Source organism: Mixophyes fleayi, chromosome 2 (genome assembly GCF_038048845.1).
Source record: "Mixophyes fleayi isolate aMixFle1 chromosome 2, aMixFle1.hap1, whole genome shotgun sequence".
NCBI lineage: Eukaryota > Metazoa > Chordata > Amphibia > Anura > Limnodynastidae > Mixophyes > Mixophyes fleayi.
The window spans coordinates 137,994,315-138,066,403 of NC_134403.1; the positions used below are offsets into that span (position 1 = coordinate 137,994,315).

At 38.6% G+C, this 72,089-nt stretch overlaps 2 protein-coding genes across 2 annotated transcripts; both read left to right on the top strand.

Annotated features, from left to right (window-relative positions):
- Window positions 1-1,034: 1,034 nt before the first annotated feature.
- On the top strand, window positions 1,035-32,564 carry GRK1 (G protein-coupled receptor kinase 1). The gene is made up of 7 exons (XM_075200059.1): window positions 1,035-2,049; window positions 10,996-11,123; window positions 16,247-16,404; window positions 19,149-19,232; window positions 21,733-21,857; window positions 29,274-29,475; window positions 30,799-32,564. Exons 1-7 carry the CDS (start codon window positions 1,348-1,350, stop codon window positions 31,071-31,073), a joined length of 1,674 nt encoding a protein of 557 aa, XP_075056160.1. The 5' UTR covers window positions 1,035-1,347; the 3' UTR covers window positions 31,074-32,564.
- Window positions 32,565-52,259: 19,695 nt separating this feature from the next.
- Window positions 52,260-70,549, top strand: LOC142140219 (cytokine receptor-like factor 2). The gene is made up of 6 exons (XM_075198051.1): window positions 52,260-52,350; window positions 55,857-55,999; window positions 57,271-57,463; window positions 57,587-57,740; window positions 68,238-68,322; window positions 70,005-70,549. The coding sequence occupies exons 1-6, from the start codon at window positions 52,287-52,289 to the stop codon at window positions 70,251-70,253; spliced, it is 888 nt and encodes a 295-aa protein (XP_075054152.1). The 5' UTR covers window positions 52,260-52,286; the 3' UTR covers window positions 70,254-70,549.
- The last annotated feature ends 1,540 nt before the right edge of the window (window positions 70,550-72,089 follow it).

The window sequence follows — 72,089 nt, forward strand, 5'->3', positions numbered from 1 at the left end:
TAATAGAGATGTAACTGACTGACCCTTCACAACAGGTACTGAAAAGTAGAGAAAAGTTAAGAAATGATGGGGGGTTCTGCTGCTAAGAGTCAAAAATGCAAAAGCACACTTTTTTCTCCACTAAATATACTACTAGTTAGTTCAGTATTATATGTAACTCCATCTAAACTATACATACATACATACATTAATAACAACCAGCAGCCACTACTCTGACAGTTTGCAATTAAAACAAATTGATCAGCAAATTATTCTAGATGACTGTTCTCTACTGAACTGCTTTACAATAATCCCAACTATTCTATTGTTTTCTCTTTCCCTCGTTCACCCTATGTAATGCTGTATTTGGTAGTTTAACTTTAAGGACTATTTTTTCTGAGCAGAGCACTGCAGCTAACATTCTCCCTACATGCTGTGTGTTCTAAAATGGCAGATGAAAAGGGGGGAGGGTTATGGGAGGACTATTTTGCAAGTTTTGCAATTTTTCCCACCTGGAAATGATGTTTTGCCTTGTTTTCAGATACCAATTTGGCGCAAAGAATCCATGTATATATAAAACATGTGTATAGATAGGTACATGCATATGCTGATTTCTACATTGTGTTTCGTAATAAATATACTCTTCACAAAAAGCATAGAAAATACATACATTTCTGTTGTGAAAAAGCATTGGCATCACTTAAATAATATACATGAATTTGAAGGTGAAAGTTAAGATTTACATTCGTGTTAATCAAAAGAAAAGTATACATTTTTCAACTTAAATATTTATTTTGCGAAGAGGAACAAACTAGCCTTATAGGGATGTTCCTAATATTTAATACCATGTTGTTCACACACTACAGCAGAAGGAAGGAATAGAGTATATTTGTAAGAGTTAATGAGAGAGAGAGAGAGAGAGAGAGAATGAGAGTCGAATTATCTGCCTAAGTGGATAAAGAGTTTACAGAGGTGTTGACTCAGGCATATTAGTCACTCACCTGTCATTTAGCTATCTCTCCTAATAACACATTCTTCTATTATATGACACAGGATATGGATTACTATTTTACGTCCGAGTTGATTTGCACTGTAGATTGATTGCTTTATTTGTTACTATTTGTTTCTTTTTTGTATTCAAGGATGTTTTAAATCAGTAGCTGTTTTGTCAACTATTTCCTCATGCATAATATCATGGACATGCAATACCCAATTGAGGACCTTAGTCTATAATTCTAGCTTGATCAAAGGGATTTTGCTAAGCCTGGAAGCACTGAATGCAGTGAGCAGAACTTCCTTTCAGTCAAGATTTGCTTTCTTGTGCTACCAAGTGGTTCATGTTTGGTTCAGGAGACTAAACAATCAAAGATGGATTTTGGGGCACTGGAAACAGTGGTGGCCAATTCTGCATATATTACAGCACGTGGTAGCTTTGATGGGGGCTTCAATCCTCAAATCACTCGGAACAAGAAGTTTCGTGCCAGGCTAAAGCTGTCTCCCCTGTCAGCGTGTGAAAATCTGAAGGCTCAGATTGATCTGGAATTTGACAGTATTTGTGTAAACCAACCCATTGGCAAAAAGTTATTTCAGGAGTTTTTGGGAACAGTTGATCAGTTCATTCCTGCAATGGAGATATGGGGTGATATTGAGGATTATGATACTGCTGAGGATGAGGATCGTTTGCAGAAGGCTATGGGCATCATCAACAAATATCTTGATACACATTCAAAATTTTATTGTCAATATTTTGATGAAAAAGTAATTGCACAAGTAGTAGAGGACTGTAGCAAGGTCCCAGACGGGCTCTTTAAACATCTACTTCAGTCTACTTTGGATTATGTAAAGACAAATGCATTTGAACAGTACAAGGAAGGTATATATTTTTCAAGATTCCTTCAATGGAAATGGCTAGAAGCTCAGCCTGTTGGAGAGGACTGGTTTATGGACTTTAGAATTCTTGGAAAAGGTGGATTTGGGGAAGTATCTGCTACCCAAATGAGGGCAACAGGAAAAATGTATGCCTGTAAGAAACTCAACAAGAAGCGCTTGAAGAAGAGGAAGGGATTTGAAGTAAGCATTTGATTCTGCATACCTAAATCAGTCAAATGATCCAGTTTCATTTAAACTAGAGCAGATTTGTAGGCATGTGTCTTGGAGCCATATGATTGGCTCCAGTCATATGACCAGATTGCTTGACAGGCTTAGCTCTTTGAAGGTCATGCTTAATCACACTTAGCAGCAGGTTTATGGCTTTTTTCTACAAAAGCATTTTGTTAAATATTTATATCTTAGAACAATTTAAACAACCAACATACCTGTAACTCATGCTACAACACATCTCTACTTTTGTGCTGGGATGGTGAGGAGGTTCAAAGGCTACTTATAACTGATCATTAACATATTAATAACAAGACTTACTTTTCACTTTTCTTGTATTTTGGTACTTACTAAGGAAACCTCTAGATCTGTGCTGGGATTTCACTCCCAAGTGAAAAAAATAAAGCTATTTTTTCACTTGGGAGGTAAGTTTACAAAAAGAAAACGGTTGTTAATAAGACAATTTAATTGTTTGAAATATAAACAAAATAAAATATGTACATTAAATTGAACAAAGTAAGAAGTGGGTTTAATTTACACGACATAAAGTCACAGGACGGCACTGATATAATCAAAAGGGAACACTGATATGAAGTTACCACATCATCTCTCTCTATCTCTCCCTCTCTCTCTCTCTCTGTCTGTCTCTCTCTGTCTCATAAAAAAATTAGAAAAAGCAGGACCACTGAGTTTAACATTATCAAAGCAAGCAGGTAATAGGGTTAGGGTGTTTATTATATATGGGATAGATATTGCAATGAAGGGTGGGCGATATTTAAGTTCTTTGTAGTTTCTGGGGTGCCAGCCTGTAGCAGATGCTGACATGTGCAGATGTAATTGTACCGAGGATTCCTCTTCTCTCGAAAGGATAAATAATGTTCTTTCTCCATGGAGCTGAAGTCTGGAATGTGAACCGAGTGTGTCCCTTACCTTTATTTTGTTCATTACAAGGGATGGGTCTCATCCTCTAGTACTCCCTGCGTCCTGCTCATACAGAGACTCATTGAGAGCTAGGAGCTAATCCAGCTACCGTTTGCAGAATTTAGATCTGGAAAAACATATTGTGCTGCAGGGAGAAAATGTAAAACACACAATTTAGAGTTATTGACTTGATTTACTATACATAGGACAATCAGTGTTGTATGCTAATCCTCATCAATGATTTAGGTAAACTCTCGACAGAACCAAATGGCCTGTACCTTAACCTAATCCTGTTAATAAATCTTACATGACGAAATACATACTGACGCTGATACTGGAGTGGTGTTGATGTTTGGCTTGATCATTAGAATACTGCATATTGCATATTATAGTCTATATAAAAGTAATTATGTACACATGATAATACTTTTGCACTCATTTAATATGGATGGCCTCAGAAAGAGGAAGCATTAGGGCAGAAAACATTCATCTGAACTCTGATGGAATTATAATGTAGAGCCCCCCCCCCCCCCCCTCAGTTTCTGTAGAAATAAAAAATCAGCCCCCAGATCTCTAGTGGCATTATAATTTAGAACACTCCCCACCCTAATCTCTACTGTAATACTAAATAAGACCATAGATCCCCGTCATAATCTCTGTAGTGATAAACAATCATACTCTAGATCTCTGGTGGTATTATAATGCAGAGCTCCCATCCACCTACATCTTTGTGCTAATGAATAATCAGGCTGCAGAGCTCTGGTGGCATTGTAATGGAGAAGGCATGTAATTTAACACCATGTCATATTATAATCTACAGCTCAGTGAGAGTTGCTTTTTCTTTTTTCACTGACCCATGTAAACATTATGATGCTGGCATATTAATCTAATCCACTTAAAAATCTCTGTCTTTAAAATAAAAATATACATTTTAAAGCTGCAGCAGTTATTTTATTGTTGACTGAAATGTATAATAAATTAAATGGGAATTTGTTCCCCTTTAATTCATTGTGATCTGCTGCCTATTTTCGTGGGTTTTTGATTATCTAAACTTAATGTCCTAATCTCTGGTGGTGTCAAAATCAGTCCTCTGTGGTTTGTCTCTCGGTGTGCTGTACAGACCATGTGACAGCATCTTGCACACTGATTGGTGGTTCCAGTCATTTACCGACTAGTGTGTAGAGAGACCTTCCATTACTCTGATTGATTATTGACCACTGGCATCCAGCAAGCAGTGTGCTAACAGTCATTACTGGGTGTGAAAATAACTGTGTAAACGAACACTGTCTGCCTCTCTGCCGACAGGCACGTCCATGCAGTGTGTGGCCATAGGCAACCAGCCCACCCCTACTTCTGTGACTCCCTCTCTCTAGACTTCTTGAGACTAAGGAGTATATTTACTAAACTGCAGGTTTGAAAAAGTGGAGATTCTAGCTGTCATTTTGTAGAATGTACTAAATAAATGCTAGCTAGAATCTGATTGGTTGCTATAGGCAACATCTCCATTATTTAAACCCGCAATTAGTAAATATGCCCCTAAATGTTCATTGTTTGTAGTTCTAATTATATTTGACAATTCACAAAATAACTAAGTTATAGTCATAGCATATATTAAACTCATAATCAAAGTACTTTATAAGGACATTGTGAAAAAGTAATATGGAGAATCAAATTTTTACTTTATAGTGTAAGCAAATGTTCATTTTTTTATAGTGGGAATATTTAAGAAATAATGGGAGACTTTGCACTGTATTGAATGAATCTGTGAATTTCATGATTTATAGGAAATGAGGGAAGATTTTAAATAATTGCTAAAGTTCAGACAAATTCTAAAATGCAGTGAGTTTTATTGTTTTTACGGTCCTGTTGGAATTTGATTGATGGTAGCAATATTTAGCTTAAATTGTATTTTTTATTTTATTTGTTTTATTGATTTTCTACTTTTTGGTAGCTTGGCTTGTGAATTTCATTAAAAAAGCTCAAGTAATCTCCAATTAAGATTAAATATTCCTGTGCAAACCTCATTGTGGTGACATAGCAATTATATAACACAATGGCTTTACTTAATAGAGGACTAGTGGGATTCAGGTCATTGAGGCCACTGCCTCAGCAAGACAACAACAATTATATTTACGTGAAGCTACATATACAGAAATTTTTCATACATTATGCAATATTTATTTATGTTTTCAGAAAAATCATTGTAAAGGGTCAAAAAGTACTAGCCAGAAATATGCCATTATGTGACTGGAGTTTAAAAGCAAAAGTGAATGATATTCCTCTACTTTGCCCTACAAGTTAATATGCTAACTCAGTGATTGGATTTCATTATTTTATGGCTTGACACTGCATATATAAATAGCGAATAATAAGAAATGCAAGTCTATGCCTGCATGTGTCTTAATTGGTAGCTTTGCAAACTTTTTAAACAAATGATGAACCTGAAATGCAAATAGCTTTCTATAAAAGACAAGATGGCAAAAAAATTACAAATGCACGTGTGGATGTTTTCAAAACATTTTGGGATTAAATTAGTATATTTGTGGAGAAAGAATAGACATTAACATTGCTTTCAGATGCAAAATATGCAAGAAACCTTAGCAACCACTCATAATGTGTAACTTGCACTAGACAGCTAAAAGCTAAAAATTGCTGGTTGATTGCCCTGGTTGGTTCACTATAATATGTACACCATAATGCAGTTTTAATAAATTAGCTATTCTGTATCTTTACTTAAAGCATTGTCTGTCTTTAAGCAAAATGTAGACGGACAACATTTTTAATAAAATCTGGTAAAAAAGACTATTTTCAATTCAGTTACAGTGTGTTGAGCCCTGCTTATTGTCAAATCTCCAGAGCGTGGCCAAATATATCAAAATTCCAATTGGATTGTAAAGCTGTAATCGCCAGCATTAGTTACTAAACAAAATTTTATATAGGATAAAATATCTAAATCTCTATCAAGCTATGGGAAAGTTTGCTAACAGGTAATTATTCTAGCTTTGATCGTTGTTTCATACTGATAACATAAGAGAGTGGAATTCAATCATCAGCGGAGTACCTTCGGAATGGTCACGAAGGCACTCCACTGCCATATAGCATTGAGGATTTCTCCTCGCATCCGATAGAAGTGCGAAGAGAAATCCACAATGTTGAGTACCTGAAAATGTGCCCAGCCGTGATATTTGGTAGAACACCACGGCTAATTGAAAATATCCCAAGGTGTGAAGACTGCATTTGTGAATGCTAAATTTACTTTTCATGTTGGATCAAATTTGTTTTGCTTTAAATGGACATCTTCATAGGAGAACTTACACTGGTATATGTAAATATTTAAAAATCTCTCTAATAATGCACTTAGTCACCAATATACGGGTCAATATGCATGTAGAGACTGCTAAGTCCAAATGGAAGATGCCATGGATATTAAATCCAAATGTTAAAGGAAACTTTCATACAAACAACATTTTTAAAAAATATATTCTTTATTTATTAATACTGGTGTTGATATAATTTATGATATGCATTCCAATGTCAACACTTCCAGTGTAAAACATTATAAACAGGTGAATAAAACAGGAAAATTAAAATATCGTAAGGACACTTACATCTTGTGGATAATAGGAGAAGGGGTAGTGGGATAGGGGATGAACCTTGAGGTTGAAATGGTATAAGAGAGCTGGGAAGGCAGGAGTAGTATTGTATACATGGAATTCACATCAGGCTGCAATATGTTTCATTGGAGTTTCTATATTTAGGGTCATCCCATGGACTCTGATGGAGAGGATAAAAATGAGGGAGTTACACCAAGTACCCTTGGAGAGTTAGAGATTTGAATCAGCAGACTTCACATAGTAGTAATAGGAAAGGTGGCTGGAATTCAACATTTCTCCCTCCTAAGTGAAAATGAGCTTAGGACATCTATCCATTGCTGCTAAATTAATGTGGTCCATTGACATGTAACTGTCAATTTGCCTGAACCACTCCATAATCGACAAGGGAACTGGCAATATCCAGTGTATGGGGGATGAGAGCTTTGGAGACATTATATAAATGTTTCAAAAGGGACTTCCTGTATAGGGAAGATGGAATATTAGAAAGTGAAATCAGACAGAGACAGCCAGCCCTTCACTTCCCACTCTTTCCTTAGATAATCTTTTGATCTCCTGGCAATAAAGGAGAATTATGGGACATTCCCAACAAATATACAATAAAGTGACAGTGGGTGAGGTGCACCTGCAACATGTGGTTATACATTCACAGAGTATTTGTACCATCTAGACACAACTTAAACTGGGTCTCCACCACTGAAACAAGCACACATGTATGACCTTGAATACTTTTGTGCAGGGTATGTGGCCCACAACAACACCAAGGACCCTCTCCCATGTCTCTGTGAAGTGGGTTTCAAAGTCAAACACATCTTCTATAAACATGGGTAGCGGGACATCAGGAACTCAATATAGCACACTGGTAGCAAAATTGCAGGAACACAGTACTGCACACTGGTAGCCAGGAGCACACAGATAGAAGAATGTCATGGACTCAGATTTGTGCACTGGTACAGGGTGCCAGGAACACAGCTTAGCAGGAAAAGGATACAAATAACTCATGACTGCACAGTCATAACACTGCGCCAGGAACTCAGAATAACAGGAACAGGCCTGGATCACAAGAAATGTGATAGCATAGATTGACCAATGATCTGACCCTGACTGCAGGGAGAGACGGAGTTTTAATGGCCAGGCAACACGTGCAGTACGTTAACTGCTGGGGAATGTCTGATTCCCTTAAACATCGTGTCATGTCTTTTGCTGCACTTTGTGTGAGTCCCCATAGCATTACTCACACACATCTGTGATATTTATATGTAATATTTTATCTATTTGTTACTTGCTTCTGTTTCTGGCATTGTGGAATCTGTGGCACCTTATAAATAAATATATAAATAATAATAATAATAATAATAATACAGTGTCCACAGTCAGCAGGTAATAGAACTTAACACCCTTATAGGTGCTTCTTGGAAAAACGATATAATTGCAATGTGTAACGTATGCCAGCTATTAAATAAACCAATAGAACTGAAGTTCCAGTTATATAGCAGCCCCTATTCCCTCTAAAGCTAAATATGCTTACCAGTACCCAGACCCCCCCAGATCTTGTGCAATAGTATAGATTTATATTTATATGCTGATGCATGTAATTAAGTATAGAATAATATAGCCTGATAATACTAATCAACCAATTAGAAATCTGCAATACATAACACATGTCAAAAAGACATGACTCTTATTTGTAGCCAGCCTTGATAAAAATTTGTCAGCTGCTCACCGCATTTGCCAAGGAGAAGCCCTGTAATGATGTGCACCAAATATTTAAAAGGGCAGAGCAGAGGTGGTGATGGAGTAAGCACAGCATGAGCTATCACACCTCAGAAGCCATTAGATAATTAAATTATTAGATGTTCGCTATTGGGTTACCTTGGGCAGAGAACAGCCAAAGCAAAACATTGGTCCCATGTTTTTTCTTCAACATCGTTTTATATAAAATTGAATGTCCTTATATTTTATTGATTCTTCAGGTTGTTGTAAGACCACTCAGTTCAAAAGAATGAACATATTTTTTTCATTCAACAAAGACTATTGTGCTTTTAGAAGTGGCGGTATGGAAAATTTTAAGTGAATGAAATTTGATAGAAAATGAACTGGCGATATGGCATATCTATGTTATAATATTGGTAACAGCATGTCATCATCATCATCATCATCTATTTATATAGTATCACTAATTCCGCAGCGCTGTACAGAGAACTCACACACATCAGTTCCAGCCCCATTGGAGCTTACAGTCTAAATTCCCTAACACACACGCACACGCGTACCAAGAGAGACTAAGGTCAATTTGATAGCAGCCAATTAACCTACTAGTATGTTTTTGGAACACAAAATATCCATATTGTATATCCATACTGCAGATACTTGTACTGATTGGTCAGTTCCTCTATATTCTACATTACTTGGATAGTATTATGCTACTAGATTTCTATGACGTCACCTTACTTAACTCAGATATACAAATGCTGTAATTTTATTATCAGTCTAATTCTAAAATCACAATGCTGAATATACTATTCCAGCTCATCTATCTGGGCTGCTCTATTTCTAACAATGTCCCAAGTTTTGAAAACGCATCGTAAGACAAACAACAATTATAGTGGGAAATGATTCTAATATTTCTAATTAGCAACACTATAAAATAATTGTTTACAATGCTTTTATTAATAATAATTGCCATTGAGTATCAATAAAGTAAATGATCAATAAATACATTGAAAGATGGACTTTCTATGCTTAATACTTATTATTACACAAGCAATGATACAATACTGAGGTTGTGTGAAATAATTTATTATTAGTTTTACTTGAAAGCCAACTAAATGTCAATATTTTGACACTAATTTAGTATTGATTTTCAAATTCCCCACACTACTTGAACTGACCATCTAACCAATTACATACAGTAGCAAAGGAGTTCAGGTTCCCTTTCTCTGGGGACTGCTATCAGACTCAGTTACTGAGACTATAAGAGAACATACCTATTGGGAAACATCATCTCTTGCATACTAATGAGATGTATGCAAATTATATGACAATAAGCTACAGAAAACTACAAATTCTAAGTGAACCTAGACACATCTTAGCCAGTTCTCTCTCAATTAAGGCAAATATGACAAACTGTTGGGGACTTGATGGTTCCATAACATATGGCTACATCTGCCCATTATACTTGGCCCTACCGTTTACACCTACTTGCTGTGTCATGTTTGGTGATATGCTAAACCAACTACCTCAGCCATAATGTCACACTTCGGTTTTGATATTGTTCATCTGGATTAACACAAAACAATTTATTGCTTCTCCGCATTTTGGCTAAGATCAAGTGTAGTTCTGACCTAGGAGGGTATGGTGAGGCCCTCCCAAAATGGACAGAATACCTTGGTCCCCTAGGCAAAAGAATGGCTGCAAGAAAACCTGCGACAAAATATCCCTGGAGTAGTGACACGAAGGGACTGGAAAGTCAAATTGGGTTTGCTCAAGAACACTGTGACAAAGTAAGTAATATAGCATGTTAATCCTACTGTTTTTGTTTGCACAATCTCTCCTATGCCCTGGCCTTTTGGCTGGGTGGGACAACATGTATATTGCCAGCCAGAAGGCTGGGGCTATGTACTAATTTATTTTTCTTCCTGTTTGTCACTGCAGGGGTTCTTGTTGGCTTCAGTCCCGAAGATGTAGGGGATGTGGCCATGAGGTTCCCACCCCACAAACTACCTGACCTACTCTCTGTTTTGGGAGAGGCACAAAAAGGCTCGGTGCCCTGGGGGAGGTTTCAGCTTAACTCAGGGCAAAAGGGACCACTCTAGCCTTGTGGTGAAAGAGAGTCTGTTGACCCTTGCTCCATTAGGGGATCTTTTGGCTGCAGAGGTTTAGGGGTAGAGGGATCCTCCTCTTTTGAGGATGGTCTGAAGTTGTCACACCCCTGTGCTCTTTTTTTGGTGATAGAAAGCACCATTCCGGGCTATCAATGAAAAAAATAACTATTTATTCATGCGTTCTACATTTTTGTGGCCATCCTAGCATGAGTCCTGATTGTGCACATGGATGCCTGATGATGTCTGATGGTATCTCTCTGAGAAGCAGAAGTTACCTGGAAATACTTGAATGTATGCACCTTGAATTTTCCAATCTATTCTATTTCTGTTGTCATTGCTATTGTTCATTGATTTTCTTGTCTTGTCCATGACCATGTTCCTGTGCTTTTGCCCTGTGCATCTTTTCCTAACCACTGTGTCTAATTCAGTCCTGCAGACATTGAAAAATGAAATTGACACAGAAGTCCAACTAAATATTAATGTTCACTTATTATATTCATGAATTGATTGCAATTCTCTTAGTTAATGGAAATTTGTTTACAACTTCCTCTCCTGTATTATAGGGTGCCATGGTGGAAAAAAGGATTCTTGCTAAGGTTCACAGTAGATTTATCGTCTCTCTGGCATATGCATACCAAACGAAAAATGAAGTCTGCTTAGTTATGACTATAATGAATGGAGGTGACTTGCGGTAAGGTATAATCATTCTATGACACTGGTTAACCTATGATGCTGCTGGTTTATATATATATATATATATATATATATATATATATATATTGATACTGACAACTGGCAGATGGCAGACACAAATGACTTCTTGCTTGGAAAAATGGTGTTTTTTATTGTTCACTGAAGACTCTTGTAAGAATGACACCAGACTACCTTGGATCTAGCTAGACACAGTTCACCTGACTAGCCACCGGCCCACTAGCTAGCATCGGCCTATATACACTGATCGGCCACAACATTAAAACCACTGACGATTGAAGTGAATAAGATTGATTACCTAATTACAAAGGCACCTGTCAAGGGGTGCGATGTAATAGACAGTATGTGAATAGTCAGTTCTTGAAATTGAAGTGTTGGAAGCAGGAAAAAGGACAAGTTTAAGGATCTGAGCGACTTTGACAAGGGCTAAATTGTGCAGGCTAGACAACTGGGTCAGAGCATCTCTAAAAAAGCGGGTCTTGCGGGATGTTCCTGGTAGGCAGTGGTTAGTACCTACTTATAGTGGTCTAAGGAAGGACAACTGGTGAACGCCCGACAGGGTCATGGGTGCACAAGACTCATTGATGCACGTGGGGAGCGAAAGGCTAACCCAACAGAAGAGCTACTGTAGCACAAATTGCTTAAAAAGTTAATGCTGGCTATGATAGAAAGGTGTCAAAACAAACAGTGCATCACAGCTTGCTAAGTATGGGGCTGTGTAACCGCAGACTGGTCAGCGTGCCCATGCTGATTCCTGTCCACTGTCAAAAGGGCCTACAATGGGCAAGTGAGTGCCAGAACGGGGCTATAGAGCAATGGAAGAAGGTGGCTTGATCTGATGGATCATGTATTTTGTTTTACATCATGTGGATGGCCGGGTGCATGTGTGTCGTTTACCTGGGGAAGAGATTGCTCTGGCGCAATGTTCTGCTAGGAAACCTTGGTTTCTGACATTCATGTGGATGTTACTTTGACACGTACCATCTACCAATCAAGTGTTGTAGACCAAATACACTCCTTTATAGTAATGGTATTCCCTGATGGCACTGATCTAATAATGTACAATGCCACACTGCAAAAATTGTTCAGGAATAATTTGAGGAATATGAAAAGGAGTTTAAGTTGTTGACTTGGCCTCCAAATTCCCCAGATCTCAATCTGATTGTGCATTTATGGGATGTGCTGGAAAAACAAGTCCGAGCCATGGAGAACTTAAAGGATCTGCTGTTAATGTCTTGGTGCCAGATACCACAGGTCACCTTCAAAGGTCTTGTAGAGTCCATGCCTTCACGAGTCTGAGCTGTTTTAGCAGCACAAGGGCGGCCTACACAATACTAGGCAGGTGGTTTTAATATTTTTGCTGATCGGTGTATATCTCCTTAATCTGTAATATATAATATCTAATATATCCTGTATCTGTAATACATTCTTTGTAAAGGGCTCAATAAATGCAATACCCTCAAAGTATCAAAGTAAATAAATTATTTTAAGTACATAAAACATTTTATAATTCATTCAATAAATATTAATCGTTGGGAGTCTTCCAAACGCTTCAGCCAAGTACTTTATCTTGTCCAGCAGAATGAGAGATGATGAGGAATTCTAGGTATTGGCAAATATCAGATATGGTGTAATACCTTAATTACTGTGGGTACGCTGTATCTTCGTGATAAGACACATTTTAGCATTCTTGCTATATAATGGATAAATAATAATATTTTGTTTTGTTATGAGATCCACGTAATTTTTATATATATATCTTTTGTAACATGGATTTCTTTTGGTAGGGTTTTAAATAAATAACCATTTACTTTTATCTACTATTAAATAGACTAAACGAGACATCATATTTATGTCATCCGGAATATTTCTTAAAATGTGTTATTTCCCCCTTTATTTTGATATCTAATATTTTCTATGGTTTAGGTCAAGTTATAGGGTTTAGAAGCAAAGTTATGTTTTTTAAAATTCTCCTTGACATTTTAATAACTTTTTGTCTTTCTATTTTGCTTTTTCAATATTCATCATTATTACTCCGAACAGAATTTCGTGAACACTAGCAATAAGTTATAATTTTATTCCACTTGTTTGTTCAATCATCTGTTCCAGCAAGATCTTTTTTCAACCTGAGAGATAAACTGGTTCTTTTTAAACCCAGTAGCTATCCCTCCTTTCGTCTTATCCAACAATTATATTATAATTTATAAAATAATTGTATATATAGGTCTTTATTTTAGTAATAGCATGATTTGATAATGTAATAATACTTAATGTACCTGAGAGTGAAATGTCAGGTCTAATGTCAGAAAGGGTTAGTGCGGTCAGTCATATTGTAGGTCGTTATGTATATATTGTATAAAATTGGCAAGCTCAATTTCATACTTTACACATAAATAGTATGAAAGTTGATGTCACACAATCAGTGTTTTAGGTGCCCCTGAAATGCTGACACACTAGGTAGCTGCCTAGTGATCCAACCCTGCTAATACTATTAATATCGGTTTTTTCCTGCATTTATTACTGGATAACTGGATATATGTTAAATTTCTCCACAAATGTACGTGACTAAAATAGGCAGAGCCAGTCATTGGTGCTTGGCTTTGATACCATGAGACACAACTAGAGCAGACGGCCAAGGGTCAAACACAGTGAGATAGAGGTCGAGGTCATCCTCTGAATTTCCTCTCAGCAGTGGATCAGAATCCGCAGTGGTTTTGTGCCTAATTAGGCTTAACATGGCCTAATTGGACATTAACATTGCAGTATGTGTGGGCATGTTAAGAGTCAGTTATAGTGGGAACTGTTGGTTTTGACATTTTGTCGGCAGTATAATTTACTTTCTGTTATTACAATGCTAATCTCTCATTTAGTAATTTCAGAAACAACAGCTATTACAAAAATAGGAATTAGGAATATGTTGTTGTTACCTGTCTCAATATACAGAACAGGAAAAATAACACTATGCATTTGTCAGTAGACACAGAATATGAATGAGAGCAGGCTAAACAAAATATACATTCTCTTTTCTACATTAGTGATTCTACATGGTTCAGACTCGCTCTTTTATACCACCTCCAATTACCCACCCAGTCCCCCTTAGCATCTCCAGTTTGTTACCGTTTTTTTCAATGGTATCTGTCCCTCAAGTGTGAATTTCTGAAATATATGTGGTTCACAATCTTGAAAAGCACTAAAAAACATACATGCATCCATAGATTGTAAGCTTGTGGGCAAGGCCGTCGTCCCTCTTTGTTTGTTAATACTCTTGTTTTATTACTGTGTTTGTTCCCAATTGTAAAGTACTGTGGAGTATGCTGGTGCAAGATAAGCAAATAGATAAATAAATAATAATAATAGTAATAATAATAATAATAATACCTACATACAAATTTAAACTTACAAGCCACACATATTTCATTATAAGATACTGTTCAAAATAGTTGCATTTATACATCAGTGATTGTGATTGTCTATATTGAATTTAAAGTCTGAAAAAACCCTAATACTCATTTTGGCAAATTATTGTATTACATTTTCAATAAACAAAATGTAAGCTGGTTTAAAAAAGCAAATCACATTCACAAATATATGCATATATGCCCCCTCTATTGTCTCCAGGGAACACATGTGGGGGTATGATAATGCGATTATGCCCCCCCCTCAGCTTTGCAATGATGTGATTTGCGTTATCGCACAGTGGGGCAAGGCCATGATTATGCAATTTGCATCATCCGACCCTGCCTACTGCTGTACGATGATTGCATCTTTGCCAAGTAGAGGCAGAGTCTGATGATGCAAACAGCATCTTCAAGGCCTTACGCCGCCCACTTCACGAGAAAGAAAGGAGGAGGGTGGCATACACTTACGAATATGCTGGGAGAATAGGCAAGCATGTATATAGGTAACCAGGGACTGGCTGGCAAATTTTGACCAGAAAGGGGGGGGGGTGATACTCAGCTCATCAGCATATTAGGAACATTTTAAAGGAAAAAAAAATACATGTAGCCCAGTGACCCAGCCCAAGGTATCCTAATCTGTGATTGGACTGCTCCCCAACCCAGCAAGCCCCTGCAGATCAAATTTTCTCCACACATCTAACTTCCTGCCATTGATACCACTGAATGACAGCTTTGTTTAGTCTCCTGTTTCTGAAAATGACTGATAAGAAAGAACAATAGCTAGCATACAACTGCACAACTAATGCAACTTGACTGTAAAACATCCAACTGAAGTTTGGTAAAGGTATGAAAACTTTTACATATAAATCTGTGAATTTAATTAGTAAGTGGTACTTACAGTTGTTCTAAAGATTGTGTAAATGCTAATTCTAACTGTATGAGAATATAAATACAATCTCTTTCTATGAAAAATCTGACATCTTTACATCATCATCATCATTTATTTATATAGCACCAACATATTCTGTAGCGCTTTACAATTGGGGACAAACATAGTAAACTAATAAACAAACTGGGTAAAACAGACAAAGAGGTGAGAAGGCCCTGCTCGCAAGCTTACAATCTATGGGACAATGGGAGTTTGACACATGAGGCTAAGGCTAAGTCTACATTTTGCATTTCGGCCCAGCCAGGCTGCAGAGGTAAAAGTGACTCATAGGCTAAATGATCTTGTAACACAAAAATGTTGGTCAGGGGGTAGGTGTCTTGTGTGAAATTGTGTAACGGGTGGTAATAGGGTAATGTAGTAAGGTTAAAAGGGTGGTTGAGGAATATTATTAGCTTGTCTGAAGAGGTGGGTTTTCAGAGAGCGCTTGAAAGTTTGTAGACCAGAGGAGAGTCTTATTGTGCGAGGGAGAGAATTCCATAGAGGGGGTGCAGCCTGAAAAAAGTCCTGTAATCGGGAATGGGAGGATGTAATGAGGGTGCATGAAGTTTTTTTTTAAAATCGCTTTATATTCCTGTTTTGATGCTTTAAATTTTGAAAAGAAAGTTTACACAAGTATTTTTACCTTGTATAGGAACACTTATATGCTAGTACATTTATCTCTGGTTATTGATATTTTAAAATTGTTAAATTTTTATAATCTTGTTTACTATGTTAATGAAGATAAATTACCTACATTTAAACCCTTTCTGTGTTTAGGTTCCACATTTACAATGTTGATGAGGAAAATCCAGGTCTCGATGAACCCAGAGCATGTTTTTATACTGCCCAAATTATATGTGGGATGGAACATTTACACCAAAACAGGATCATCTATCGGGACCTCAAACCGGAAAATGTATTACTAGATAATGATGGTATGTTCATTTCGGTTGTTTGTGATGTTTGTAATCTTTTTTTTTATTATACCAGTTTCATCAGAGCACCAGTGGGATAAATACTGATTAGCTCAGTTCAGATCACTGGGTCTCAAAGTGTAATAGCCTATAGTAAGGGGGAATATGCATAATCGTATGAATTGAAAACACACAGTAATTATACAGTATACGTAAATCCTGAACAAATAGTCGCATTGAAATACCGTTGAAAAATAGTTCAGTAGAAAATATTTGGAAGCTGTTACTGACAGATCTTGTAATGTTCTTTGAATAGCAATATGCATTTGTCCTACATCAGGGGGTAAATGTATCAAGCTGAGCGTTTTCCGGCGGGTTTGAAAAACCAATCAGAATCTAGGGCCTGATTCATTAAGGATCTTAAATGAAGAGGATTCTCATTTCAGTCTTCTGGACAAAACCATGTTACATTGCAAGGGGTGCAAATGAGTGTTCTGTTTTGCACATAAGTTAAATACTGACTTTTATTCATGTAGCACGCACATATCAACTTTAAATTTTAGTGTGCAAACAAGCTATAAAGTATTTGTGTGCTACATGAAAAAACAAGCAGTATTTAACTTATGTGCAAAACAGAACACTCATTTGCACCCCTTGCAATGTAACATGGTTTTGTCCAGGAGACTGAAATAAGAATCCTCTTCATTTAAGATTCTTAATGAATCAGGCCCCTAGCTATCATTTATTTAGTACATTCTACAAACTGATAGCTAGAATCTGATTGGTTGCTATAGGCAACATCTCCACTTTTCAAACCCGCTGAAAAAACTCTCAGCTTGATACATTTACCCCCAGATCTCACTTGGTGTAGCAGAAATATCTCACTAAAACCAGTTTGTTTGATAGAAGCACTTCTTAACTTTAATAAAACATGGTCTGCAGTCCTGCCCCCTGCCCCTTTGCACAAAGTTGTAAATAAAAATATTACCTGTATACACTGCTTTATAGGTATGGTGCTCCACTTGTTATAAATTAATTTCCAAGATATCTTTGTAAATAAACAACCTATTAATAGGCATATGGGCTACATTACTGCAGCAGCTGTACTTTTTTTTTAAACAAAACATTTCAAACATTTGTCAGCTAATTGGATATGTAGATTCAAACATACAGGAGTTTGTACAGTGGCACTCAGTATTCTGTCGGACAATGAACAGGCTAAATATGAAAACATATATGCAAATTTCTTGATAAACATCAATAATGTAAGCATAACACCAAGGGGGGATCACAGGATTCTCACCCGTTCAGGATATATGACATGGGATTATTCTAAAGATTTTTTGGAAGTATTTTGAATTTATTCCATTATATATGGCGTAAGTGTTTTATCAAGAAATTTGCATGTATGTTTTGATATTTAGCCTGTACCTTGTCCAACAGAATACTGAGTGCCACTGTACAAACTCTTGTATATGTGAATTTATTTAGTGGTTTAGTGGTATTCCACTTAGTTTGTTCAAGGCTGCTGTGGTCATTGAAGCGTCCTAGATTCATTTTGTTGTGCTTTGGATATGTAGATTACTGTGTCTAATTGTGTGTCTGGGTTAGGGTGTATGTGAAGGTGAAAAAAAGGGTGAAGCCAACATAATGTGGTAGATGTGTGGGGCTCTATTCATTATGGTTAGTGCTAGAATATGACCACATTTAAAGATAGTATTAGTGAAGAATGTACCTGAGAGTATTAATGAAGAAAAGGAATGACTATAGTAGGTGGGTAGGAGGCAAACAACTGGAAGCTATTAAAAGGGATGTGACAATAATGATAGCATCAGATGACAGTGCTAGAAGGAGATAAGTTGTGCATGCTATGCACATGTTGCAGTAATACACATAATACCTCGACCTTAGAGTGTACTGTTAGGGTAGAAATAAGCTAAGTCTTAAGAAAGGAAGTGAACATAAAATGGAGAGAAGAGGAGAGAGGAGAAGTGATCAATATAACATTGTTTTAAAAATGTGGTTTATTAATGTTACCTCTAGAAACAAAGCAAATGAGTTTATCTAACTAATTAACAGGCAATGTTATGGTGATTTTTATGGGTTTTTCCTGCAGTATGTACTTTGCAATGTTGCCTGAATCATGCTTCATCATAAGTATTATTAGGAGTAGATTCAATTCAACGCGATGTGCCATTGGAACATCCACAGAGACACATTGCGTCGAAGTTATGACTGGAATCTCTGCTCATTTTTCCTCTCACCCCATAGAGGTGTGCAGAACAAAGAGCGAAGATTCCTACCATAATGGCTGGCAATGTGGGAAGCTGGACATTGCGATGATGTCCGTGCGGAACATCTCCAGCAAGTGAATCTTCCCCTTAGAGTTATGCTCAAATTATTCTGACACTTCTGTTGGTCTGATAAATAATTTGGAATATCTCCAATATGTACTTTAATATGTCTATTGTTATGGATTGTGCATGAGCATATTTTATTTTGCAATAAGATACTGGATATCATATAACTTAGCTACTTAATTTGAGTGTGAAACACGTAATGCATCAGACCACCTTTGTGTGTACCATGCACGCAGGCAGTACATATACAAACATTCTCTTTTTTTCAATATTTTGGTATATGTATGTTATTTTAAAAATGTAATTCTAGACTTATGTTGTAACCTGAGATAGATGTGAAATGTCAGCTTGAAAAGAAGCAGGTATGAAATCATTTGTAGAACAAAGTTTATGTGTACTTTGCAGGGAACGTCCGTATTTCTGACCTTGGGCTTGCTGTTCAATTGAAGGAGAAGAAAAACAAAACCAAGGGATATGCTGGAACTCCAGGTAAAAGGAATATGAATGTGTAGAAAGTGTGAGATCTCTCTCCATATTTGCCAAGTCAGAGTACAACATTTCCATATTTAATAAAATGTCCCATTCAGATTCTATCATTTTTTTTCCGCAGTGCAAATTCTTAAAATATTTGCATAGTTTAAACTGCCTAAGGTACCCAATGTGAGATACCAAAGCCCAATATACTCTTGTAATGTCCCTTCTTACTGGTTCCATGCAGTTTACCCATTGCTTTTATTACTGTGGAATATTAATATGGAGCATGTATAGATTGAAATGTTTGCGATTTCCTGGTCATGTCACAGTGAGCATTACATTCACTGCTTTGTTTTGACTAAGTATAAAACCTCAACGTTTGTGGAGAGTCAAAGATAAAAATATCCGAAATTTTCCACCCTTTGTTAATTTGTACTGCTTGTTTGACTCACTTTAAGCTATTAGAAAACACACAACTATAAGGGGATACTGAGGCTGTCTTCATTTTCAAGCCTTTATTTCATGTTTCATATTTGCAGAAATATTATTGATAACACTGTATCTGCTTTATCTTCTGCATTTTGAATCAGACAATTATGTCCCACTTAATTTTCTTATTTTCTTTATATATAAAGTGTGAGTGAAATAGGTTTTAAAAAAGTTTGACTTTTCTTCCTCAGCGTTTCCAATACAACTTGCAGGCCTTTTTGGATAGGTACTGACAGTTGCCATGCAGGACTGTGCATAGCAACATGACACTGACAGCAGTGTGAGTTGAGTCTGCGCAGTAGGATTCTGAAGGCTCTTTATTCAGGCACAATGGCCTCCACACGGTTCCCTTTCTTTGGGACTTAAATCTTACCTTGACCTACAGATTTTTGGACACCGTAGAATTCTTAAAGCTGCTTATTAAAACTAACTAGAGACATACTTGGGTGGTCCCTTGGAAAATAAGGACTGGCCCTAAATTTCCTTACAAACTTCCAAATGTTCATTCAGGGGTATATTTACTAAGCTGCGGGTTTGAAAAAGTGGGGATGTTGCCTATAGCAACCAATCAGATTCTAGCTTTCATTTATTTAGTACTTTCAACAAAATGACAGCTAGAATCTGATTGGTTGCTATAGGCAACATCCCTACTTTTTCAAACCCGCAGCTTAGTAAATCTAGCCCTCAGTCTTTTTTTTGTCAGTATCTGGTCCCTTTATTTGTTCGACTTTACTTGCACCGTTGTTTTGCTAAAAACCGTTTCAAGTTTGAAAGGTTAGCTGTGATCAAGGGATGCCTCTTCTATATAAATATGTTTTAGGTACTGTAACAAAAGGAGGCATTTAGCTGGCAATATACAGAGAAAGCAGGGAAGTAGAGTAAAACATTTGTGCAGTAATGCACCTAGAGTGAAGACTTATGTATGAAAAGCAATAGTTTAAATTTGGTTAAACTTACATGATCTGAAATCCTTCCTCTCAGCAAACAGACAGGGCGTGTCTGGTTGTGCAAACAGAGGCAGTGATGGGTGTTTTCTTTTAAAGAGAAGGTGGGTGTGTCACCTGTCCATCAAGCTAAGGCTGGGGGAGGAGCATGCCTCCATTTGTTACAGTACAAATAAATATTAACATAAATGACTGATGTATATATTTCCAGGCAGCCAAACAATGGAAAGTTTTTTGGGAGAGGTTCTATAAACCTTGACAAAACTAAGAAGAGAATGAGTTATGGTAAATGAAAAATTGTCCTTAACAACACACATGAGAGGTTTCTGAGCACTTGGTGACTTTGGATCACATGTGCTATCTTCAGGAATCTAGATAATTATCTCCTACATATACGGATAATTTCTGTGTCCCAGATTAATTACCTTGAGTCCCTCCCTGCTCAGGGTCTCCACTTTCTCATTTTGCTTTTCCTTTTTTCTCTTACTGTTTCTCTTCTGCCTTCTCTTCTACTCTGTTGTCACTATTATTCAGACTCTGAGCAGTGTTAGCAGGCTGCCCATTGTTAAAGTATATTTATTTCCATTTGTTTTTGCTTCTTGACTTATGCATATGTATGGTTCCAAACCCCTGTCATTTCCTAATTTCCTTCCAGTGCTTTTTAGATTTCTTTATGTAATAATTGCACATGCAACAAAATATTGAGCAAAATATTCAATAGAAATTGTAAGTTGTAAAAAAGTATTAAACTGAGTAATAAAATTAGGGCCTTTCGTGTAGTGTAAAACCTTTGACAACACTTCATAGCTCATTCTTTGCCTATTAAATCATTGGAACGCTGCAATATTACCTGATCTCCTCACCACCCAGAGCTAAGCACTTGGGGCCTCACTAAATACAACCCCTTGCCTTGCAGATCAGTGTGCAGCATTGTACAACCATAAAGTGATTAATGGCAGACATGTAATGTAATAACATGAGCTAAATGGTTTTTCAATAGCTCTACTCATATGTTTAGCTTTGTAAATTACATTCTCAAAATTCTCTCACACACATACTGATTACATAGATCTATTTTACAGGATTTATGGCTCCTGAACTATTGAATGGAGAAGAATATGATTTTTCTGTGGATTATTTCTCTTTGGGTGTAACTTTATATGAAATGATTGCTGCACGTGGCCCATTTCGATGTCGAGGGGAAAAGGTAATGAAATATTAGTAAATAATCTTAGGTAGGATAATTATTAAATGATATTTCCAATAATACAATCTATGAACGTTTTCGTTGTATAAATTTAAATATGTTGTCTGAAAAAAGATGGTATGAGTTTAGTTGCAATGTTATAACAAGTGCAACTGCTCAGCATAAACTATTTTATGTCTGTAATGTACAGAATAGTGAAAAATATCACCTCTCCCCCTCCCCACTTTACAGTAAAAGTCATAACATTGGGTATGGGTACATTAACTTTATTTCGCTTCTCTAAACTGAATTTGTATGAGAAGCAATAGCTTTATTTACCTTTGGATAAAAGTGTTCACATGAAGGAAAGGCAATTAGTAAAACAATGTAGTTGAGCTTGTTACTGCATGCTGAGCACTTTTAATTCATTCATTGTTAGTGTTAACCATTTAAGTTCCTTTACTGCTATAGATGTACAGTTTTACACTTCTACCAAGGAGCTACAAGGGTACGGTCTTTATCCTAGCAGTTAGTGATTTGAGAGCGTTAGTGAGTAGGGGAGAATGTTTCTGGACACTTGCATTTTTCCTGTACTGAGTCATCTCTATGAGATTCCTCTGTTCTGTACCTCCGGAAGCATTTCTGGGGTTGTTTGAAACCCTGGTCACCATTTTTTTTCTCACATCAACTCTCCCACAGCACCATTAGTGTTATAGAATGTATTAATTTGCTCTACCATAGGCCTTGGATTACACTCCATTCACCTGTTACAGCAATATTTGGTTAAAATAGCAGTTAATAAATAAATATTTATCCCCTATATAAAAATAAAGTTAAACAGGGACATAAAAGTAGAGCAAAAAGGAAGCATGACCTAAGTTCTTAAAGGAGTTGATGTTTTTAGAAGAGTAGTATGTGAACTAACTCCAAGAAAGCCAGAGACTTGCCAAAGACTACGTATAAACTCAGTGTCATTGCCATATGAATTTGGATAATTCACTATGTCTCCCTGTGTTCCAGGAATACAAATTTAATGATACGCTTGCTTGGAAAATTATACCTGAAACCTTATGTTTCTAGTACACATTAAAATTAGGGATGTGCACCGGCGACTTTTGGTGTCTCGTGTTTTGTGTTTTGGATTCGGATTTTCTTGATGTTTTGGGTTCGGATTTGTTTCGCAAAACACCTGCCGAAAGGTTTTGGTTCGGATTTAAGGTTTTGGATTCTGATTTTTTTTGAAAAAAGCATAAAAAGTTAAATAAATCAAGTTTTTGGGCTTATTTTCACTCCTACGCTATTATTAACCTCAATAACATTCAATAACAATCATTTCCACTAATTTACAGTGTATTCTGAACACCTCACAATATTGTTATTAGTCCAAAACGTTGCAACGAGGTATCTTTCTGGACTGCGTAGTGGAGTGGTCCCCACAATATAATAAGAAAACCATCAACTGGTCTTAATCGCACCAAAAAATGTACCTGGACTGCGTAGAGGAGTGGTCACCACAATATAATTTAAAAACCCTGAACTGGTATGAATCGCACCAAAAAATGTACCTGGACTGCGTAGAGGAGTGGTCACCACAATATAATTTAAAAACCCTGAACTTGTATGATTCGCACCAAAAAATGTACCTGGACTGCGTAGAGGAGTGGTCACCACAATATAGTTTAAAAACCCTGAACTTGTATGATTCGCACCAATAAATGTATCTGGACTGCGTAAAGGAGTGGTCACCACAATATAATAAGAAAACCATCAACTGGTCTGAATCGCACCAAAAAATGTACCTGGACTGCGTAGAGGAGTGGTCACCACAATATAATTTAAAAATCCTGAACTTGTATGATTCGCACCAATAAATGTATCTGGACTGCGTAGAGGAGTGGTCACCACAATATAATTAATAAAAAACCCTCCACGGGTCTGAATTCCCCCCAAAAAATTTCTGGACTGCGTAGTGGGGTGGCCCCGGTACCCAATTTGATACCGGGGCCACAATATAATAAATACACCCTCAACTGGTCAGAATTCCAGGGAACAGATGGCGAACACCGGATGGACATCTAAAACCAACATAGCAGTTAAGGCCGCAGTTCCTCTTTTTTGTGACTGCACAAACAATTAACGTAGTAATATAAATAACAGTTTTTGTTTTTGTTTTAAATATAGAAAGAAAGAAGGTAGTACTAGAAATGGCTGTTATTTAGTTTCTTTTAAATAGAGAAAGAAAGAAGGTAGTACTAGAAATTGCAGTTTTGTTTTTGTTTTAAATATAGAAAGAAAGAAGGTAGTACTAGAAATGGCAGTTCTTTAGTTTCTTTTAAATATAGAAAGAAAGAAGGTAGCACTAGAAATGTCAGTTATTTTTTTTTTTTGAAATATAGAAAGAAAGAAGGTAGCAATAGAAATGGCAGTTCCTCTTTTTTGGAACTGCACAAACAGTGATGAAAATGAAGGTGGAGCTGGTGGCATGTCACGGTCCTCTTCAGAGGACAATCTCCTGACCAGCAGGTCTTTGCACCGCTGTAGACTTGTGTCCGCCGGAAACAGAGACACAACATACGCTTTAAACCGAGGATCGAGAACGGTTGGCAGAATGTATTCCTCTGACTTTAAAAGACTGACCATCCTCGGATCCTGGCAAAACGTACGAAGGGCTTCATCCACAAGAGCTACATGCTTGGTGGAATCGCAATGGTTTACCAGCTCCTCCCTCACTTTCTCCAGCTGCTTCTGCAAAAGCCTGATCAGGGGAATCACCTGACTCAAGCTGGCAGTGTCGGAACTGACTTCTCGTGTGGCAAGTTCAAATGGCTGCAGAACCTTGCACAACACAGAAATCATTCTCCAGTGCGCTTGACTCAGGCGCATCCCCACTCCTTTTCCTATGTCGTAGGTGGCTGTGTAGGCTTGAATGGCCTTTTGATGCTCCTCCATCCTCTGCAGCATATAGAGGGTGGAGTTCTAGCACGTAACTACCTCTAGTTAATTTAGATTGCAAGGCTTGTAAATACTTTGAAGATAAAAAAAGCAGGCTGCACAGACTGTGGAGCTAGAAAGTGAAATTAAATGGACCACGTTACTTTGGTGGCTATCTATGCCCCCCCCCCCGCCCTACACTTGTAGTTGAATATAAAAAAAGCAGCCTGCATAGACTGTAGAACTAGAAATTCAAATATACAAAGAAATGGACAAAGGCTGTTTGGTATCTGTCTGCATCAGATCCCCTCTCCACTAGGAGTAAAATAGAAAACTATTCAGCCGTTATATAATCTAGAATATAAAAAGAAATTGAGAAAGGTAATTTGGTATCTGTCTGCATTATAATCATCAACATCCTCCTCAGTGCCAGCTACATCAATATCCTCCTCCCTGTGTACAACATTCACACCTTCATTAGCCAAATCTGTAACTGGACTGTGGGTGATCCTTCCAGCATATGCAGAGGGCGTGCTGCAAATGCTGGATGGAGTCACCTCTTCCCGTACAGTGATGGGAAGGTCAGGCTTCACAACCACCAACACCCTTGGACTCGCCTTGGGGATTTGTGATGTCATCTGTTTAGAAGGCAAAGTTCTTTGCTGTTTTGTTGTTGTTGCTGACAGCATAACTCTCTTAAATTTTTGTAGGGAGGGGAGGAGGAGGGCTTAGATCCTTGGGTGAAGCTGGACCACTAGTCATGAACACGGGCCAGGGCCTAAGCCGTTCCTTGCCACTACGTGTCGTAAATGGCATATTGCCAACTTTACGTTTCTCCTCAGATGATTTTAAGTTTCTCTTTTTGCTATTTTTTGAGAACTTGGGCTTTTTGGATTTTACATGCCCTGTACTAGGAGATTGGGCATTGGGCTTGCCAGACGACGTTGATGGCATTTCATCGTCTATTTCATGACTAGTGGCAGCAGCTTCAGCATTAGCAGGAAGTGGGTCTTGATCTTTCCCTACTTTATACTCCAAATTTTGGTTTTCCATTATATGTAGCACAAGAGAGCGTACCCCTAAGCCACACACACTCGGCAAAGCCTTTAAAAATTATATGCGGCACAGGAGAGTACCACTGGACTTATACTGCTGAATCAGTGAACTTTGTAATATATCAGTACCACTGGACTTATACTGCTGAATCAGTGAACTTGGTAATATATCAGTACCACTGGACTTATACTGCTGAATCAGTGAACTTTGTAATAGCAGTACCACTGGACTTATACTGCTGAATCAGTGAACTTTGTAATATATCAGTACCACTGGACTTATACTGCTGAATCAGTGAACTTTGTAATATATCAGTACCACTGGACTTATACTGCTGAATCAGTGAACTTTGTAATAGCAGTACCACTGGACTTATACTGCTGAATCAGTGAACTTTGTAATATATCAGTACCACTGGACTTATACTGCTGAATCAGTGAACTTTGTAATAGCAGTACCACTGGACTTATACTGCTGAATCAGTGAACTTTGTAATAGCAGTACCCCTGGACTTATACTGCTGAATTAGTGAACTTTGTAATAGCAGTACCACTGGACTTATACTGCTGAATCAGTGAACTTTGTAATATATCAGTACCACTGGACTTATACTGCTGAATCAGTGAACTTGGTAATATATCAGTACCACTGGACTTATACTGCTGAATCAGTGAACTTTGTAATATATCAGTACCACTGGACTTATACTGCTGAATCAGTGAACTTTGTAATATATCAGTACCACTGGACTTATACTGCTGAATCAGTGAACTTTGTAATAGCAGTACCACTGGACTTATACTGCTGAATCAGTGAACTTTGTAATAGCAGTACCACTGGACTTATACTGCTGAATCAGTGAACTTTGTAATATATCAGTACCACTGGACTTATACTGCTGAATCAGTGAACTTTGTAATAGCAGTACCACTGGACTTATACTGCTGAATCAGTGAACTTTGTAATATATCAGTACCACTGGACTTATACTGCTGAATCAGTGAACTTTGTAATATATCAGTACCACTGGACTTATACTGCTGAATCAGTGAACTTTGTAATATATCAGTACCACTGGAGATATCTGTTCTTTTTCAGTGTTATTCTGAGGAGTATATATGAGAAATTGTCAGAGCGCATGCGCATATATTAAAGTGATAATATAAGTTAAATATCATAGATATTTGTGAAAGAATGTTGTCTTAAACTACACTGCTATCACATTCAGATATGATTTATCCACCACAAATGTATAATTTGTATTATAATTTGTATAATTTATATTTCAGCCTTTTGTTTTTGTTTACTCCAGACTTTCGTACTATAACATTTTATACATTCTGTTTCTTAACATTTAAAGAGGGAACGCTTGTGTAATGCAGAAAAGTAATTGGTCTATTGAAAAATGAAGGGAATTACAAAGGATTACACTACCCTCTTGTGGCAGATGGGGGAATTTCTTATATTGAACACAAAGAGATAGTGATTAGAATTTTAATTCTAGTCACTACCAATTTACCCACATTGATGCCACACAATCTGGACATTTGATATATATCTCATAAGAGTACTATATACATAAGTATATCCTTTTCAAGAGCACAGTTGCACCTCTTCTATAAAGTATACCTCAAAAGTACAAATGCAACACAGCAAAATGTTTTGAAAACATTCAGGCAGGCGGTCAGAGGAATGACAGACTCTGGTCAAATGATTGTACACATCACACTGCTGCTCCTCAGTGCCAGTAATATACTGAGAGCATGGTGTCCGTGGTAAGGTCATAATCCATGACTAAGTTCCCTGTCACTGACACTGAACACAAACTAATGTGATGTGTGCAATCACATCACCAGGGGGACTGATATCCCCCGCTTGCTCTAAAAGGTCAGAAAGGGCAGAGGAAGGTTATGAAATTAGTAATGGTGCTAATGACGTACCGGTGAATTATGGTTTTGAGATTTCCCATTTTAAATCGCGGGTCTTTCTTGGACATTAGGGGCTTTGGCTGCATCTTCCAGTCCCTGTTACTGGGAATAGTACAACCACCCGGTAACAGCTTTCTGCTTTTAACATCAATGTAAGATGTAGTATAATTATATATAGTTATTACATTCTATTTTATCTACTTTCACTACCCTGGAGTGTGATCTGCTCAAATATTCTGACTTAATATCAAAAGTTTCCAGACAATAATCTCCCCCATCTTTACTATGAGCAAATCCTCCACTGGCCACCCTCCCACCCCCGACAACAGAAACTTATAGATATACTGGTAGATTTTGGAAAAAGATCTGTATTTTTCTGCCATTATGTCCCAGTTTCAAACCTCCACTAGAGAACATAGGTTAATGATTGCACATTCAGACTGACAATGCTTATTCTAGATATTGCAAGCTCTTGGGGTGGGATGAAAGAAAAAAAATCAATTACAGGGTTGATAGAGGGAGATTAATTGCTGGGGAGACTATGAGATGGGGCACATGAATTATAGTGGAGGGAGAAAGAGGGGAACATAAATGACTACTTAGAGGGCAGTGTTAAAGAAATGACTTGAGGGGGACGGTGGTATAGGAGGAGTGAAATGCATGGGAGCATGGTGGGAAATGACGGACAAAGGACAAGGCAGCACACATGCATACATACATATATACGTACATACACACAGACAGACAGACAGACAGACAGAGATATATATTATACCTCCCAACTGTTTTGGACTGCTAGGGGACATACAGTACCAGTCATCAGAAAATTATAAAGGCTGAATTTTCCAAGTGTCGGACTATTCTTTTTTTTTTCTAAATACACAATAATTCCCTAAAGAATGTTTTGGAACAGCCACTAGATGTGTTTATATGTGTGTGGTGGATCCACTCATCCTAGTGAAAACCAAAAACGTTCAGGTGTCAGTGGCATCTAAGCTCATATTAGAGCATGTTAATACATAACATCGAGGAAGCCTTTAGAAGAACTGATCTGGGGCATCCTCCTACAGGAAAGCCCTGATCATAATATCACCAAAGTGCAGCAGAACTATACATAGAGCATTTTATTCAGAAGACTGTGAGTCAGTAAACTAACATTTGGCAACTGATGTTAATGGTTCCTGGCTAATACACAGGAACAAGGATTTCTCAAAACTACAATCCCACATTACATTTTTTTTTAGCATAAAGCTTTGCAACATTAATCTGTGGTGGGTGATGAATACGGCTGTCATTTTATCATGGGATTATACCTTTAACTTGCAAAAAATGAGCTGAAAACGCACACAGAAATTTTCAGAAACATCCCATGATATTACGCACTAGTTAGATATTTAATCAGGGCTTGCCTCTTCTATATATTTTTAATAAGTAAAAATTAAAGATATTGAAAATATTACTTTTTATACTGTAATAATTATGTAAAATTAGATTTGTATGTGCTATTATTTTATTTTTTTAGGTTGAGAATAAGGACTTAAAGAACAGAGTCCTTAATGATCCAGTGACTTACACAGAAAAGTTCAGCAAGGAGTGTAAATCCTTCTGTGAAGGTTTACTGGAGAAAGACCCCAAGAAACGGATTGGATTTAGAAATGACAACTGCAATGATCTGCGAGTAGTTCCTTTTTTCAGAGAAATAAACTGGAGGAAACTTGAAGCCGGTATGATCCTACTTTAATACTCAGTCTCTTATCCAGTTATACCCGGTAGACAAATATATGATAAGGTATTTCTATAATAACTCTGCAGATGCCCAGGGTGACCCAGTTAACAAAAGGCGATGGTAAATATAATCATCTCTATTGCAGTTTTAGCGCAATCTTTAGTAACTACTATGTGCAGTAGATGTAAGGATCAGCTTTACTCATGACTCAGGGTTTAACATAATTCTGTGGTACGCCTTGGGTCATAGCTTTATCCTGCTTCACATGACTTTCACTGAGCTTCAAAGCCTGCCTTTTGGAGCACAAGCTTACTTGTAACTTGACTGAAGCTCCCTCAGCATAAAATGATTTGTGGAATCTTCCTCTCAACACAGACAGCACAGATTTGTCTCTAGTTCAGAATAGTATAGTACAGTGTACTGTAGCCGGCAGTGATGTGCCTGGTCTGTTCTCCAGCAGAGCAGGCTCTCTTTCACTTCCTGAATTTTTTAATGTTGCTGGTTCTGCCAGAAGATACCCTGATGGCGGCTCTCTATACCTCTTGCACTCAAAATACATTGCATCTCAAGGCAGCCTATCAATGGCAAACTCAGCAGGCTGAGCTGTACAGGGTCACCTCTCTCTATTTACCCCAGTGGCAGCCGCCAATTAATAGGCAGCAGGGGTTATATATATACCTCATTTGTGCCTGTGTGTTCTCCATCTGTCCTGATATTGATAAATGCTTCCCTTACTGTGGTATTCTGTCATTCAACCTGGCCTGAAAGATCAGATCTTTACAATTTGGCCCTATGCACATGCTGCCAAATTGCTCACAGATAAGGTGTTTCACCAATCAATCCAAATGAAATGATTTGCCTATGTGTGAACCAAAAGTAGCTTAGCCATAAACATATTTGCATTTTGCCAAGTGCTCTTAAGGGATATCTAAATAATTACAATAGAAATAAAGTGAGAAGCTTAGAAGCACACTAGCTATTTGTTTTATATTTCATTCATATTGTGAAAATTGTAAGAGATGGATGTATAATAATATTTTGTTGCAACCCTTTACCTAAATTCTACAAATGTGTTGCAGACTCTAGGCAATATAAACTAATCTTTTTTATATCCACTCTTCAATCGTATTCATATATTCAAAATGCACAAATAATACAACCGCTTCAGCTTTGTTAAAGTGGGTGGGTGTACGATTTAATTGAAGACATGTTATGACATAGAGTAACTGGGGATATGTACCTTTTTCATTTTTTTTGTAAAGTAACTATCACGTTTCTTGCTAGTGGCATTTTAATTCATTCTTTTTTTCAACTCTAATAGGCATTCTTCCACCACCATTTGCCCCTGATTCCAAAACGGTCTACGCTAAGGATATCCAGGATGTGGGAGCATTCTCAACAGTAAAAGGGGTCAACCTTGAGGATTCTGACAAGCAATTATTTGACGAATTTGCCTCAGGCAATATCTCTATACCATGGCAAGAGGAAATGATTGAAACTGGTATTTTCGATGAACTAAATGGGGAGTTAAACGATATCAGAAATTCCACAGCTAATGACAACTCAGCTAAGTCTGGAGTGTGTCAAATTGCATAGAAACAACATGTGCATTTTGTAATGATAGCTGAGATAACTCCCTTATGTTTTGTGTCTGTCTCTTGAGAACTTCATAATTCTCCTGGAAAGATTCAGACCTACGAAGCACTTATTTCAAGACATTACATTTTGGCAAATAATGTCTACATTGTCTTTTATCCCCCAATAAGAACCAAGTACAAATGGAAACAATCATTGACCATGACCACAATATGGACCACAGACAATAGTCAAGATTTTGAGAACTGCACAAAAACCTCTACAATAAATTTTTCATGGACATTATACATTTAAATGTATACATACAATTCTCCTATTTGCTTACATGTTACTTCAAAACAGTGTTTTTATTTGTGGGACTTAAAAATAATGTGTTTAGATTAAGATTTAAAACTAATTCTTATCATAGAACAAACCTTTAATTGACTCCCTGTTTGAGTGACGACTGCTGGACACCAGTGCCAGGATTTAAAATGAAGGGAGTCCATGGGGAATTCAAACTGGGGCTCCAAACAATCAGATTGATTTATTTGTGAAGAAACAAAATGTATAACAAAATAATAGAATTCTTAAACTACAACTTGGAGCCCCTCCATCTTGCCTAAACCTTACTTGGTTACAGCATTTATATCAATAATAAAAAAAACTATTTTATGTATATTAACACCTTTTGAACAAGGGGAAGAAAAATTAGCTCATTAAAATTCATTATACTGCCTGATAAAAAAAAAAGTTGATTGTCAAAGGAAAATAACTATTTTTACACGTATTTATTGTAAAGCATTTATTATTAAATAGTTTACATTTTTATTGTAATCACTATCGATTCAGGTATCTTGAATCCTGTATATCATTGTGATATAAAATAATTGATGTAATCTTGATGTAATCTCCACTAAATACATTTCAGATGCAATAACAAGTAGCAAGGCAGAGTATTAAAACTGTACTCTGCATATACATATATACATATCTTATTATTTTACCTGCATTAATTAATTCATTGACTGTATTTAGTATAAAAGTCATAGCTATTTTAACTATTTAAATAATGTCACTTTATTGCTAGAAATTAGTTGAGGTGAAGTTAACAATGAGTAGAAAAATGGCAACATTCCTCTTAGTGAGATGCCTTTTACAAAATATTATTTCTACAGTTACAATTTTGTATTAGGTTGTTTTTAGGAAAGTAATACTTGTCAAAGAAAATTGGAGTTAGATTAATAAAATGTAATTATTTTCTTTCAGAGATGAAATACTAGAAAATACGTTATTTTCCGACTATATTTCTCATGCATTTCATCAAAACAATCATACAGATGTGCTCTATCTTGGTTTTTATCACATATAGATGCTTGTATTTATTGTTTCTGTTAAACATGTAAATTTGTAATGTAAACTGAAAGAACTTGGCTTTGTATACCGCAGAGTATAATGTATAGCATGACTTGAAAGTTAACATTAGAAAAGGAAACAATTCAAACTTTAAAATAAAAAACGAGAAAAATTATTGTTTTTCTTAAACAGTTGTCATCACTAAGTTTTTTTTATGACGTTTGAATATATTCTTTTATATATTAAATAGAGAGGAGGTCCAGAGACCCTGACCTGAAGCCTGGTCAAACTGCTGCTAAACTCTGTCCATCCAGTTCTCTTCTATAGATCTCTGTAGCTCTATAACTCTATAAAGTGAACTGTGTGGATTCTAATGCACCTGTATATGTTGCAGCAAAAATGAGGCAATTGGGATCAGGTCTTGGCTGCTTTTAACACTACAGGCTTCAGTCAGATGCTATATTGTACATTTTAAGATCTGTGCAGCAAAAACAACAAAAAACCTCAGCAGTGATACCTTGCCTGGAGGATAGGAAGTGGTCACAAATAAGCATGCTGGCTATGTGGTTTTTATAATTGACTTTGACAGCAGACACCTGTCAATGTAAAATCTGCATTGTGTACAGTAAGGCGATGTGGCTGAGAAATCCAAAACTGGAGTTTAGCAGATAGGTAAAATCAGATCCAGCATAAACTGTTGCTACTAATATAGTGGTAAATACATCTCGGTAGAGTCTGTTGAATCACTATTTCTATGTGTGTGGTTACAGCACACCCTGTATAAGGAACACCATCTATGTAGTAGTGTAAGATGTCTGCATTTGGTAGCAGTATATCTTTAATGTCAGATAAAACCAAAGATCCTTGTCTCATTAGTTCTACACAATCATATTCATAAAAATTTTGTGTGCATATTTTATTTTCTTTTTCAAACTGGGATTCCCCCGCTAGGGGAACCCACTTTTCAAACTGGGACTCCCCCAATAGGAGAACTCTGAAGTGTGTCCTCCCATCTTTTGAAACAGTCTGGCCGGTGACAAATGTTTTGTGCAATTTGGTTGTGCTTGGTTTAAAATTTCTGTCACAGCGTACGGTACCATTAAGGTAACTGGGTGTCCTAGCAAAATATCTATACTCTTTTCAAACACTACAGCAGCTGGAGCTTTTATGCAGGTGGGTGCTGCTCGTCTGATTAGGTCTAATTATGCATAGTAATATGCAAGTGACCTCTGTTTGCGACCATGTATCTGTGTCAGTACCCTTTGTGTATGTACTGACATCATGACAAAATAATGTGAAAGGCTTGTCATAATCTGGCAAAGTCAGCGCTGGCCCTGAAGTTACTTCAGCTTAAAATTGGTTAAACATTTGGTTCTGCTCAGAGGAGAGTGTAACTGGCTTTCTATCATCCAGAAGTGCTAATGCAGGAATACAGATAATATCTCAGTCTTAAGTCTTTTTAATTTATGTGCAAACATTGAATTCCCATCAATACATTACCATATCCACGATACAAAGATGTATTTACAGTATATGTCGATTATAGTACAGTAAATAATGGGCAGTGACTGTCTGTACAACACTGATTGACTCAAAACTGTTATGAGGATAAAAATAAAAACCTTTTGTTATCGACCATAATTTTACATTACATAAATGTATGTTTACATTACATTGCATTACTTTCTTTCAAACCATCTAATATAAAATTCTGACATTAAAAAAACAAACAACAAACTAAACCACCAGTTTATATTTAACTCAGTTAGTCCATTTCTCCTTCTTCCTCCAAAAACACAGTAGTCCAGTGGTTCCCAAACTTTTGCAGTTCGCGGCACCCTTATAGTCTCCATAATTTTTTCAAGGCACCCCTCCAAAATAATTACTGAGCAGTCTTGTTTTATAAGTAGTTGGGTCAAAAAAATGTAATAAGTATTTAGGTCAGGACAGAAATACTTATTTAGTTGTGTGCAAAAATGCCCCTCTGCCCCCTCTGCATCCAGACACACTGCCGCCTCTGCATCCAGACACTCTGCCCCCTCTGCATCCAGACACTCTGCCCCCTCTGCATCCAGGCACTCTGCCCCCTCTGCATCCAGGCACTCTGCCCCCTCTGCATCCAGGAACTCTGCCCCCTCTGCATCCAGACACACTGCCCCCTCTGCATCCAGATACACTGCCCCCTCTGCATCCAGACACTCTGCCCCCTCTGCATCCAGACACTCTGCCACCTCTGCATCCAGACACTCTGCCCCCTCTGCATCCAGACACTCTGCCCCCTCTCACGCTGTCCCCTCTGCTCTCTCTCACGCTGTCCCCTCTGCTCTCTCTCACGCTGTCCCCTCTGCCTGCCATGCTGCCCCCTCTGCACTCTCATGCTGTCCCCCTTCTCTGCCCTCTGCCATGCTGTCCCCCTCCTCTGCCACGATGTCCCCCTTCTCTGCCCTCTGCCACGCTATTGCCCTCCTCTGCCCTCTGCCGTACTGTCCCCCTCCTCTGCCCTCTGTCATGCTGTCCCCCTCCTCTGCCCTCTGCTGCGCTGTCTCCCTCCTCTGCTCTCTGCCACGCTGTCCCCCTTCTCTGCCCTCTGCCACGCTGTCCCCCTCCTCTGCCCTCTACCACGCTGTCCCCCTCCTCTGCCGCGCTGTCCCCCTCCTCTGCCTTCTACAAAAGGGGTGCCGCGGGCCAGCCAGAGAACTAACAAGCAAAATAAAAACGTACAAATCCGCGCGGCGTGAGAGAGGAGGATGCTGGGTCCCGGCGCCCGGCGGATTTGTAAGATTTTGTTTTGTTGTTATTTCCTTGGCTGGTCTGCGGCACCCCTGTGACAGCAACGTGGCACCCCTGGGAGCCGTGGCGCACACTTTGGGAACCGCTGCAGTAGTCATTACTTAGCAGAGTCTACGTTATTTAAATCCTTCATTAGTTTCTACTTCTGTTTGTTGTGACTGTGGACCAAAACATATTGCAAACTTCTATTCATTGGAAGTTGGATAAATTCAATTTGTAGCTGGAGACCTTCTGTGAAGAGAAAAAAACCTTTTGCATAGAGATTAACATTTATTCATTAGGGATTACAGTAACTGTCCTTAATTCACATTTCCCAATCAGTGCGTATTGCATGTAACACACTTGTACACCATTATCAGGTAACCAGTAAACATTTTTGTGCAGTGAACAGCTGCTAATAAGACTCTTGTTTATGTGTTTCTCTGTGTAGTTTAACTGTGATGCTATGCGTTCCATGCAATGAAAATATGATTTTCTCCAAGGGGCAGTCCCTAATCTCACAAACAGGGAATGTCAAAGTGACGTGACCAGGGCGAGTGTTCAAAGCCACTCCTTTCTCATCCTCAAATGTGCAATCTGTAATCTCTAAAGGTTCCAGGCATTCAGCCATTTTGAAAGCAACACTGCTTCTCTCATAAATCAGAGTACTCTTTAGACACCTTGCATTGTGTCTGCAAATCACTCAACATTTTCTCAACAACATCTCCCATCAGCAAATATTCCCACATATTTCCAGATTCTGTGATTTCCATGTGGAAAGTACACATATATTCACTTAAACAAGTCTCGGTCACAGACGACATTTTATCTCGTAACATTTCTTTATAGGCATAACAAACCCTCCTGATTTTTGAGAACATTCATCAGTGGCATTTTTACACAGATTAAAACCGCTTGTTATATTTACATATAAAAGCTCACTCCCACAATTCTCAACTTCATTAAAGAAAAAGTTATTTTTCTCAACTTTAGAAACAAAATTATTTTCTTCAAATACAGAAGCGGCTTGTTGGACCCCAGCCAGTTTTCTTCTGACACTATCTGTACATTATTTACAGTCTTGTCTGTCCACTGAATCGTGCAGTGACGGACCAAAGATTTTAAAACTTCTTTTGCATCTCTTCAAAAGCTTACAATTAAGCAATGCAGGCATTACATTTACAAATATACAACTTTTCCAACCTTGAAACATGTCTCTTGTAAAACGGTCAAGACAGACAAACACGGATCTCTCTCACACGCAGTAAGATGGAGACAAAACTCACATACAGAGGAAGAAAAATTAACTGATATCTTCCAGCCTACTGCTGTGGAACTACAAGTTATTACCACTCAGTACTCTGGACACATTTTAGTTACTCTTGAATTATTGAAGCATATTTGAAGAACATTTTTACCAATGTTACATACATTGCCAGATAACAAAATACAGAGTCCTTCTTATCTCAACACACCGAAATCTTTTGCACAGAATAGGGGGGGGGGGGCACATTTCACTCTTTCAGCTGCACAGCATCAAACATACATTTATAGTATACAACCTACTTGATTCATTACTTTAGTCATTATATCATTCAGCTTTTGATACATTTAGTATATCCACATATTTTGCTACTTTCCAGATCTCTTAACTTTCCTGTGCTACCTCAATCAATCTCTAGGGGTTTGGACTCAATATCCCTTTGTTCTTGTCACATTACCACTTGTAACACCCTTGTTTCTCCATCCACATATGTCAATTCCTTCTTTGGCTATCCCCGCTTTCTTGAAAAACTACTTGCAAACCTTCTACTCCCCCCATATCCTAGAAATCTGCGCATCATTTATATGGGGGGAGGGGTAGGGTTGCTGTAATCTACCTGCTTACTGTCTATATTCCCCTATATTGACAGTACTTTTGAGTCCCAATAGAGACTCTGATTTAGTTTCTGTGGGTTGTCCTAATAGTGGACATCCCATTCTGTAGATACCTTGGGGTGGATGTCCGGTTCTGTGGGTTCCATACACTGGATGTCCAGTTCTTTTGACTCCGTACACTGGATGCCCAGTTCTTTGAACTCCTTACCCTGTGTGTCCCTTTGCAGAATAGCCTGACAGTATCTGGGACAAAGGTCACGAAATTCACCTAACTTCTTTGGTAATTTTCTGGGGATGGTGTTGGTGTGTCACGCATGCAATAAAAATTCACTCATCTTTCAGAAATCTAATTGCCAATACAATTACAAACTGAGTTAGTAATTACTGTATAAATCTGAGACTTACAGATCTGCGTGCCTGATACCTTAGATGAACATGAGGAAGCTCTAAACAGAGGAGCCTGACGAGTAGAAAACTCTACTCACCTGGGTTACAGTCAGAGTCCTGTGTCCAGGGTGACCTCCAGTTCTGTCTGTCTTTGGCTCAGGTCAGCAGTCTCGGTGTGGACCTCCAATTCTGTTGAATCTAAATCAGATTGTTCACGTGTGCCAGTTTAGCAGTTTATGAGTTCATCAGCTGGACAGAATAAAATACATTGCAAGTTCTGTGTGTACAATTAGCTCTGATTTATTAGTTACAAGTCTATATCTATATAGCACAAAACCACGTATTACAGAAAACTACGCTCCAAAAGGTTTTAACCACTCATGCTTCCTTTACACAGATCTTGCTACATTCTCACATTTTCACGTGGTTTATCTCCTGTCTGCTATATCCAAGGTCATGGGCATAGTTTCTTGCAAACAATGAATAATTCCTACAAACTAGCTGTATCTAATCTGTCCTTAAGCTATAAGAGAATAAAATGGCTATAAGTCAACAAGATGGTGTCAGCTTAGCAAAATCACATTTCTCACAGGTCAAAAGATCCTTCCTTATAATTTACCAAGATGACTTATTAAGTATACTTCCACTTTAACATCTTAACTAATGCTATTTATGCTCACTGGAAAGAACATGACTTTATTCCATGCTACTTTATAAAAGTGTAGCAGATATGGAGGGTTATTTTTAGGTCCCATGACATCAATAAATGTAGCTACGTGGACTATACCCTGCTTACAGAAGAGTGATGTGTCTGCTAACCATATAACGGAAGGATATGAGCCTTTATCCTGATTACCCAGTTTGTTCCTGGACAGTATAGGAAGTTGATCAGACTAATAACTCACAAATCATAATGTAATATGATACTCAGCCATATCCATATCACATATTAATTAGACCAGAAATGTGAGCTATTGGATAATTAGGGATTCTAATTTGTAATTATGGATTTTACTTTTAAATTATAATTAAAGCTATTTGCATTAATGGCAATGCAATGCTGCATATGGAGATGCAAAATGTTTTTGAAGTTCCTGGTTTCTATGATTACCAGTATTTTGTGGCTGGAAAATTATTTTGTATCAATCTAAAGAAGGATTTGAAATTTGTAACCAATTTATGTTTTAAAAGTTTTTGTTTTTTTAACAAAATCATCATACGTTTAAAATATTTTTAAACAACAATTATTTTAAAATGGTAGAAATAACAGTTAAACAAATAAACATTTTAAAACTCAAATTATGCCATATCTATCATATGGTAAATAGTTTTGTTATAATACTCAGATTTGCAGTATAAGCCTCATCTCACTGGAAGCTGTAATGAACAGTACGATATTGGTGCTGTTTGATATATGTTGAGAGCAAAGCAAATTGCAAACTAATGGAAATATGCTGTTCAGATTGTCTGTATTTGTAAGCATAGGACATTATAAGCAGATAAATGAAGACAGAAAGACTACTGAAGGACACATATATGTTTTTATTGATTACGTTGGTGAAAAAGGCTGTGAAGCAGTCTTTCACTGAAATATGGCAGCACTCAGCAACATGCAGTGATTCAATTCTGAGTAATTTTCAGATTAACCACATGCGTTTTGACATTCAAGGATAGGAAAAGCAAATGTTTTACTTTTGTTCCATTTTAAAATGTTTTCTTTAAAGTTCTATATTGTGTGAGTCATTTATTAAAATTTGTGAATCAATTTCCTCAGAGAAGAATATTTATCCCCATATCACAAATAATCACATGATCTAATCTTATATCTAGTAACATAATAATATAATCTGGGTTTCCCAAATCCAATCCTCAGGGACCCCGAACAGTGCAGGTATTCCATATCTCCTTACAGGTGGTATAATTATTTCAATTGTGACCTGGAAAACCTGCACTGTTAGGAGTCCCTACGGACTGGATATGGGAAACACTGCAATATAATTAATGTCCATTAAAGTAGACTTAACATAAAGCATCATGTTCTAGAGTTTACCTGATTTGCATTCTGATGTTATAGTGTTTTTTATGCTGTTGACAGTGATTTTTATCTTTTATTTCCGTTGTCGCAATTCAGAGATTTCAAGTAACCCTTTGAAAGAAGTAACAAGAAAGACAATTCTTATCTTAAACAGAAATAACATCATTCAAGCAGAACGATAAAGGGGAACATTTTTATCATTTGCCATGTAAAAGGGTTTGACACAAATTTTGAAACATACTGATATCCTTCTTTGCTTTTTATTTATGTTAGCAGGCAGAGTGGTTTATTTTCATTGCCAATGGATATGACACAGCTCTGCTGTTCTCTGGATATAATTGCATTCAATATATGGAGAACACCATAAAGATTTTTTGGCAGGCTGTTATGCACCAATGTGTTGCAAAGTTGTTGACTATTTTGGCTACACTGCCACATGTGAATAGATATTCTCTATGATGAGGCACATTAAAAAAACAAACAACTAATTTACGGATGGAAACATTCCTGCAGAATTACATTTTGCATGTTGCAGCTTTACAACTAACTTTTAAATGCTGGTGGGAAATGTGGGAACACAGGAGTCACACTGGATTGTCAGATTTTATTTTTTTATAGCTTGTAACCATCATCATCATTATCTATTTATATAGCTCCACTAATTTTGCATCTCTGTGCAGAGAACTCACTCACATCGGAGCTTACAGTCTAAATCCCTAACACACACACACACATACACACACACATATACACACACGCCGACAGAGAGAGACTAAGGTAAAATTTTATAGCAGCCAATTAAACTTCTAGTATGTTTTTGAAGTGTTGGAGGAAACCAGAGCACCCGAAGGAAACCCACAAATCAAAATCAGGACCCCAGTACTGTGAGGCAAAAGTGCTAACCACTAAGCCACCGTATTGCCCAAGATTTGTTTATCTAACATATGAATGCCTGCCAGGCTATTACAGATTACTTTATTTGATTGAAAGTATTATTATAACGTATTACTGAGACTAAGACTAATGTGCAGCCCCTCTGAAGGTTATAAAGCTGCCCTTTAGTAATATATCATACTTGCCAACTCTCCCTGAATGTCAGGGAGACTCCCTGAAATAGGGGTGATCTCTCTCACTCCCTGAAGAGTCTGACATTCTCCCTGATGCTGAGCCAGTACAAGATGTGGTTGGCTTCGCCATCTGTGGCATGATGACATAGTACAGAAATTGTGTCCTATGTCCATGTATTGATGCCTATGGAGGTGGCCATTTTAATGGTGACCAAGATTTAATCAAAGACTGACAGGTAAGACATGACTTCAGTAATGGAGACAGAAATGTAAGAGACACTTCAGTCTCTAGAGATTCATTAGCTGCTTTTCATAGCATAGTTGCCTACTCTCCTGGAATGTCCGGGAGACTCCCGCATTTCTGGGAGACCTTCCAGGCTCCCATGTAAGCAGGGCAACCTCCCTGTTCTCGCCCCCACAATAGATAAATGGCGGGGCTTAATGACGCAAATATCTAGTCATCTTAGTCCCGCAGGGCTAAAAATGCTGTCATTCAGTAAGCCCTGCCCCCGCACGCCCACCTCCCCCGGGATTTCCCTGAAGCCAACGAGAAAAAGTTGGCAAGTATGTAATATATATGTATATATATATATATATATATATATATAATACTGTCTGACCCTCTGTGTCTTTGACTGTTCCTACTGTTTTCTACACTAGAAGAGCAGCTTCATTGAGAATATGTCCACTATTCAGAGCTCATAGGCCTCAGTGTGTGTGGGTGTAAGTGATTGCAATTTGGTAGTTTTACAATGAAGGCGATTTTTATTGATGAAAACCAATTGAATACAATGGAACAACCATAATCAACTCATATCACAACAAATGTCCACTTATTTACTAATTGGATACCTCCTTAAAAATATCAATGACAATATTAAAACAAAAAAAAACAACATAAACACACACACACAACAAGAAAAACTAACTTAAGAGTCCATAGCTGTTGGTGGAAAAATATAAAAAAATGAAAATGCGTGATCCATATGAAGTTATTCATTCAGATAAATGCCTTCCCATAGTTTTACATTTTTCCTATTTTTCCTATTTTTCTTAACCTCTAGAGACTTAATCCACCTTAATTCTGACATAATTAGATCTACGGCCTTCAGATACAGGAAAGGCTCATGGTTAACAGTCCTTGTATGCCAGTGGTAATATTTTACAGTATATATTATCATATATATCGACTCTCGGTTTATACCATTTATAGTTGATGGAACTCCATAGACTATATCAGAGTATTTCAGAGATCGAAATCTCCTGATCCTAAGTCTATCTGCTATCTCCTTCCATAATGTCCTGCTTCCCTGGCAATCAACTATAAAATGTTGCATTGTTTCCTCCTGATGACAACCCAGAGGACAATTTCTATCTGAGACGCTTAAGATTTTTAAATTACCTCTGACAAACATTTTTCCATGCAATGATAACCAAGCAATGTCAAAAAACTTTGCTGGAAGTATCGCCCCATTTAAAAACTTTAAACTTTCTTGCAAAGTTCTATCCACACAGTCTCTGAGTGCAAGCTGGAAACAAAAGAACACATCCTGCATACTTTAAAATATAATTCTTTCCTGGACTTATTCTCAATGTAAGATTTCCCTAATCCCCACTTCCTCAGAGACTTGAGACTAGATTCCAGATATGGTGGGAGGTAGTTCTCACTCCATCTACCCCTCTTGAGACTACCACCTCGCATCCAAGATTCTGCAAAAGGCAATATCCCATTCCTGATACTGTTTACCCACAGAGAATCAACATTTGAGTCCAAGTTTTCAAAATGTTTTTTTAAAAATAAGGAGTCAAAGAAAACCCTTGGATTCAACATATCCAAACAACCCTCTTTTCTCTGTAGGTAAGTGATCCCTCTTTTTTTAGGATTCAGTCTGTTGCCCCATAAGAGCTGGAAGAACAGACTTGAGAGCCTGGCTGAAAAAGATTCTGGCAAAGGAAAAATTATCGCAACATACAAGAAAATAGGAACAAGGAAAGTCTTTAACATTGCAATCTTTTCTCTATAGGTCAGCCTCCAGTTTTTCCACCGCTGAACCTTTGCATTTCCGATTCCCAACTTCTCCCAATTTAACCTGGCATTATCTTCCCTACCAAACTTCAGATCTTAATATGGGAGGAGGCCTTTGCAAATTCAGGCAGATCAAAATCAGGATCACCTTGCAGTGTCCAAAAAGCTTCACTCTTGTCAAGGTTGACCAGAGATCCTGAGGCCTCTGAAAAGCTTCTGATGGCTGCAGATAGCCTCCGACCCTCACGAGGCTCAGACACCACCACAGTCACATCATCCACATATGCGAATACAGTCAGAGACAAGCAGTGGGGGATCGGCAGCCTCGAAAACCACAAACTTGTAATGACCTGAAAAATGGGTCAATGGCAAAGACATACAAGAGCGGACTCAGAGGACAATCCTGTCTCACCCCTGCCTCAACTCTGAAAGTGTCACCCTGCCAGCCATTAATCAGAAGGAAGCTCTCTGCCTCCTTATATAAAGTTTTTAACCAATCAACAAATTGTCCCGGGATACCGTACTTTGACAAAGTTGCTCACAGATAATCATGATCTACTCTATCAAAGGCTTTAGCCTGGTCCAGACCAACAACATACTTCCCATACCCAGGGGTTTTGCATCTCTCAAACATCTCTTTTATTGAGATGACAGCTCCAGAGATGTTCCGTCCTTTTACTGTGCCAAACTGACAACCTGATAACAGTGCTGGGAACAGACACACTAATCTAGAAAACAAGATTTTTGCAACAATCCTATCAACATTCAAGAGGGTTATTGGCCTCTAATTCTTGATGTTGCTAGGCTCTTTACCCTTGGACAACAGAATCAATGATGATACCCTCATGGACAGAGGCATCCAGCGCTTTTCAAAACAGCTTTTTTACACCTCCACCAGAATTGGAGCAAGGAGGTCTTTAAATTTGTTATAAAACTCGGCTACTATACCATCTGGACCTGGTGCCTTCTTTTGACGCAAGTTATCAATCGCCACCTTAACCTCTTCCACCGTTAATTCTGCTGCCAAGGGGAGAAGTCCAAATTGTCAGTATCAGGATTAGGAGTTACCTTCAAGAATTGAGCCATCTTTTCTTTATCCAAAACCTTTTTCTGAAACAAGTCAGTATAGTACGATTTCACCACTCCCAAAATATCCACTCTAGACTCTTTTAAATGACCCTGGGAATCAATTAATCTTGTTATTAATTTTTTTGCAAATCTCTCTCTGTAATTTTCAAAAGGATCAGGTGACCTTTGGGACCCATAATCTCTTTCCAGGATCAAAGATTTGTATCTGATGTACTGATGGTGCCTTATCTCAGACTTCAGACGGTTAATCTTTTGTCCCGCATCCCTCCCCTCTGAATAAAGTGACTCTAATTCTTTACGAAGTCTTAGATACTGGCTATACTTACTCTTTCCCCTACTAGCTGATAGCCTCTTAAACAGAGAAACAATATCCGTCTTGACATCCTCCCACCAATCAGCACTGCTCTCATAAAAGTCCAGCCTTTCCTGTTGTCGCACTAAGAGGGATTTTACCTGACCCTGTACCAAAGAATCCTCTAACAAACCAGTATTAAGTCTCCACAGCCCTCTACCCACATCTGGGCACCTTATAGGACCCCCAGGCAGAAATACAGGGCCACATGATCAGAATAGGGATCTAATTTTTCACTCATCCTATTAACAGCTTCTGTAGGACTCACGAAAGCCAGATCTATACTACTACTTCTTTCACCACAAATGTAAGTGAAGCCAGGTTTCCTACCATCTTGCTCAAAAACATCACATAAGCCGGCTTGCAAAATAACCCTATTCAGGACCTTAGAATCTCTATTCAACATTCTACCAGAGGTTCTGTCACTTTGCATCCTAACTACATTAAAATTCCAAGTCATGACCACTGGAACAGATGTAAATAGATACCGCTTAACTTCATGGAATAAACTGATTCTTTCTGGCACTGTCTGGGGTCCATAAACATTGATGAGCCTGAGTCTCCTGCCCTGAAGTGTTGCCTCCAAAAGTAGACATCTACCCATCAACACCACTGTCAGTCTATGTACAATGACATCTTGAGTGTTAAACAGAATTGCAACTCCTGCATATGACTCCACAGCCAGTGACCAGAAAGATGGTCCTATTTGCCAGTCTCTCTGAGCTTTCCTTAACTGCCCTATTGTAGATAAGCGTGACTCCTGTAAAAAGAACACATCTGCATCCAAATATTTCAGATGGTCATAGACTGCATGCCTAGTTTGCCTTAATGCTATTCACATTACTGGAGATGACTCGTAAAAAAAATATCTGCCATTATAGCGAGAGACAAAAAGAGTAGCAATAAAATGAGTCTAATCATTATAAGTCAGAGTCAGAGCCACCTTGACAACCTTCCGTTTCCATATCGGACTCTACTTTCCCCTTCTCAGGAACAGACCTTCTTTTAGGGTCATCTTCTGACTCAACATTACATTCCCGTGCCATTCTTTTCAACTCCTGCTCCAAATCTAATGCTTCCAACCAACAGGCATCAGTGTCCGACTAAGATAACAGCTCATATCTATTGGAAGTAACTGTTACTTCTACACCTGCTCTTCCCTGAACCTTTTTATTTTTCCCTGGTTTGTGAACAAGACTCCATTCACCTTCAGGCTTACAAGAGGATTTATCTTTTTTCCTCCTCCTATTCCCTATACCCTTACTCTCTTCACAAACAGATACTGTTGTAGAAGAAGATGGTTCAACTGGCTCTTGCTCAAACTGAAGAACCATTTCTGTAAGCCACTTTCTGGCTGGTGACGCTCTTGCCCTGTATCAGCCGTCTCCAGCTGAACTTCCTGCTGTGTTAGTATTGACCCTGACATTAATGCCTCCTCTTGCAAAGCCTCTTCTTCTACCACCAAACCCTCATCTGGAGAATCCTTACAAATGTTATGCCAGGCATCTGGACAATCTTTATGGAGGTGGCCAATTCTTCCACATAAATTGCATCTACCATTCACACAGGTAGCACTTACATGACCAACCTCACCGCACAGATTACACTTAAGGATTGTGCAAACACTGGCCACATGACCAGACTTCCCACATTAAAAACATGTCCTGGGCTGACCCGCATAAAAACATACCCCTCTCTCACGACCAATAAAGAAAGAATTTGGCAGATGGTGGGTTAGATGGTTATACTGCCGCAGTTTTACCGAAACCCTCCAACCACCAGTCCAGACAGCATCAGTATCTTTATTCTTTGTCAGGTCTGACACTAGATCACAATGCCTCCTGAGCCAGATCACAATGTCCTGGGGAGGCACTGCTTCATTGCAAAAAATTATTGTTACATTGACTGTGTCTGGCTTGGAGATTGAAATAAAACTAAACCTATTCCAACCTTCTGCATTCCTAAAATTGCTAAAATTTGTCCAGAATCTATCCAGATCAGACATAAGTTTAAAACTCACATCATACCCCTGTCTATCTGGTAGGTTTATTACTGCCAATATGTTTGCGGGTACAAACCCCATCTGGTGACACAATAACTCTCGTATGACATATCTTCTGTCTGGCAACTCCTCTCTGTCTGGCAACTCCTCTCTGGTACCTTTGCTCCTGAATCTGACCACGTCCTCCTTCTAAAAGCCTGACCTGTATAGTTTGTATTAGAACTAAATGATGGTGCCCCGTGGCTCCATGCATTCCTAGGAGGAACCTGGCCAGATCCACTATTTGTATTATTTCCTTGTATACTATTCTGTGTATAATCCAGTGCAGTTTAACTACTCATTGTTGTGGGTATATCTGCTGATACCTGAGACTGTCCCACTCCAGATAAAGGGGGGAAATATAGTGTAGTATTCTCTACTGAGACTTCCATCTCATCTATCTCAGTATTCTGATCCCCTGATTGCTCCACTGATTGTTCTATAATTGATTGTAAATCTTCCTTAGCCTCATTTACCACCACCTCTTGTAAATTACCATCTGTATATTCTATCTCATCGGTAGCAACACCATTATTGTCCACAATACTTTCAGCACTATCACTATGTATGCTAGGAGTCTCTTGTATACAATGCTCAGGTATTTCTCCTCTTTCCTGTGTCCCACTGGTTGCATCTCTCTGCTGGGATCCACTTTCCTGAGTTGTGCTGATATCTCAACTCAATTGTTGTTTAACAATGTCCCTTGGGACTGGAGGTGTTTGTACTTGACCTGTACTTTCTCTCTGCTGCTTTGCCACTGCCGTCTATCCCTTCTTGTACAAGTCTCCTTCCTTAAAGGAAAAACTGGCCTCCTGCAACACTGGTCTTTTCTGTAGCAGCTGCGCATATCTAGGAGGTCTTCAGACTCAGATTCACATGAAGATCTGGACTCTGGCTCCATTTTCTGTCGGTAGTTTGACACCTCTTTAAATGCAACAAAAGGCTCCTGATTTTGATATACTTCTCCAACAGGTCCCAGCTGCTCTAAAACAGAATCAATGTCTCTTACAACAATTGCAAGGTCTTTACTTTATGAATTGAGTTTACCATCATATAAAGCTTCTTTGCTTGGATTTGCAGCATTTAGTTTATAAACACATTCAATCTACTTTTGTATTGTCAGCTTTGTTTTCTTTAAAGCCTCAATTCTTTTTACAAGTGCAGGGATTTTATCTGCTAGGTGCAGCTCAGGTGCACGCTCTGCCCCTTTAAGACTTTGAGTCTGCCTTGAGATTTCTCTTGACTGTTTATAACCACTCAGCCACTTTGATGTTTCTGGCCTTGGAGAATGTCTTCCCTTAGTAATGTCCATTTTCCTATATCACTGCTCTTTCCTGCCACATGTCTCTCATTGACAGGTATACAAGTCTGTTGAGTTTTGCAAGTTGTAATTCATAGTTGCCTACCTTTAAATGCTGGTCTCCGGGAGTCTCGGAGCAATGGTGGGTGTGAGGGAGCGGGGCTCCGAGAATTATTTTGGCCCTGTGACCTAATGACGCAAACGCAGCATTTTAACACTGGGGGTGGACCAAAGTGATGCAATTCTCCGGGAATCGCATAATTTTGAGACTACAAATCTGCCCACTTCACTAGGAAGTGGGAGAATTGCCAGCTCTCCCGGGAGTCCGGGAGACCTACCCGGAATTCGAGAGTCTCCAGGGTATTCCGGGAGAGTTGGCAAGTATGTTGTAATTGCTATCACTGCTGCTCCTGTATGGTTAGAATCTCCAGATTGCAGCCTGGATCCTGGGTGTGTTGTAGCTGCAGCTTTACTAGCACTTTACTTTACTGACACCAAGGGCTTCTCTGCAAATTGCAGTTTAGTGGGGTCCACTGACACAAGCTTTGTCATATTATTAGTGTTTCCAAGATCACCTCCACCTAACTGGGATCAAGTGCTAACTGGGCACACCAGACTGGTTACAAGTACTTGCTGTTGCAGGTTTTCTTGCATAGTCTGTCTTTCCAGAGATGTTCTCCTCTGTCTCTGAGAGGGAGGGGCGTTAGCACACCAGGTGAGTTTGCTGCACTTTGATTTCCCTCCTGTGCTCTTTGCAGTTTTAGTTGTGTACTTATCTTTGATTTATCCTGTATTTGTTGTATTTCTTCTTGAGGCTGCTTCTTTCCCTTTGTTTGAGGCTGTTGCATTTGTTTGCTGCTAGTTTGACTTTCCAAACCATTGTCTTGTTTAGTAATTGCACTTACTTTGTGTGTCACATTCTCTTTCATCTTTTCCTTTTTCCACAATCACTGCACTTGTACTGATAACATTCAACACATTACCTGGCTGAGAAATAAGTTGAGATTTTGAAAGGACAGCTGTTTGGGCCTGGGAGTTTTCTCCCAGACCAGGCCCAGAGGCCTGGGGCTTGTCTGGGGAGTTTCCCCGCTCAGGGTGGCCCAGCCCTGGGATTGCACCAGACATCAGACAAGAACTAACCACACTTCCTACAAGGAGCTAGAGGGGAGAGCTACAATGAAAGCAGTAGGAAAAGTGGTGGTATTGCATTTTGACCCTTCCAAACAATTAGCATAGCAGCTACATTATATGTAGTCATAGCCAGCTATTCACAAATATTTAATTGATAGAAAGTTCAATGGGCACATCTACTCAGACCAATTAATCTCTGATTGTGTCAGACAGTCCCTTATGATAACCAGATAGTTGTGCCTCAGAATTCTATGTGGTTTCAAAAACCCACCTTTGAAAGTCTGTAGTATATTCTACTGATCTAGCTACAATAATGCACTTTCAATAGTATCTTTCTGATTTGGATCATCATAAGTTTGCTTATTGCTTTGAGGATTTTATAAAGGTTCTTTAATGTTTGACTAGTAGTTTAGTTATAGGGAGAGGCCCATGTCAGATTCTAATTTTTAAGATAAAAGAAACACTGTACCTTTAACCTAGCATAATTGAAATGGGAATCATGCTGTTCAAAGTGCAACTAACACAGACTAATAAATCCATGGAAATTATGAGGGTCCCCTGCAAACCAGGCTGGAGGGAGATGGAGAATAGCAAGAGATGATGAAGCTGCAGTCAGTCACAATGATCCATTCTCCAATTCTGAAATACAGTTATCTAGAAGGGACACACACCTTAGTTAGAAATTCCTGGAAACCATGAGGGTCTGTTGTGAAATTACTTGATCTTTTTTCTTCAGCTATGACTCAAAAGCTTTGTAGCTATCTTTCAAGAATTTCAACTCTGACATCCAGTTAGCATAATTCTTAAACTTGCTGCTTAATCAGTATATCTTCAGCAGACTCCATTGTTAGCGCTTGAGCATTCTGTCATCTGTCATGATACTGGTCTATGTAACTAAAGTCCATCGATAGAGATAATTTCAAACATAGTCAGTATAATGAAAGAAACTCAAGAGCATTCAAATACAAGCCAGTTTCAGATATTTACCTGTAAGCGGCAGTAAGATGTAAGCCAGGTTGGCACACAAAGCGTGTAATCAGGAGTAACCTGTGTTGGCACATAAATGTGGGTACACAGACATGAACCAGGAAAGCACACATATGGCCTCATGTAGAGTTGGGTGCACTTTACATCCAAAAGACGGATGTAAAATGTATCCGAAAAACTTACACAATATGTGCTTATTCTGAGTTGCACAAATTTTAACAAGAGGTATTAATGTGTATACAACACCAGCTCAAACTTACACAGCCAGAGAGCAGTGGTGTGGAGTCTAAGTTACTAATGCTATTCTCCAGAGTCTATCACAAGCTAGGATGGATTTGGCTGCATGTAGTAACAAGGCGGCTACCCAATAAACTGGCCCTGATCGTGGTAGATGGAGCACTACAGGTAGTAATCCAGAAGACTGATTGGTCAGACTATACGAAGCCGGCAGAATACAGGAAACACAAAACAAAATAAGCAGGCAGGTGAATAGTCACAGAAATCCAAAGATCAACACCAATCTGTCAGTGCAGTAAAACACCAGGATCCAAGTCTCACGATAACAGGAACAAGCAGGGTAAAAAAATCAGGAGTCACATAGTAACCAGGATAACATTCTCAGGAGCTCAGAAAGACAAAGCTGATACTCTGGAAGGGTATATAAGTATTTAAATACTGTTTGGGAGTTGAACTCAACCTCTGTGATGTCATCAATTACCTGATTGCATCTCAGTGAACTTGCATCATCTCTACTTACCACACTGTGAAGTGAAAGATAGTGAGTCCTGCCACAAGTCTCCAAATCAATCATTGAAAAAGTGTCACCACACACTTGTGTCCCTTTAATAATGATACTTTTGTATCATACAGAGCTATGCAATGGTGTATATGATGATGGCAAACAGATCCACATATCAGTGTATGAAGCAGCAAGATCAGCTATAAGCAATAATCCATAAAAATGTATAACTCTATGTCTGTTAATGTAATTGTATCCACAAACAATTGAAATTTAAGTGATATATAATACCAGTGTTAAAGTTATTTAACCTGTTATTACTTAATTGTTAGTAGGTTAAATTTCAATAGTCCAATTAGCTAATCCAATATATGGATCGATTCCCTTGAGCCCTTACATTGTTCTATATCCATTATAATAATAACATATCGTAATCCATGAAAAATATATAGCTTCTTGGTCATTATGTATCAATTAACAATTGTTAGTATACTTGTTGCAATGATGATGAAAGTATTCTCTACATTAATAGAGATCATAGGGTGCCATCAATTGTTAAGTAATCATCATATTTTATTGATATTAAGACATCTTGTCCAGATCATCAATCTCTACTAGTGAGAATATATCTTCCACCCGATACAATTGTTAATACAGATGTAAATTATAAACCTTAGCAGGACATCATCTTATTGTTTGTTGCGACACATTAATATTATTACACCGATATATTGTGATCACATTGATTCCAGCCATATTTAGCATGGCATAAAAAATTAGTCAGGGGCTATTTTCTCTAATTGCGGCTCAATTCATATGTTGAACAAAACTCGCCTGCATCAACTATTCAAAAGATTAAATAAAACATCACATACTAAAATGGCACAAAACTGTTACACCGACATTAAGGTTGGATCTTAATAAACTTTTTGGAGTTTGAACTTGTCTAGTTTTCTGCACTGATGCCAGCTGACTGAGTGGTAGCGGAAAGGGGTCTTAACTCGAGCTACTGAAGGGTAGGCAATGTGACATAACTAAGTAAAAAGATATGCGTAATTTGAAATGCCCCAGTTTATTATGACCCAACCTCAAATGACGCCGGGTTAGGGTCATGAGCACTGAGTTTTTTCCTCCAACATTCACAATGAGTTTGAAGGTGATGCCCCATCTATATTTATATCTCTGTTCTCTAAGCGTGTGACTGACGTCCCAAAGCGTGTGAGTGACTTTTAAATTTGTAATTGTAGATGGGTGAAGTCCTGAACTGTTTGGAGTTTGCTCTAACATGAAATAAAGGAATTTCAGGTATTTGCTGGTCAGTAAGACTGAGGGAAAGAGAATTAAACAGCCCTATGAGATATAATTCTAAACTGATGGATTCTACAGCCTCCAGGATATGGAGAATGCGTAGATTGTTCCTATGCTCACAGTTATCTAAGGCCTCTGTTTTTTTCCTTCAAGAGTTACATTTCTCTTTGTAAATAACCCAGGTCATGGATAGTTTTAATTTGAAATTTGAGTTAGTTTTATTTTCTAAATCCTTTGTCCTTCAATGTAGTTAATTTTTTTTTTTTACATTTAGACAGCATTTTTTTTTATCTCTGATGTAGATGAAATCTTACAATCTGCTATCAGAGTTTATCAGAGCACAGGTGTTAAATTTCACTCATATGCAAAAGGAAATGTTATACCTGCTGTAGTATATCAAGCCTAATAATGAATATGCTTTTCGCTATCAAAACAAACCGTGTCATTGGCACAATACACTATGTGCACTAATTATTATATATGTAATTATCTTAAAAAATAACTAAATTCTAATAAGAAATTCAAGCTATGAAAAAGGTATAAAGATATGTTCTGCTATATAAGGAAATGAAAGATGATGCAGTTAACTGAACTATGACAAATCAGAAACTTTTTTGGCTTCAATCAGATAATCAATTTTTTATCATATACATTGTCTTGTAGTTTCTTCCTGTTGTCATTTCCTCAAAAACTTCTCTGTAGTCAATGAAAATAATTTTTCTCTCTTGAGACACATCACAGTTTGTGAAAGCACAGCTTTATATTGGCTATGTTTCTTTTCCTATTCATTCTTCTAAATGGAGTTGTGAAGGCTACAAGCAATGAATTTAAAGGTAAACAGTATTTTTGTGTGTCTTATAATAGTAGCAAATATTTGATAATGTGTATTATACCTCAAATTCTCAAATGTATTATTAGAAATTTGTAAATGTATTATTATGAATTTGTAGTACAATAATGTGTTTTTTTAACTTTGTTTTGTTTTTGGTTGCTTTTTAAACTTTCATTTGATTTGATTACTTGATCAAGTTAAAATGATATTCAGTGGAGAGCTGGCAACATTTAGCAGATGGGGGTAGCACAACTAAATGGTGGAAAATGCTTTGATTTTTGTGACACAATAACTACTATTGTTTATTTATATAGTGCTAATAATATTATGCAGCACTGTACAGAGAATATGTAAACATTCATATCAGTCCCTACCCCTTTGGAGCTTACATTCTAAATTGCCTACCCCGGCGGTTCCCAAACTGTGCGCCGCGGCTCCCAGGGGTGCCGCGGCGCTGTCACTGGGGTGCCGCGGGCCAGCCATAAAAAAAAAGAAAGAGCACATAAACTTACCAATCCGCCGGGCGCCGGGACCACTTTCCCGCAGCTGTCACTGAATATCGACGTCAGTGACAGCTGCAGGAGAGAGGAGGCTGCTGGGTCCCGGCGCCCGGCGGATTGGTAAGTTTATGTGCTCTTTCTTGTTTTTATGGCTGGGAGAAGCGGAGGAGGACAGCAGGCAGCGGAGGAGGACAGCGGGCAGCAGAGGAGGACAGCGGGCAGCAGAAGAGGACAGCGGGAATCAGAGGAGGACAGCGGGAATCAGAGGGGGACAGAGGGCAGCAGAGGGGGACAGCAGGCAGCAGAGGGGGACAGCGGGCAGCAGAGGGGGACAGCGGGCAGCAGAGGAGGACAGCGGGCAGCAGAGAAGGACAGCGGGAATCAGAGGAGGGCAGCAGAGGAGGACAGCGGGCAGCAGAGGAGGACAGGGGGCAGCAGAGGAGGACAGAGGACAGCAGCAGAGGGGGACAGCGGGAATCAGAGGGGGACAGCGGGAATCAGAGGAGGACAGCGGGCAGCAGAGGGGGACAGCGGGCAGCAGAGGAGGACAGCGGGAATCAGAGGAGGACAGAGGGCAGCAGAGGAGGACAGCGGGCAGCAGAGGAGGACAGCGGGCAGCAGAGGAGGACAGCGGGAAGCAATGGAGGACAGAGGACAGCGGGAAGCAGAGGAGGACAGAAGACAGCAGGAATCAGAGGGGGACAGAGGGCAGCTACGGAGGACAGAGGGCAGCTACGGAGGACAGAGGGCAGCAGAGGAGGACAGCAGGGAAGCAGAGGGGGCAGCGTGCAGCAGAGGGGGGCAGCGGGCAGCAGAGTGACAGAGGGTTGCAGAGGGGGGCAGCGTGACAGAGGGCAGAGGAGAGGGACAGAGGGCAGAGGAGGGGTACAGCGTGACAGAGGGCAGAGGAGGGGGACAGCATGACAGAGGAGGGGGACAGCGTGACAGAGGAGGGGGACAGCGTGACAGAGGGCAGTGAGAGGTGACAGAGGGCAGAGGGGGCAGCGTGAGAGGGGGCAGAGTGACTGGATGCAGAGGGGGAAGTGTGACAGAGGGCAGAGGAGGGGGAAAGTGTGACAGAGGAGGGGGACAGCGTGACAGAAGGCAGAGGAGGGGGAAAGTGTGACAGAGGAGGGGGACAGTGTGACAGAGGGCAGAGGAGGGGGGCAGAGGAGAGGGGCAGATGAGGGGTACAGCGGGACAGAGGGCAGAGGAGGAGGACAGCGTGACAGAGGGCAGAGGAGGAGGACAGCGTGACAGAGGAGGGGGACAGCGTGACAGAGGCCAGTGAGAGGGGACAGCGTGAGAGATGGCAGAGGGGGCAGAGTGACTGGATGCAGAGGGGGCAGTGTGTCTGGATGTAGAGGGGGCATTTTTGCATACAACTAAATAAGTATTTCTGTCCTGACCTAAATACTTATTACATTTTTTTGACCCAACTACTTCTAAAACAGGACTGCTCAGTAATTATTTTGGAGGGGTGCCTTGAAAAAAATTGGAGACTCTAAGGGTGCCGTGAACTGCAAAAGTTTGGGAACCACTGGCCTACCCTATACTAGAGTCCATTGTGTCAGAAGTCATCTAACCTACTAGCGTGTTCTGGGACCGTGGGAGAAAGCCAGAGCACCCAAAAAAAACCCAAACCCACACAAACAGGGGTCTGGTGGGAATCGTCCCCAGGATGATGAGGCAGAAATGTTAACCACTATGACACCTTCCTGCCCAATTTCCCTTTCTTTAAACTGAATTAAAATGGTAAGAGAGATACTTATAAATCAAACAATGAAAATATGTGATGTAGTAATAAGAGAACAAGGGGAGCTGGTTGGAATCGGGAATGGATAGAGTATAAAAGTAATGGATTCATAGCTGTTAGTGCAGAAGATGGAGTAGTATATTGAAGCAGGCACTATAGGGTAAATTCTTGATAAGAGGTAGCATTATGGGTAATAACTTTTTACCTGGGAGTAAGTTGATAGATATACATGTGTGTGAGAGTGAACAAAGTGGTGGAGTAGAATAGATCAAAGGGAAAATAGATAAAATAGAGTTTTTACATGTAGTAATTATAACACACTGTAAATAATGATTATAATTTTCTAAATAATTAATTTTAAATTCAAATCACGTTATTTTTACACAATATTCTAAAATGGACCTTCCTTTACAGCAGAAAAACATGTAAATTAGCTCTGTGAGATAATTATATTATAAATACTTCTCACATTATTCTTTAATATAGCAAATATATTTCATGTTTTTTTGTCACGTGGGAAAACAATCCTTTAGTGCGTTGTTAATTCTGTACAAATCTGTTTAAGAACAAATCCTTCTTGTCAAAACCTAGGCATCACCATGCCTCATTTAGACATTTTAGCCTTTTTTGTGGTCATCAAACATTATGATCAGGAGTCGTGTCAGTTTTAGCAGGCGTTCAGTGATCTGCTTTTGTTCCCTCAGTCATGTGTATATATTCTTACTTTATGTTTTTATAGTATGCAAAAAAGATTGAAGTGAGAATGTTGTTAGGGAGAACAGACATTGTGTCATGAATACATTATATATTTTTATGCTCTCAGTTCTTCCACACAGTTTACCAACAACTGCTTTACTTTCTTTACTTTGTTTTGATACTTTCTAATGGGATTTCTCCTGCCCTTTGAAATAGGATAAGCCATTGTGTGCGTACCGAAAAAAATGTTGACACTACATAGGGAGACATTTTGACACTTCTTGTGTCATTACTGCTACTATCTTGCACTGCTGTCATTGGTTCTTCAAGAGGCTAATGACTACCCAAAAATAGTACCAATATGACTATCCTATTTCCTCAGAACAAAGGAAGTTTACAGAACATAGATTCCTGCAACCTTTGTTTTTTTTTATATTCCAGAACAAAATCTCCTTTTGTTTGCTGAATATTTTGATTATATGAAAATTAAAGGTAACTCTGCTAATATGTTAATCTGAAAATACTAACTGCACAACGATTACAATATCTATACAGGTCCACCAGAAGATGTAAGTTTGATATGGCAAGGTGATAAAATGACAGTTCAAAGTACAAAAGCGCAGTTTTATCAAAATATATCAGATGATTGCTTTCAAATTGTTCTACAGTTGAAGAGCAACAATGCCATGGAATGGCAGGTCAGTATTGATGCTCCCTGCTTTTGATGTTAACTACCATTGTCAAAGTACCATGGATAGTCCAACCACAGTACAATAAAAGGTATATATTTATATAATTTAGTTTGTAGGGGCTACTCAAGAGGGAAGTAAGTGTGGTTACTCATGGTGAGCAAAAAAAGAGAGCGAGACCTGTGATTAAAGGACAGTGACATTTGCAGGAGCAGAGTTTCTCATTATTATTGGGGCTATGAAAGAGTGGGCCAATTGCAGGTTATGTGGTTTGTGAGTAGCACAACCTTTACTTAAGCAGAGTGTGACCAGCAGTGGGACTGTGAGTAGGAGAGTTCATGTGGAATGGGATGGTGTGCACCGAGATAAGGATAATCCATGACTATTAAATAAGTGGAGAAGTAACCATGGTTATGAGGGTGAGTGCAAAAACCTCTGAAATGTATCCATTGTTGGCCAGTACATAAGTGTGTGGAAGCAATGCATCCACCCTTACCAGATATGCATCTGTGACATTACTTGCGATTATCGTAACTAAGACTGAACAGGAGGAGTTGTTGATGATGAGGTCTTCACATTAATGCATCAATATACACTATATACATTTTATTTGACCTGAAATGGCCTTGCACTCAACATATTATTTGCACTGCACCATGCTACAATATGCTACAATACATATTGAATTTTAACTACAGTATATTTCACATATTATTATATATTGTGTGTATAGGATTTGTTTTGTGTTGATGGTATTACACTATCTTGGATCTTCTTCTTGTTTACATGATTATTTCTGAATAACAAACAGAAATAAGAAGATTTTGATACATCAAGGGGGGTATTCAATTGTTCGGCTTGACGGCCGAAATACTCGCGCTCTAAAACTATTACCGTTAATACGGTAATTACTCGCTGAATTTCAGCTCGCAGCTCAGCGAGTAAATTACCGTATGAACAGTTTTTAAGTGCACTTTTACCGTATTAACGGTAATAGTTTTAGAGCGCAAGTTTTACGGCCGTCAAGCCGAACAATTGAATACCCCCCCAAGAGTGAAAATTAAGTATACTTTTTTTTTTGTCATGATGCCTGATCACTTATGAAATATATGTATCTATATATTATTCATGTCTTGCTATGTAAGACGAATATAATGCAAATAAGTTCTGAAAAGTTTATAGGTAACAGTGATCAATATTTTTTTCTGACTCCCTTAAAATTTGTTTTGTACATGTTTAAATCTTATTTTACATCTTTTTTCTTGTATTTTGGTTGTTAGAGAACTATGATATCTTCATCTTCAGGATGTTACTTACAAGGGATGTTGTTTCATTGTACTTTTTATAACCCAAACCTGGATCCGGAGAAATGCTTCCAAATACAGATACAATTTCAAACAGCAAAGATTTGTACATATATCTTCCAAAGTGAGTGGAGTCGAACTATCTTTACAAAGAATGGCAGTCTATTAGGTATGAGTCATTTTCATATTTGTAATACATTTGGAAAATATTTAATTGTTCTTGTTTGGATGGTGATGATCTGAATTGTCTATATTTCACTGTATAGTTATTAACTGTTTTATTCCTTACTAGATTCATGTGCTGAAGTTGTAATGGGCACCAGCCAGACCCCAATGGTTGGTGTGAAGAATTCATTCGTACAAAGACATTCTTTCATAATTTCATTGTCAACAATTTCTTGTTTAGTCTTGTTTGTTATAATATCATTCGGATGTGGTATGGGAAGGTAAGTGAAATGAAACACACACACACACACACACACACACACATATACATACAGTGTGTATATATATATATATATATATATATATATATATATATATATATATATATATATAATATGAGATGTGCGATGATGACCCCTGTGTTTTTGCTTTGGATGTGGTTTTGGTTCTAAGACGTCTTTGTGTTTTTGTTTTCTTACTGGTGTTGCCCCAAAATCATGAAATATTTTGGTTTTGGATCTGGATTTGTGTATTAATATTCATTAGTTAACAGTCATTTGCAGTCTATGTTTTAATGATCTCTTCACCAATTTTGGCCACAGTATTGCTGCTGCCCCTCTCCAAAATATTGCTGCTGTCCCTCTCCAATGTATTGCTGCTGACCCTCTCCAATGTGCACACATGCTGCCTGACAGTTACTTACTTGGTGTTTTTTTAAAATGCAAAGGTAATTGATGTAGACATCTTTGATGTTGGTGATAATAACAGTGTCATTTGTCACCAATGAAGAATATGACCAGTGACCGCTGTTATCCAAATGCCCATGATTCATATGTTAACATCGCTATCTATTATCCAGTTTAACAACCAAAATGTTGGCTTTTGTGTGAGCCCAAACAAATAAAGCACTTCAGCCACAGAATTGTCAGTCCATGTTTCTGAAGTGCTTGGGTTGCGTAGGGGAATCTGTTACTATAAACCCAATCAGTTTCCCTCCCTCATCATCCCTGGCATTCATAACCTGCTTAGGAATGTGTGCCATCACATAGAGATGGCTCTATCTGCTGCTTTGGTATAAAAAACTCCCATTGCAATAAATAGGATTACTCCGGAGGAGTTCTCAGTATAAATGTGATAATGTCTGGTAATCCTGTCCACTTAATAGATGGGCAGCCAATCAGAAGTGGTCTCTAATCCATCATAATTCTGTAGGCGCACACATACATATACGTACATATATATGTATTTATGTTTGTGTTCTAGGGAATTTAGACTATAATTTCCAATGGGGCAGAGGGTGATGTGAATGATTACATATTCTCTGCACATCGCTAAAGCCATGGGCCACTACTCCCTCCTGATTCTCCTCGACCTCTCAGCGGCCTTTGACACCGTTGACCACCCCCTCCTGCTTCACACCCTTCAGTCCATTGGCCTCTCCGGTACCGTCCTCTCCTGGTTCACCTCTTACCTTGCCGACCATTCCTTCTCTGTTTCCACCTCTTATTCTCTCTCCCCTTCTTCCTCCCTTCCAGTCGGGGTCCCTCAGGGCTCTGTCCTTGGACCCTTACTATTCTCACTATACACCTCTTCTCTGGGTGTACTCATCAGCTCCTTCGGCCTCAAGTACCACCTTTATGCTGATGACACTCAACTCTACCTTTCCTCTCCTGATCTCTCTCCCTCCCTTCTTTCCAGGGTATCCGCATGCCTCTCTGCCATCTCCTCCTGGATGTCCTCTAGATTTCTTAAACTCAATCTTGCTAAAACTGAACTGATTGTCTTTCCTCCCTCTCGTACCTCCTTCCCCTCTGACCTCTCCATCACTGTTGACAACTCATCTATCTCCCCTGTTCCCCAACTCCGCTGCCTAGGTGTCATCCTCGACTCCTCTCTCTCCTTTGCCCCTCACATTCACTCTCTCGCCAAATCCTGCCGTTTCCAGCTTCGCAACATTCCCTGCATTCGGCCCTTCCTCTCCCAGGATGCCACCAAATCTCTCGTCCACTCTCTGATTATCTCCCGCTTGGACTACTGCAACCTTCTCCTTATCGGCCTCCCCCTCTCTCATCTCGCTCCCCTTAGATCTGTACTTAACGCCGCTGCTAGGCTTATTTTTCTCTCTCGCCGTTCCACCTCTGTATCCCCACTCTACCAAGCCCTTCACTGGCTCCCCTTCCCCTACAGAATCCTTTTCAAGCTCCTCACTCTGACTTACAAGGCCCTCGCCAACTCCACTGCTCCCTACATCTCTAACCTTATCTCTATTCACACTCCCTCCCGCTCACTGCGATCGTCCAACGATCGTCGCCTCTCTTCCCCTCTGATTACCTCCTCTCACGCACGTATCCAAGACTTCTCCCGCGCCGCTCCCCTCCATTGGAACAAGCTCCCCTGCTTCATCAGAACTTCCCCTAATCTGTCCTCTTTCAAACGAACATTAAAAACCCACCTTTTCCTTAAAGCCTTCCAGTCTCATGCTTAAACTCCCACCGGTCGGCTACCTCTCTTTCTCATCCCTTCTTCCCTTCTCCCCCTTCCTCGACTCCGTCTCCGTTTCTCCCGTCTCTCCGTCTCATCCATGTGTCTGTCTGTCTTCCCCTCACTTTAGATTGTTCGCTCCTTTGAGCAGGGCTGTCCTACCTTCTGTTTCCATCACTTTTAACTGCGCTCTCCAGCTACTCAGCTCACCTCCTCTCAGTCCCTCTGCCCTCTGTCTCCTCTCGCTTCTCTCCGCTCCCCTCAGTGACTCTCAACCTGTCATCCGTGCCCACCCTCTTGGGCCATAGTTACCTGCCTATACTCACTTTTCCCCTCCCTCCCTCTCTTTCATGCTGTGCCTGAGCCCCTAGAGTTATAGTGCTTAATGTTACTTGTACTGTGCTGTTTCACCTTGTACTGTGCCATTGTTTGTCCTTGTACGGCGCTACGGATACTTTGTGGCGCCCTATAAATAAAAATTAATAATAATAATAATAATAATAATCGCTGCACAATACGATTAGCAGTATATAAATAAACAATAATAATAATAAAAATAATGTTCCAAGGAAAAGGGAAAAAAGCAAAAAAACTTACAGGAAACTGAAACTTTACACACAACCCGCAAACAGGGGAATGAATATGCATAACTGGGAGAGAGGAGAGGTAGATATCAGGGATCCACTATGCTTGTTCACACACCGCAGAGGGATGAATGGGTCTTGGACCAGACTGGGACAGACAGGACAATACACATGGACACATAACTTCCATCACATACTCATCTCTAGGGTCCGCTCCTTGCCAATTCACACACAACCTTGCAATCCATGTTTAAGTAATGTTGACAGGGAAGAGTTGGTGAATACATACATGGAAAAGGTCTCCTCTTAAGATATTAATTTAGGCCTTTATTAAACTGCGGTGATAACACAAATTTTCTGTTTCCACGTATAGCATATTGCGATAGAAAATCTGTTACCAATGAAATTTAATATTTAGATACCTCTAGAGTAGATGACTCAGTGGCCTGGAAAAACTGGTTGGGAGCAGTAAGGCTTTACTTCCCACTTCGTTGGGCCAGTCTCAGGGCAAATGCCCCTCTAAGTGGCTCATACATGTGCAGTGGAACTGAAAGCCATCGCCGTCCTGAGATTGCAAATAGCGAAAGGAGGATTGCAGCATTACGAGTACCATCGCGGTCCTTTTACTGAAGTAAAGTAGGGGCAACTGCTGACGATAGCACTTCGGTAGACTTTGATAGATAGGGAAAACCCTTTTCCATAGTACATTACAATTGGGGACAATACAGTAATAAAAACGAGAATGAATATTACAGACAGACAGAGAGAAAACAGGTCCCTGCTCACAAGCTTACAATCTAGAGGAAAATAGGAGTTTGACACATGAGATCAAGTGCCCATATTGCATATTGGTCCAGCCAAATTACAAAGGTAGAACGTGCTTAGTGAGCTATATGATCCAGACATACAGCAATGTTGGTCAGGTGGTCAGAGGTCAAAAGATAGATTGAGTATAAAAAGAACAGAAGAGAGTGGTTGAGGAATTTCATAAGCTAGCCTGAAGAGGTGGGTTTTCAGAGAACGCTTGAAGGTTTAAAGACAAGTGTTGTTGTGCGAGAGAGGGAAGTCCACAAAGTGGCTGCAGCCTAAAAAAGAGTCCTGTAACTGAGAATGGGAGCAGATAATGAGTGTAGATGAGAGACGCAGATCTTGTGCAGAACAGAGGTGTCAAGTTGGGGGATATTTTGAGACAAGTGAAGAGATGTATGTTGGTGCAGATTTGTTGATAGGTTTCTATTTTAGTAGAAGTATTTAATATTGTATTTGATAAAAGCAGTAGTGGAACAGCGATTTGCAAGAAACATCTAACTAATAAGTGCAAAATATATTGTAGTGGGGAGTGACTGGTTCAGGGAAGACCAGTGAGGAGGGTATTGCAAAAGTCAATGCAGGAGAAGGTGAGTGCATGAATTCAAGTTTTTACAGTGATTTGTATGAGATGTGTGCATATTTTGGAAATGTTGTTTAGATGTATGTAATAGGATTTAGACATAGATTGGATGGTGCAAACAAAGGATAGATATGTGTCAGGAATCACACCTAGGCAGCGAGCTTGAGTGATGGGCTCTATTATAATGTTGTGAGCAAAAATAGAAATGTCAGGTAGGTAACTTCTGGTGCTTGAAACTTTTGTCTCACATTGCTTGGCTATGCCCCCTCTTGTGATGATGCACCTGTTATCAGGAGGGCCCACTCCTCACTCCTGCACTGCCCTCCCAGTGCTCATTATTATCTCTACTGGAGTCTGCTAAATGGTCTCCCAAACAGGGATGCTGTGAGGGGGCAGGTAGAAAGTACCTGGCCCGTGCCTGCCTGGGGGCCCTAGCCAGTCTGGGCGGTGGGAGGAGCCACCAACCTGGTGTGGCCACACCCCCTTTGGTGGCTATGGAAGGTGCCCCAAGAAGTTGCTGTACTGGAGCCCCAAATTCCTCTTGGTGGCTCTGCTCACAAATCATTTGCACAGAGACACCTCACAATAGCAGAATGTTAATATGCTCTTATGAATGTGCAAGGCTGTTCTGCACCTTCACAAATTCTGCAGTTAGTAAATTACCATTTTGTCTGCCTGAGCTAGTGGGTAAATTGAGGTACATAAGTAAAGTACAGTTCATTAAAAACTGGTTATTGACTTCTTACCGCAAGTTAGATATGTTTGTTTATAATTATTTACTTTATGATTTGAGGGGTTTATGCCGCATATTGCTTAGGCCACTTTTTATCCTTTCATAATCTGTTGGTTTCACCGATGATCATATGTTTTTTGTTCTTTAGTCTATAGAAACACATTTTATTTTTATATATTTTATGATTGATTGGGCTTTCTTTGGTAGCATATTGGAATAAACATATTTTTGCATTATAAGTATTGCAATTGTTCACATACTTTCTTCCTTGCAGCTAGAACATGTGCAAAAAATTGCACCGAATGGACTTAGATTCCCGAATATAATGTGGCAATTTAAACATAATACTTTACTCAAGGTTGGAATGAATTAAAGGGCAAAATATAATTTCATTTTTAAACATTTTTCCCACTGGAGGATATACTGTGACTGCACATGTACATTGGTGAAAAGTAGCTTTGAGGATGGGTTTGGGGACAGATTCATATTGTGGGATATTAACACAACACCTAAAATGAATGGTAATGAGGGGCGGGCTGGGCCGGGGGGCAGGGGGGCATCAATGACGCGGCCGCATCGCGTGTCACGCGTTGCGGCCGCCTGTGTGCCCCCCCGGGCCGAGCTCTCCCAGCCCGCGCCTGATGGTAATAATGCAAAATGCATCATGTAGAATGGGTGGCACAGTCTAAGTGGCTACTAGATTTGTTATGTGGCATATTTTATGTGTTTTGTTCATGAAGGTATATATATATATATATATATATATATATATATATATATATATATATAAATGCTTAGTGGCGTCTGTGTGTGTAAAATAAAAACCAAGTTGCAGCGCCACCTGCTGGGCAGAGTTATACACTGACCTACTAAATTCTTAGTGTGTGTGGGAATTTTTTTTTAAAAAGGGCTGAAATTTGGTAGGGCTCAAACTCATTTTCGTGAGGTAATTTTACCTCATGAACACACATGTGTAGAGGCGTGCGTTAGTGTGTGTGTGTGTGTGTGTGTGTGTGTGGAAAAAACTATTTTCTCAGAAAGGGCTCATCCAATTGACCTGAAATTTGGTATACTGACATTATTTGACAAAAAAATTAGAATAGTCAAGTCAGTTAACTTCCATCATCCCCCCTTCCCCCCGTGGGAGGGGTAGTAAAGGCTAAATTTACGAGTTGAGGGGTCAAACTCATTTTCGTGAGGTAATTTTACTTCATGAACACACATTAAAAAGGGCGCTTGCGTCGGGAAATAACGATCTTCCCCTGAGGAGGCCTGGGCTAGGTTCAAATGCATGACAAGAACCTTTTTAAGACCTTAAGTATCTTGATTTGACTAGAATGCATGAGTATCATGCACCGGTTAACTTGTGTATATATATATAAAAACCTGAAGGGCTATTATTAACAGTACAAAAAAATAGATATAGTAATATATATTTAATGTACAGATAGGCCCGGAAATATTTGGACATTGACACAATTTTCCAAATTTTTGGTCTGTATGTCACCACAATGGATTTGAAATTAAACAATGGAGTTGCAATTGAAGTGCAGACTTTCAGCTTTTATTCAAGTGGTTGAACAAAAATGTCATATTAAACATTTAGGAATTCCAACCATTTTTCACAGTCCTCTATTTTCAGGGGCTCAAATGTAATTGAACAAATTACCATAATCATAAATGATATGTTAATTTTCAATACTTTGTCGCAAATCCTTTGCAGACAATGACTGCCTGAAGTCTGGAGCCCATGGTCATCACTAAATGCTGAGTTCCCTCCTTTGTTATGCTTTGCCAGCTGTCTTCGGTTGATGTTTCTTCATGGGTCTGTCAACCTTAGTTTTGTCTTCAGCAAGTGAAATGCATGCTCAATCGGGTTAAGATCAGGTGATTGACTCAACTATTGCAGAATTTTACACCACTTTGTCATTGTCCATCTGCACTGTGAAGTGCTGTCCAATCAACTTTACTGAATTTGGCTGAATCTGAGCAGACATTATATCCCTATACAATTCATCTGTCTGCTTCTGTCTTCTGCCACATCATCATTAAACACTAGCGTCCCAGTACCATTGGAAGCCAAGTGCCCATGCCATGACACTGCCTCCACTGTGTTTTACAGATGATGTGGTATGCTTCAGATCATAAGCCATTCCAAGTCTTCTCCATACTATTTTCTTCCCATCATTCTGATACAGGATGATCTGAGTATCATCTGTCTAAAGAATACTGTTCCAGACTTGGGCTGGCTTTTTAGTCTAATCTAAGGCTAAGTCTAATCTGGCCTTTCTATTCTTGAGGCTTATGATGGTTTACACCTTGTGTTGAACTCTCTGTATTTATTCTCATGAAGTCTTCTCTTTATGGTAGACTTGGATAATAATATGCCTACCTCCTAGAGAGTGGCTGGATGTTGTGAAGAGAGTTTTCTTTACCATGGAAAGGATCCTGCGATCATCCTGCACTGTTGTCTTCCATGGACATCCAGGCCTTTTTGTGTTGTCAAGCTCACCAGTGCATTCATTTTCTCACACAATGCACCAAACTGTTGATTTGGCCACTCCTGAGGTTCCCACTATCTCTCTGATGGATTTTTCTTGTTTTTGCATTGAGAGCTCCTTTGACCGCTTGTTGTAGGTTCATAGAAACCGCTTTCAAAAGCAAATGCAACACTTGGAATCACCTCCAAACCTTTTTGCTTGCTTAATTGATAAAGAAATAATGAAGGAATAGCCCACGCCTGTCCATAAAACAGCTTTTGAGTCATTGTCCAATTACTTTTCGTCCCTTGAAAAAGAGGTGGCAACATATTAAACAGCTGTAAATCCTAAACACTTCCTCCGAGTTGGATGTGAATGTCCTCAAATTAAGTTTGATAGTCTGAACTTTAGGCCTATATTCACTATATAACTGTAACTTGAATATGTTTTGGCAAACAGCTAAAATAACAAAAACTGTGTCAGTGTCAAATATATATGGACCTAACTGCATGGAAAATACTAAACTTGCACTTCATAATCTCTGCTTTTCTCTTGTGTCTCTCTCTGTTTCTCTCTTTTTCTCTTTCTTTGTTTATTTATTTTCAAGATGTTCAGGAGGGGTGTTGTTCAGTGTGCTTTGCCTATAGAAGCATCTTACTGATAGCTCTTCTGTTGGCTACGGGAGCCCTTTAGGACCAATCCTGTGTCAGTGAGTGACATGGCCGTATCAAGCACTGTCACACTGGCCAGATACTGGACAAAAACATTCAATTGGGGTCTTGCCCATGTCTTCTCACCCACAGCCCAGTCTGCCCCTGCCAATTGCTGAATATCAGCTGAGATATTACAGTGTGTATTAGATTAAGTATCAAGGAGAAAAAGAAACTACAATATGTTCAGCAGGGTGCTCTATATGTACTGAGCAGACTCCAGTGGATTCTGACAATATGATCCTATGAAAAAGCTAAAGGCTTTGCCAACGTCAGTAGTGACGTCACAGACCCGAAAGTGCCAGCCGACAGTGGCAGCATTGCCGCTGATCTCGGCATCTGATATGTGCTTATACTAGGAATTTTAGCATACCAGGGAGCTATTTTGGATACATCTATAGAAGCGATGTGCAGGTTTATTTACCATCAGAAGTAGACCGTTAGGGTAAAGTTAAAAGATCGGAGCTATCAATACTATCACCATCACCAGACGGATGGGTTCGGATTAAATCCTCCAGTATATATAAGAGCCCATTAATTGGCAATTGAGACGATTATATGTATTATGGGGCATATTGGGAAGGCTAAAATGTGCACATAGCCCGGTCTTTTGATAATAATGCTCCCATATTCCAACAGTATAATTTATACATCATGCAGTAAGAGACAATAGAGAGGTTGTCTCCTTCACCTTATGATATTTAGGTGGACACCATAATTCCTCTAAGCAATTTCATGTTTATGTGGACATCATTACATTATAGTTGAGAGGTTGCTTGCAAGGTATTCATAGGGGATTCTCTTAATCCCTATAGTGATTAATTTAGTTTACCCACAAGTTTTTTGAGGCACATTGCAAAACAACATCATGGAAAAGGTTTATAATGTTTGTTACTCCAAATAATAGTTATATTTCCATGTGAAATGATTTATGAGCTGTGTCTTATAATAGCTACTGGCTTTCCCTTCTATGTAATTAGGTGGTATGTTCCTGATGGCTATAATCCTAGGTTTCTATCACATATCACAAATATTTGGGATATTAAATTTTTGTGAGATACACATAATTGAAGTATAAATTCAAGTATAAAGAAATTATAGATGCAAGTTTGTAACTTCATATTTTACTAATCCCTTACATGTTATAATCCTATCGGCGGATGCTTCTATAGGTCTGAATAATTTTAATCTATCTTTCCCTTTTTTTGTTTTTAAATATATCGCCTATATGTGATCCCAATAATAAAGGCTTATTGCCCAATGATTGGAATTTCTATAGTTATTTTTCAGTTATTTTATGTACACATGAACAGTTATTTAATCATTTGTTGTTCACTAGAGAACTGGAGTGCCTTTTTGTTTATATACTTTTACCGTTCTTCGGTTGTTTTTTCAAGATATCTGTGTCTTATATTGGAAAAGCACCCCCTCAATAATTCATTCAGCATATGACTGTATGTATGTTACAATGAGGATAGTTCTATATCTAGTGCGATGACCACTTTTTGTTTCTAGTACTTATAATTCTGACAATATACCATCATTCTGGATAACATGCATAATATAGAAGGTAGTGAATGTACCACAAAAGTTTTACAGAGGTGAGCAACAGTTAATCAGCTGCTCTTAGATCTGTTATGAAAATTATTTTAATTGTATATATTCTATGTATTATGACACATCTTTACCAGTTAGTGGACATGTGAAACCAAACATTATTTCACATGTCCACCAACAGTTTGCATAACACCACTTATATGTCTCACCATGACATACCATACCACTCTACTCACTCATGCTCTATATTTTCCATGCTGCTATATTTATTTTTGCTCTTCATCATGTAAAATTGTTTATACTCCAGCCCCTTCAGCTCTAGTCTTGATATGAAAGCTTTTAGCAACTATGTACTGCCCTGTTATATGATGTGATAATGTTGCTGTAGTATATTAGATGTGAGGACATATATTATAGAGGCGATAGAGTTGTGAAGTGATTTTGTACCAAAGGTTCAAAAACATAGAAACAAATTACACATAAGGCAAAGTCTTATACTGGACTCAAATATTCCTAATGGCAGCCATACCTGCTCTTTGCAAACTTTAGTTTTAGACAGTCACCACTAGGTACTGGCCTGTGTGTTTAATTAGTTTACTTATTTAAAGATTTACCATGCATCATTTGGATAGTATATTCTTTCAAGTACTTCCATATACAGTATGTTATTAGTTCTCTCTCTAAGGTGATATCAGAAATATCTGTATTTAGTACATCAAGCAGACAGAAATTCTGAAAAACCAACATCCCATCAAAGAGTGGTAGTGTGTCTGGGATAGTTAAAAACGAAAGCGCATTCTATGATCTTTTATATATTTATTGCTGTGTTTGTTCTTTTAACAGAGTGAAGAAATGTTTATTTCCAGTAATACCTGATCCAAAAAATGTATTTTCTGACCTGTTTGACCTCAACAGTGGTTACATTCAGGTAACATTTATTGATATTTTATTCAAGAAAGTATGTGTGGTATATGTATATACAATGGGACATATATGACCTAGGGTATATTTACTAAACTGTGGGTTTGAGAAAGTGGAGATGTTGCCTATAGCAACCAACCAGAATCTAGCTTTCATTTATTTAGTGCATTCCACAAAATGAAACCTAGAATCTGATTGGTTGCTATAGGCAACATCTCCACTTTTTCAAACCCGCCGTTTAGTAAATCTAGCCCCAAGACCTATTCAGCAGAGAGGCAACATACAAATGTAGAGCTTGATGCTGAGTTGGACGTGCGCCTGTTTGCATAGTGTAACATCTGCAACAAAACAAGTTGTACACATGTGCCAATTTGTTCTTCTCTGACACTGCTTGTGACTGGAGAGGCAGGAAGGAGCGATCTAACGTAGGCCAAGTACTATAAGGGCATGTTCGCGTAACTGTAAATAGCTGCAGACATGCACAGAGACGCCTGTCAGTAGATGTATCAATTTGCTGGTGCAGGGAGCAGTTGCGAATACATGCTGATGATTCTGATTATCACTAGCACTAGATAGTCACCTCTGATTGGCTCATTGTGGATTCACCTCTGAAGCTGATAGGTGCTTTCTTCATTGATTTTGCATATAGATTATTATATGATTTTGTGTATCCATTAGGAAGATTTTTTTAATTTGTACATAATAATTAAATTTATACCTGCTAAATTTCCTAAATAATTCCATTATAAATCCATTCTTTGTATACAACTGTAAAAAACTGTAAATTTTCACAAAATCAACAAAATGTTGCAGACAAAATAGCAATCTAGTAACAGTAACAGAAAAGTTAATCATGTGGCATCAAGCGCATGTGTGTCATCACATGATTCAGCAGTTACAGATCCGTCTGATATGTCCGTGTGACCGTGTGAGCGACACAGAAATTCAGGATGGGGGCCGTTGAAGGCGGCGTTACAGTGACTTTGGTGAAAATCACCAAGTGCTAAAGCATGCTCATTTTGGACTTAACTGAAAAATGTAGAAGTAAATCTTATAGTGGTTCTAGTCCTTAGGTTAGTAGCCCCTAAAAAGACCTCAAAAGAATAAATCTTTATAAACTGTCACTGTGTAAATTCAGGAAAAACTATAGTCTAGCATGTAAGGCAAGATCTATATATGTATATCTTAAACCCAGAATACTTTGAAACTAGATAACCACTTTATAATGACTCAGAAAGGGTAAAACCTATTAACCAACTTTTTTATGTTTACCTCCGGGAGATACAGGAGGGATGGCGGGCTGTGAGGACGGAGGAAACAGGGTGAGGCGAATTGCATAATTTTGGCCCCGCCCCTGCAACGCAATGACGGGGAAGCATTATTTTGTGCCAAAAAGGCACGAACCTCCACAGATCATGTCATCACAGCTCTCAATCTGCCCTCTTCACTAGGAAGTGTGCAGGATACAGGAGAATGGCCTGTTCTCCCAGGTGTCCGGGACACTTGACCGGTATTTGGGAGCCTCCCGAACATTGCGGGAGAGTGGGCAGGTATAGGGTAAAACAAACAGAAAACTCTATAAGGAAAGTGTAGGATGTGGGAAGGTCACTGAATTATATAATGTAAATTAGATTTATTTATATAATCTATGTTTTCTTGCATGTGTATTTTTAAATGTATGTTATTTAGGAATGGATAAAGACGTTAGGAAGTGAAACGCAACAGGAAGATGTACAGTGGGACACGGATGGGCAGCATGAGGAACAAATATCAATATATATGAAAGAAAATGAGATTGTGATGCCAGAAAACCAACATGATATTGAGGCAGAAGAAGAAACTGTCACTGCGTCTGCATCACTTATGGAAAATGTTTCTGAAGTTTGTTTGGGAGATATGAATTTTATAATGAACGAAAGCATGTATATTATACTTTAATGATCTATTTTCAAAATCTATATCTGTTATCAAACTATTACAAAATGACAGCTCATGCACTTGCAGTTGGGGTGGTTATTTCAGGATACTTCATTGACCGCAATACATTCACTTGCTGTGAACGCATGTAAACGAAGCTGGCTCCTCATAAAAATGGCACCACAAGGCAACTGACAGCAATTGTAAATGCTATTGGGTATAGGGTCACTGTAAGCAATTAGGTCCATGCCCATGTCTGTTTACATGTTTGTATTAGTATTAAAAAAAACAGTAGTAGAAACATATATTTTGACTCTAGTAGGTAAATAGCCTTACAGTGGCATAAAACATATTTAACTTTTACCATTTTGCACATTTTATTTTCTTCTTTTGTGGATTCTTACCACAAGCTATTCTGTAATGTTAAATAAAGAAAACAACTCTAAAGTTTTTATTTACTAATTATAGATTAAACACCTACATAAAATCAGTTGCCTTCGTAAGCCATATAATTAATTGATTGGAACCCACCTGAATATAATTAAAGTGTTTCAATTGATTTAAAAATAAATACATCAAAAATTGGTTAGAGCAATTCTAAACATGTTTCATCATGAAGATCAGAGAACATTTACAGCAAATCTGATAAATGATTATTAAACAGCACCAATCATGGGAAGAAGATTTCAAAGACTGTTGATTTCCCCAGAAGCACTATTTAATTAATCATAAGTACATAAAGAGAATATGGCATACCTGTGAATTTGTCTAAAACAGGATATTCTGCAAAACTGTGCATCTGTGCAGTGTAGCAATTCCACTTATCAAAATATCCCAGGTAAATGAGCATCCAGTATTTTGGATATATACACTGATTTAACACTGAAATTCCAATGTATTTCAATTGATTCCACCTCGTTATTTCCTTTGAGAAAATACTGCATTGACTAATAAAAATTACTGAAAACATATACCATACGGCTATATATTCTGTAAAGTTTAAGTTTATCCTAATTTGATGTTTTAAGATAGCATTGTACTTATGGGTCAATTGCCCCATTTATAACTATAGCTTATTTGCACTTCAAATGAATGAATAAAATACATGGCTTAAATTAGTACGAACTTAAAGCCTTTTTCTATGTTTTGTCTTGTATTTATTAACATGAATACAGCTTTATGTAACACCAAAATCATATAATATTTTACATGGCTCCTTGATGAACATACTTCACTTCATTATGTTATGGGTAGTTTAATGCATGGTAAATCTTAAAAATGTACTTGGTTGCCCAATAGTACCATTTATATGCCAGCGCCCGGGGACAAATCCTACCCACTGACCCCCACCTCTATGCCACTGACTCAGCATTCACATTGAATGTTAATGTTTACACACCAGCACATCTTCTTAGGGAACCATTTTACATTAAATTGAGGTTCTTTTTGGCTGTATACTGATGCTACTGAATGTACCTCTGATTGACAGTAGATGGGCACAAGCGAAGCACTTATGTGTAAGTACCCTTATGCTTTTCAATGTAATCCTTTATAAGTTGTAATTAGAGCAACATTTTCAAGACTGTTCCATGGATTAAGCAGTGGGAGGTGTGTTTGTGTGTGGGGTATTGCGGACCATCCACTGTCCCATCAATGGCGAGTTATGGGCAGCGAATCACGAGGTTGCCTGTTGCTGAATGGGATCCCACAATACAGTGCACTCAGACAGGAAGTATTCACAATAGGGAGGGAGCTGTAAAGAGAACTACAGCTTTGGGAGAATATTTAGAGCAACAGAGAAGGGGCTGTATAGAGAACTATAGGGAGGGAGCTGTAAATAGAATTATCGGAAGGAGG

Coding starts and splice junctions, on each gene's coding strand:
- GRK1 (XM_075200059.1), top strand. CDS start 1,348: ATGGATTTTGGGGCACTGGAAACAGTGGTGGCCAATTCTGCATATATT. Junction 11,124..16,246: donor ATGAATGGAGGTGACTTGCG/GTAAGGTATAAT, acceptor TTCTGTGTTTAG/GTTCCACATTTACAATGTTG. Junction 19,233..21,732: donor GGGATATGCTGGAACTCCAG/GTAAAAGGAATA, acceptor TCTATTTTACAG/GATTTATGGCTCCTGAACTA.
- LOC142140219 (XM_075198051.1), top strand. CDS start 52,287: ATGTTTCTTTTCCTATTCATTCTTCTAAATGGAGTTGTGAAGGCTACA. Junction 57,741..68,237: donor TTCGGATGTGGTATGGGAAG/GTAAGTGAAATG, acceptor TTCTTTTAACAG/AGTGAAGAAATGTTTATTTC. Junction 68,323..70,004: donor TCAACAGTGGTTACATTCAG/GTAACATTTATT, acceptor TATGTTATTTAG/GAATGGATAAAGACGTTAGG.